The sequence below is a fragment of the Mus musculus genome, chromosome 8, assembly GCF_000001635.26.
Source record: "Mus musculus strain C57BL/6J chromosome 8, GRCm38.p6 C57BL/6J".
Taxonomy (NCBI): domain Eukaryota; kingdom Metazoa; phylum Chordata; class Mammalia; order Rodentia; family Muridae; genus Mus; species Mus musculus.
Genome location: NC_000074.6, coordinates 113,055,716 through 113,127,804, shown reverse-complemented (window position 1 = coordinate 113,127,804; position 72,089 = coordinate 113,055,716). Strand labels below are relative to the sequence as shown.

Genomic DNA, 72,089 nt, shown 5'->3' with positions numbered 1-72,089 from the left:
AAATTAAATAAAATAAAAATATAATTAGCCTAGGTAGACTTGTTTGTATGACTTTTTAAATCCTCATACATTTGATTCTTTAATTTTATATGAGTCATATACTTTTAAAGGTACTTACCTTTACCCTTATTGTAGAAAATTAGTATTTTCATGAGCAAGAAGTGTGTTATGTGACTAAGAAAATACTTCATTGGGGTAGAGAAAGCAGTGGAGTGTGCTGGGTGCCTGAGCCTGGAGCCAGCTTGCCTCCACTGAAAATTAGGCTGTTTACCAACTGTGTGACCTCAGGAAAGCAAGGTGAATTGTCTCAGTTTGCTTCTTTTTAAAATGCATATAATATTAACCTTTTTCTAACGTGGAGTATAATCATGCAGGTGAAATGTTTAGAATAAAAAATCCAATGCTGATTATTTTCCCTAAAAAATTCTCAGATGGATATTTATACAATCATGTTCATGGCAGCTTTGCTTAGAATAGTCAAAAGGCAGAAACAAAGATATGTTTCATATCTACCTATCTATATAGCTGTTTCTCAATTATCTATCTATATGTTTATTTATCAACCATCTATCATGTATCAATCATCATCATCTATTAGCTGTCTATTACCTATCAGCTATCAGCTATCTATCTAGCTGTCTGTCTATATCTTCCATAGTGTACCTGACTTGAAGATACTGTGCCAAGTGAAATAAGCCAGTTTTATGTCATATGAGTCTATTTTATGAGGTTTTTACAGTATGTCAAAATAGTAGTAATGGATGGAGAGATGAGAGGTGGTTGCCAAGGAAGCAGAGACTAGACAGTTATTGATTAGCATGTACAGTGTTTTTAAGCTGGAATGGTAAGTTCTCCAGACACATAGTAGTGAAGGTGGCACAATGAAAAAGACATCTAACATCACTAACCTGGAGCTGGAAGTAGTTAAAGTGGCAAAGAGTGTGGTATAGATGCTTTTTACATTTATTTATGATTGACTGATTTACTCATTGTGTGTTTGTGTGCATGTGTATGTGAGCATGTGTAGAGGTCAGATGACAACTTCAAGGAGTCAGTTCTGCTTTCCATCAGAAAGTCCCAAGGATTAAACTCATGTCCTCAAGCATGTTGGCCCTTTCTAGGTGTGCCATGTCACTGGCTATATGTGCATTCTTTATAAACAGTAAAATGCTTTCAACAAACTGGGAAGAGTAGCTCTCAAGTTTTGTATTTAAGCCAAAAGTCTTAGCATCCCATGGGATTTAGGAAAAACAGGAATCCTCAGACCTACAGGCTCGAAGGGGAACACATGGTAGAGTAGCCAATCTGGGGCTGGAAGGGGAACACATGGTAGAGCAGCCAATCAGGGGCTGGAAGGGTGACACATGGTAGAGCAGCCATTTAGGGGCTGGAAGGGGAACACATGGTAGAGCAGCCAATCAGGGACTGGAAGGGTGACACATGGTAGAGCAGCCATTCAGGGACTGGAAGGGTGACACATGGTAGAGCAGCCAATCAGGGGCTGGAAGGGTGACACATGGTAGAGCAGCCATTCAGGGGCTGGAAGGGGAACACATGGTAGAGCAACCAATCAGGGACTGGAAGGGCAACACATGGTAGAGCAGCCAATCAGGGCCTGGAAGGGGAACACATGGTAGAGCAGCCAATCAGGGGCTGGAAGGGTGACACATGGTAGAGCAGCCAATCAGGTCCTGCAGCTGACTCTGCTATGCATGCAAGCTAACGTTCCATGACATAGGAGAGGCCAATGGTTTAAGAAGCTTATGGACAGTAGCATCAGTCACATCTCTGACCTTTCATTTCCACCTCATTCTTTATGTCTCTAGAAAACACTGGTGTCTTGAATTAGCTCATCATTTCCCTTCCAACACTACCTCAAAATTTCACTTGATTCAAATGGTTACAAAGGGAAGATATTTGGGGGGAGGGAGGAGAAACCTTCACCAAGCTATCTGCTGGGAAAGTATAATCTCTCGCCTTATCTTTCGTGTGTTTGAGTAACAGATAGACAGGAGGTCGTTTCCATAGCAACACACATCCTGCCATTTATACCTTGCAACATAGCAAGAAGGGAATCATTGGGAAAGGCTGTGGAAATGGCAACGTTTTATAGGAGAAATGTTTGTAATTCCTAAAAATTGGCAGGTTCCCCCTCATGATAAACACAGAGGTTATGGGTTATTTAAATGCTGCCGTAAGTGTCTGCGGGCCATTGTGATCCTCATTAAACCCCCAGTAACCATAAAGACCTCTTTATTCTTCAAATGAACACACTGTGAAGGAAGTCATTGCAGAATACCCAGACTGTAGCAGACATTAACCTCCTGCATCACCAGCATCTCCTTCTACACAAGTCCAATAAAACCTGGGAATTCTCAACTGGAAGCATTTCCCTTTCTGCAGACAAGTTGGCTGTCTGGAAATCTATCAATCAAGTCAATTTCCCTCTTCGGAAGGAAACTGCATTCTTTCCTCCCAGTTCAGCAGGCTCTAAAATGTGGATAAATGCTCTATTTGATAACTCAAGATCATTTATTTAGGAATCCTGTTAAGTTTGCTTCCTGTTGCTGTGATAAACCCCATGACTCTAAACAAGTTGGGGAGGAAACCATTTGTTTGGCTTATAAGTTACAGCATGTCATGAAGGGAAACCAAGGCAGGGACTCAAGGCAGGAGCTGAAGCAGAGATGAAGGAAAAACACTTCTTACTGGCTTGCTCCCCATCTATATCCAGATGTTTTTTATGTCTTCTCAGGGATGATGACTTAGGCTTTCTCTTGCTGTGATGAAAAACCATAACCAAAAACACCAGCTGGGGAAGAAAGGGTTAATTAATCTTACACTTCCAGATCACAGTCCATCACTGGAGGAAGTCGGGACAAGAACTCAAGCAGGGCTGGAACCTGGAGGTAGGAGCTGATGCAGAGACCATAGAGCGGTGCTGCTTACTGACTTGCTTCATGTAGCTTGCTCAGCTTGCTTTTTCTTACAGAATTCAGGACTACCAGCTCAGGGATGGCACCACCCACCATAGGCTGGATCCTTTCCCCTTGATGACTAGTTGAGAAAATGCCCTACTGCTGGATCTCATGGAGGCATTTACTCAACTGAGGCTCCTTTCTCTGTGATGCCTCTCATCTGTGTCAAGTTGACACACAAAATCAGGCAGTACAGATGGTATTAGCCTAAGTGTGCTGGGCCTTCCTTTGTCAATTAACTGTCAAGAAAACACCCCGATGGACATGTCTACAGTCCAATCTTAATGGAGGCAATTTTTAAATAAGGTTCCTTCTTCCCAGGTGTGCCAACCACAACACATTCAAATGCACAGCAAAGGCAAACAACCCTGTTCACAATGCTCTCAGTAGGAACAGATGTAGGATCAACCTCTTCAGGTGTTTACCTTCTGGAATGGGTATCTTAAAGAAGGTAGGTTGATTATGCTATGCCTCATGTTGAAGCTAGAAGTGTGCTAGATATATTTTTAGGCTTCCTCTAAACTTTCACCCCAATTTGTGTTCTGGACTGGAATCAGAAGGGTGTACCCCTCAATAGTAAATGGTGACAGCAAATAGTAAAAGAAAAAAACCAAGCAGTTACTAACCATCCTACTCACAGTCTAGATATAACACTAAACCATAAATAAGATAGGGCTGGAGAGAAAGCTCAGTCAGTAAACTGTTTGCCCAAGCTGAAAGACCTGAATTCAATTCCCAGTCCCATGTTTTAAAAAAGGCAGGTTTGTTACACGTATTAGAAAATCCCAGTGCTAGGTACAGAGAGATCTCTAGGGGTGGCTGATCAGCCAGTTTTAACTTCACAACCAGTTCCAGGTCAGTGAGACACACTATCAAAAACCTAAAGGTGGACACCACCTATGGGAAGACACCTGAGCTTGTCTTCTGGCTTTCAAGGAATAGGTATATACATGCATATGAACACTTACATATAAACACACATGCACACAATTAAATCAGAATCTTTCTAAAGTTCTTTGGAAGTTCTAAGGTCCTATGGTCTTCCACTTATTCCCTTGGGGGAAGTTATGAGAGGGAAGTATACTGTACAAAATCAATGACTAGTAATTTGGGGATAAAATAAAGATAAATGATCGCTGATTGACAATCATTGTTCTCAATGCAGTGGTCATATTGTAGGAAACACAATGATTCCAACTTGAATCTCTGTTGGAGGATCATTTGCCTTTGTGTGGAACTTTGGGTACTGGGTCTACATATAGGAAAACATCTTTAGATGCTTCAAAGTGACCATTATAGGCTCTGCATATAAACAGTAAGACTCTACAGAACTGTCAAAAACATCTGCTATGGAAAAGGAAATAAAAATGTCTGGTGTTAGAAAATTAATGCAATATTTGTATTGTTTTGATAATGTCATACACACACATAAGATATTTTAATCCTACTTCTCCATACTCTCTTCTAACTCCTCCAACTTCACCACTCATACCAATTCTGTATGTTTTTTGTTTTTTTTTTTTGTTTTTTTTTTTTGTTTTTTAGTAGTCCAAATCCAACATGTACTGCTCACATACTCATGAATTTGGGGCCATCCAATGGAGAATAATCAACAGGAAAGATTTTTGATTTTCCTTTCTCCAGAAGTCATCTATTGTTCACAGCTCCTGAGCTAGAAATGGGAATTCCTGAGGCTGTTCCCTTCCAAGCTGAAATGCTGACTGGCTTGAGCTTGTGCAAGTCTTGTACAGGCACTCAGGTTTATGTGAACTCATGAGAATAGTGGTTCTATCATGTTGGGAATACACGATAGCACCCCAGTCCTCTCTGACCTTCTTGCATTGGTTGCTAAATCTTGAGGGAAAGAGTATGATGCAGATGTCTCACGTATAGCTGTGCAGCCCCCAGATATCTATTCTCTGCATATCTAACCAGCTGTGAATTTCTGCATTAACTGCTATCCACTGCACAGAGAAACTGTCTGCTGAGGTTTGAGAACTTCACTAACTTATAGGTAGAGAGCTATGATGTACATTCAGCAAGATAATAGTAGTATGGTCATCCCTGGGGCTAATGAGCACCCAACCACCTTCTTACCTAGATTTTTAGCTCCATGCATGTTTCCTCCTATGAAATGGACCAATCAGGAAGAAGTTGGTATTGCATAATACTCATGTCACTATTGCGCCCATGGGCACATCATTTCAATCTGGTCATGCCTGTAACTACACAAGATTTCTTTTCTTTTTTTCTTTTTCTTTTTTTAATTAGATATTTTCTTTATTTTCATTTCAAATGCCATCCCAAAAGTTCCCTATACCCTCCCACAGCCCTGCTCCCCTCCCCACCCACTCCCACTTCTTGGCTCTGGCATTCCCTGTACTGGGGTATATAAAGTTTGCAATGCCAAGGGGCCTCTCTTCTCAGTGATGGCTGATTAGGCCATCTTCTGCTACATATGCAGCTAAAGACACGAGCTCACGGGGTACTGGTTAATTCATATTGTTGTTCTACCTATAAGGTTGCAGACCCCTTCAGCTCCTTGGGTGCTTTCTCTAGCTTCTTCATTGGGGCCCCTGTGTTCCATCCTGTAGATGACTGTGAACATCTACTTCTGTACTTGCCAGGCACTGGTATAGCCTCATATGAGACAGCTATACCAGGGTCCCTTCATGAAAATCTTGCTGGCATATGCAATAGTGTCTGGGTTGGTGGTTGATTATGAGATGGACCCCTGGGTGGGATAGTCTCTGGATAGTCCATCCTTTCCTCTTAGCTCCAAACTTTGTCTCTTTAACTCCTTTCATGGGTATTTTGTTCCCTATTCTAAGACGTTGGTCTTCCCTCTTCTTGATTTTCTTGTGTTTTGCAAATTATATCTTGGGTATTCTAAGTTTTTTTGGGCTAATATCCACTTATCAGTGAGTGCATATCTAATTACTTCTTTTACTACACAAGATTCTTATCTGGGTAAGACTGCTGGTGAGTCCTCTCCCCAAGATAACTACATAGCATTGTCCAGTTCTATCCAAGTTGGACAACAGGGAGGGAGCTGCTTGATCAGTACCAACTTGATTTTTCCAGGTCCTGCAACCAAAGTATGTGGCGCTACTGTGAATAGGGTCTTTCCAACAAGCCCTGGCAACCAAGGTCAATAGCAATATCTCAGGTTGTTTGGAGTTCTCTAGGACCAACAACCTGGGGGATAGTATCCCATACCTGGCACTGGGCTTTTAAGCTTTCAACCTATGGCTTCTTGGAGGAGAATCTGCCCCTATGTATAGTAACTCTAGTATATTCTTTAATGTGAATATAAATGTTCATATATATGAAACTTATAAAATAATAGGTTCCCACTTGGCTTTTCTGGATATTTTTAGTGTAAGTTTTCTCTTCCCCATCTCCCTACTTCCCTCCCAGTCTATATCCCTCTACCCAGTTAAAGCTCCATTCATTATTCCCCTTCCCTGATTCATATTACCAAAGGTATGCTTTCCTCCTCTCTTCAGATATTTTTTTCTCCCTCCCCACAGACGATCCCTTTCTAGTTTCCTGATCAAGTTTAATCCAACTAAAGCAAGAACAATGCAGTTGTTCCAAAGGTTCTGAGACAATTCTTGCCAATAACAGCCCATGGTAAGGACATGGGGAACCCACAGCCCCATTTAAAAAAACAAACCAATTTGAGTCCACGGTTTTCTAACACAAAGGTCTATTAAGCCCGGGTTCACTGGGAGAAAGTGCCTGCAAAGTTTAAGGCCCATTTCATGGCTGCCTCTCTCTAGTCTATGCCTTTTTGTTTTGCTCCTTATTCCCAAGTAAGCTGTTGTGTGAAGACTGGAAAATCTTAATGATGTGTGTGAAGTCATTCACAGTCCCCATAGCTGCCTCTCTTAGGTCAGTGTTCTGGAAAAGTCTTAGGCTTCCTACACGGAGTCTTTCTTACAGAGCTTAACATGCCAGCTGTTGATGAGGATGGTCATTGTGGCATCAGGGTGACCACCGATGTTTCCAACTGCATGCGTGTAAGGGAATGTTTCAATGCTGCGATCTCCTTGTTCTACTGGGGTCTACGCTGTCACTGGATGAATCTGCCTATGGATGTCTTCTGCCTTTGAGCACAGAGGACTCCTAGATCTGTGAAAGACAGCAACAACCCTGCCTTGTGGGGCTTTGGACTCAGGTTTTTACAAAGAGACCAGCTTCACTCTATGGCTGTGTGGCTTCTAAGTAATACTGAGCAGTACTCTCATCAAAGGATTCTGGGAAGCTTTCTCATTGGTCAAGGGTCAAGGATGTGGATTATGCTGGAGCCTGTCTTAAGGTCCAGACTGGGACACTGCTTCTCTCTTCCCACTCAAAGATAGCTCTTTTTTTTCTCTCTCTAGATAATGGAGACTTCCCATATATTCATCTTCTATAAGATTCCATTCTAGCCCACATCCTAATTCCCAGTGACATCCTTCCTGAACACAAGTCACCTTGGTTAAGCTCTGAAAATATAGAAGCAATGTCTGGGATTTAGTGAAGAAAGCCCATACATAGTTCTGTCTTCTCCCAGTACCCTCCAAAACCCTATCTTCAAGTAAAGTGTAGAATGACAGCAGAAAGCCCCAGGAGAGGGTTGCAGTCCCTTCATGCTACAGATGCTTTTGGTTGTGCAGGACAACACAACACTGATACCTCATACACTGATACACTTGGTATCTGCAAGCCTAGCTTCTAAGCATGCCATATATTGGCTCAGTTGATTCTCCCAGGAATCCAGGAGACCTGCAATGGTAACAGTCCCCACTTGCCGAAGCTAAATAGTGTAGTCATTTGGTATTCATCAATTAAATAGAAAACTAGTTTTTCTTAGGAAAGGGGCAAATGATATCAGCCACCCAATAGCCAAAGGACCCCATTTTTAACTTCCCTGTGCATATATGTATGTATAACTTGTTGAATGCTAAATGATTGAGTTCATAATTTGATTATTATTCTCATTTGGCTGTCATTCTTTTGAATCAATAAAAAAAGCTTCTTTTAAAAATATCTTGGATAATAAGGCATGGAAATACTGCTCATTTTCAACCAAGGAATGGAAAAGGTGGGTCACGAGAAGATGGAAAAGCAGGTCCATTCATCTCTCCAAAGACAGTCCTGTTAAATCCTAACTATTATCAGTATTCAGTGCAACTAACCCTCTCATTCTTGAAGCCTGCCTGTAGCTTGTGTATCAACTTCAGGGCAAGAGGGCAGCACTTGACTGGAAGTAACCTCACATACACTAGCAGGCTATAAGGAAAGATACTTTATCTTGTTCCCTTATGTATTAATAGCATGTTGCACACTGCTTAAGATAGAGAAAGAGTATAATAAGTTTCTGTTGTTTTATTTGTTTGTTTGTTTGTTTGTTTGTTTATTGAGACAGTGTCTCACTCTGTAGCCCACATTGGCCTTGAACTTACTACATAGCCCAGGCAGGCCACGGAATTCACAATTCTCTTGTCTCACCCTCCCAAGCTCTGAGAGTGCAGGCACGCACCATTACATTCAGTAAAGTGATTTTTTTTAATTATTAAGTAACTTGTGAGACTACCGCATAAGTCTAGCAATTGATTTAATTGTCAATATATTAATTATGTGGGAAGACCAGATGGGGTCTTATGTGCTTACTTTAGAAAAAGGAAACTTTTTGAATATATTGTGGATTTTGTTTCTAAATCATAAAATTATAGCAGTAGACCAGGGGGATTTAGTGATTTGATGAGCCGTGGAATTAATTGCTTGCTCTGCCCACTTTCAATTACTCTCCCCCTTGTTCAGTCTGTTAAAGATGCTAGGACAGTTTGTTTTACATTTTAAATAGCAGGTCAAATCACCTTTCAGTGTAAACAGGGAACTGTAATCATTCAATTTGGTAGGCGAAACAGTAACCAAGGTAGGCGATGAAAAAAAATCTCCCATATACAAATTTGAAGCAAATGTGCAACCTAGAAAATATCCAAGCATTCCATATTTTCTGATACAGTTCCCTAAAGACAAAGACAATGTCTTTGCCGTTATTTTATGATCATTATCAGTACCAGTGACATTCTGACAAGCTTCTTTAGGCCCTCTGGGAAATCTGTAGAAGTTCACTAAACTTTTCTCACAGAGCACAACTCTCTTAAAACTAACAATGCAACTATTTCAATCATTATTTCTTAGCATGCCTACTTATCACTGACAATAGAAGTCTATGAGCTGGGTGTTCCCTTTAGATGGCAAAGAAAATATGGGCCTTGTGGGGCATGCTTGAAACGCTGGACTTAAGAGGTAGGACAGGGCAGAAAGACATCAAGTTGAAGCAGGCTTGGGTTATATCAAGCGACCCCGCCTTAAAACAAACAGAATAAACAGGGGATGGGAATGTAGCTCACTGGTAGAATTATTTCCTACTACATGCCAGCCTCGGGCTTGGTACTTAGCACTATCAAATTTTTTTGTTGAGAGAGAGAGAGAGAGGGAGAGGCAGAGACAGACACAGACACAGACAGAGAAAAACAGAGACAGAGAGACAAGCAAAGACAGAAAGAACACAATGTCCGGACCTTGTTAATATTATTGCAAATAATACCTACATCTCTTCAGTCTTCAGATAACTTCAAACTATCAAGATAACAACAACAACAAACAATTCTAAGTCATGTTCAACTTTCCTACAATCCAAAATAAATCTTCCTTTTCATGGCACTGCCTTATAATTTCATCAAAGAAAACTGAATGTATGAGCACCTATAGGGTTAAAGCCATGTCTCTGAACACAAAGGGCTTTCTGCTTGATTTCCTGAGTTCAATCCTCACCACCTACATAAACAGGTGAATTTCAGTGCTGGGGAGGCAGAGACATGAGGATCCCTGGAGCTTACAAGCCTGACAGTATAGCTGAACCTGGTGAGCTCTAGGTTCAGGAAGAGACCTTACCTTAAGGAACATGATGGAAAGAAACTCAGACAACTTAGTGTTGTCCTCCAGCCTCTATATGCATGCACACACACACACACACGCACACATGTATATCCACACCAAAACACCAACTAAATAGTTAAACTATTTAGAATAGCAGCATACAAAAGCTATCTGGACCTTATGATTGTCTGGTATCAGAGCCATGTAAAATAAGACATCACTCACTAAGAGAAAACAACATCTAATGGCAGCATCTATTTAACACGTTTGTCATTCAGCTCTGTGTTTTCTAGGTTCCTAGCCAGCCTCATTTCTCCAACAGTGTTCCGTTTCAGAGTTAACAACCTGGGACTCGACACGACAACAATTAAATCCAACTGCTGCACGTCCTTACCTGGCCAAAGGGCAAGCAAGAAGCTGAATCAGATTCGAATCAGGCTGTTGGGAATCTGGACTCTGTGCCGTTTTCTCTTCGCCTCCTTGACCTCTACTCACACACTGCTAACTCTGTTTTGGTTTAGTCATGTTGCTGGCAAATTGTGCATTACACCAACAGCACAGGCTGAAGCATTTTGCCACTTAGCGGCTGCATTAAACTCCACAAAATGGCTGCATTCCTTGTAGAGTGACCATTCCCACTTGTCCTAGTTAGCATTAACAGTCAACTAGACACGGCCTGGCATCACCTGAAGAGGACCTCAGTGGAGTATTTGTCTTTAATTAGGTTGGCCTGTGGACAATTTTTTGCAAAAGGCCCAGCTCACTGTGGGTCAAGCCATTTCCTGAGCAGGTGGGCCTGGGCTACATAGAAAGCTAGCAGAGCATGTGTGAAAGCAAACCAGTGAGCAAGCTGACAGACAGCTCTCCTTCAAGGCTTCCGACTTTTCTCAGTGATGGGCTGAGATCCGGAGGTGCAAGGAAAAAAAAAATTAATCCTTCTCGTTTCATGGTTGCTTTTTATCACAGCCACAGAATGAAACCACAAAAACATTACCATCTCAATTTCTGGTTCATTTAGCATTCACCCCTGGGAAAGGTGTCAGACATATTCTGTGAAAACCTATGAAATTCAGGAGTATGGTATTGCTCTTCTGAGAAAAATTTTACAAAGCAGAAAAAAAAAATTAGACTGTCAAAAAAAACCCACTTCCTGGTTGGAGTTATAATCTCTCTTAATTATTTTTATTGCTGCCCAGCCTCATTGGAACATTTTGTTTGTTTGTTTTTGGTTTTTCGAGACAGGGTTTCTCTGTGTAGCCCTGGCTGTCCTGGAACTCTGTAGACCAGGCTGGCCTTGAACTCAGAAATCTGCCTGCCTCTGCCTCCTGAGTGCTGGGATTAAAGGCGTGCGCCATCATGCCCAGCAATTTGAACTTTTAAAATAGAAAAGTGTTCCTCTCCCACCAACTTTCTCTAATGATCTAGGCTAGCAATTTTGTGCAAGGGACGAAGTGGAAACTTCTTTCTTTGGAAAGTCAGTTATGTCAATGGACAGTTCACTGAAGCAGGCACAGGTGAAAGGATGATTTGCTAAAGCAAACATGTGAAAGGATGAAGAATTCTTCATGGCACACATGCATTGGTTTGCTTTACATTGTGTTGTGGATCTCCTCTTGTCGTGACTCCAGAGAGAGAAATGCACTAAAAAAATTAAAAATAAATAAATAAATAAATAATAAATAATGTCTAGTGGTGTTCTGGCGGCTTCTTGCCACACTGCCTTGGTCTTGGGCCGATTGGCAAAGTGATGTCAGGTGATAACAGACTCACATGGTGAGGCAAGGCCCATTGGAGGACACATGATGTTTGGAGGGAGGATAAAGAGGACTCAGTGGACAGTGACAGTGGCTTGCTTGCATAGCTAGCTTTACAACACTCCACTGGTCTCTCAGCTTTGCAGAGAGAGGTACAGTCGAGAGCTTCTCCTGGCATCCCTGGTGGTCCTTGGTTGCTCTTGTTGACTCGGGCCAATTGGGTTGAGTCCTGGCTCTATCTGCTGGGTCATGCCACCTTGCTGATTTGTGTTTGCTAGCTTAACCCTACTGAACTGGACCGATGGTATATTCATGAAGTAGTGGGGAATGGATCAAAGCTGCCCCTGCTGAATCCTGTGAGCTGAACTGCTGCTGGCTTCCTGACAACACAGATTGGATTTGCTTCAAAGTACAATTTCTATACAGGCCCACTTCTCCCAGATCCCAATAGCCTTTCTTTTCCACTACCTCTGGTGGGTGGTGAGCTGAAAGGGAGGTTAGAGCCTACAAAGGGGTTCCATGAGACTAGATTTCTTCCTTTTATTTATTTATTTTTCTTAAAATTGTACCAGAAGTGTTACTTTCTTCTTGCAGCTTTGCATAATCCTAGAGGTTACATACAGGTCCACCAACCCTGGGGCAGCATCCCTCTTACCTGTAGACTAACCGTCATTAACAATAAAGACTTCCATGTCTGCCTGCATAGATAGAATGGAAGCCCCCAGCAAGAAGCTCTCCCTCTGTGTAAGCAAGCCCCTTATCACTTATGTTGCTATCATCAATCTCTTCTTTTTTCTTTTGAGTCAGGGTTTTCCACTGAAGCCCAGGCAGGTTTGGAACTCACAGCAATCCTCCAGTTTCAGCCTCTTCAGTGTGGGGAACACAGGTATTTAATTAGCTCAGAACTCCAAGAGGAAATCCTTCATTATGCTGGGAGGCCTGTGCCTTAGAGTTGTACAGTGTATATTCTCACCCTTTCCCCAGAAGATACGTTATCGGGATTTGTACTCATAGACCCACAGTGAGTATTGATGGTTAAGGGGGACTTGAACTCCAGACTCTGCAAATGTACTCATCAGACACAGATGGCATTACAACGGAATATGGAAGTGTGTTGAACATGGGTGTGCTACTGACAACTGAACCAGATGATTACTGGGAAAGGGTCATGTGAGCAGAAGTGCCGTGGGAACATCCCATCCACTACAGGATATTTAACAGCACCCTTAGCCTTTGTCTGCTGGATTCCCTTAAGCCCTCCCTAGTCTTCACAATCAGAGATGCCTCTCATGTCATCAAATATGGTCTTTAGTATTGCAACCTCTTCCTCAAGAAGAAGTAGACTATACTAATTGGCACCCTCACTTCTGGCCAGTCACATTGCCAGTGATAGAGTTTTTGTTTTTTTTTAGAATAAAAATTCCAGCAGTGTTTCTCTTATCCTAATACTTTTTAACCAAGTCCCTGTGTCTGCAGAATTTATAATTTGCACTGCAAATAATGACATTGTAGAAAGAACTCCTGAGATATTAGCATTGTACTGTGTCTGCCAAGAAGGGCCACTCTGACCTCAGTTAGTGAGTTGACCTCCCTGGATTCCTTAGTCCTTGATTTCAACAGCCAGGCTAAATGATTTACTACACTCTTCTTACTCACAGCCTGGGCTCCGTTATACAATCCAGTTATTCATGCAGATTCGGAGAGACTGTCTTCATGCTTGGTGCTATGTTCAGGCCAAAGCTATTTTTGAAATATTTAAGAAATCATATCCATCTGGTCTGCAACACTTTCTAGGAATCAGCATTTAAGCAAGTGTCCTTCCTCTGTGCTGACATGAAGCCCTGAGCCAACTTCCCACATCACAGTACTTTGAAATTAAGTTTGTTCTTTTGCAGCAGTCTAAAGACTGAGCTGTTTCATTCCACTTTATTTTTTATGAGATCGTGTAGCCAGTGAGATGGCTCAGCAGCTAAGAGCACAGGCTCCTCTTTCAGAAGACTTGAGTTGTGTCTGCAACACTCGTGTTGGGTAACTCACAACGACCTGTAACTTCAGCTCCAGTGGATCTCAAACCCTCTTCTGGCTTCCTTGGGCCCATGCAGTAATGCGCGCGCGCGCGCACACACACACACACACACCAATGAGAATAAAAGATGTCTTTAAAAATTGAGATTCTAAATCTTATTAATTTACCATTTCCTGCCATTAAAAAAATGAGTAAAAATTTCCAAACCTAAACCCTGTCTATAGAGTAGAAATAACAATAGGGGGGAAAAAAGAAATAACAATATGTCTTCCAAAATAAAATTTAATGTTTAGCACCATTTCTATAGTATGCAAGCATTTTTTTGGAAGCAAGTGCAGTTCTGTGAGGAGATTCTTCTTTAGGTACATACAAGAGTGGGGATTCTTGTCCATGGCCTAGATCATACAAGAGTGGGGATTCTTGTCATTATCCATGGCCTAGATCAGAGGGATTGTAGTGTTCTTGACTTTGTAATGCCAAAAGAATTTAGTGCCCTGACATAACGTCAAACTAGTAAGAGCTGGCACACGCAGGCTTCTGTGACATATGCATATAGTTTTACTTGATGGAAACTGTGGCTCCATTGACCTACATGCAAACCAACACATTTACTTCTTGTGCATGATCTAGATTAAGTTAAAAAATATAAATTTCTCTTAATTTGCCTAATTTGCATACAGTGTCCTTTAGTTGTAGCATTTAATTAATATTGTAGCTCATCAAAAGTGCTGAATAATAATATTTGGACAATCCCTAATGGCCACATGTTAATTCAGATTTTTCATACCAGAGAAATTAAGGCTCAAAGTGGTTGTGTTAGAACCTAAGGGTATCTATGTTTGTGATTATTCCCCAAGCTGCTAATTATTCTCCTAATATATGATAAGTAAAAGCAACTTGAATGCAAAACGCATCTTATCACGTGACACCTTTACATTCCTGTCACGTGGATGCTCAGCCCAAAGAACCTAATAACATGTGACCATGAAAGCTGATCTGTGCACACAAGAGGATGGTAAATGAAATGTGGATTTAAAATGTTATCATGCATTCATGGATGAAACTGATGTTATGGAAAACTAAATGCGATTCAACCGAAGAAGTACTCAGGGAATGGCTGGAAGTTAGGTTGGACTGTAACCCAGCAGTGGGCTCACCTTAGCCCACTAGGACCTGGATGTAAAAGAACATGTCGACCTTAGGACTCCTTTTTCAAAATGTTTTATTTTTTGCTTTTTTTAAAAAATAAAAATAGATTCTTACAATACAGCCTGATTATGTTTTCCCCCTCTCCCTGCTCCTGTCAGGACCTCCACACCTCTCCTCTCATCAAGATCCACTCCCTTCCCGTCTCATTAAAAAAAACAAACAGGCTTTTGAGGGATAATAAAGTTAAATGTAATATAATAATATAATGATATATAAGAAAACTTATTGCATCAGAGTTGGACAAGACAAGCAAACAGAAGGAAAAGAGCCCAAGAGAAGGCACAAGACTCAGAGATCCACTCATTCACACACTCATGAATCCCATCAAAACACTAAACTGGAAGTCATCATATAAGGGCAGAGGGCCTGGTCCAAACCTGTGCAGACACTATGCATGCTGCTTCAGTCTCTGTGAGCTCATATGAGCTCTGACCATGTAGAGTTAGACGGCTTGTTTTCTTGGTGTCTTCCATCTCCTCTCGCTCTTACACTCTTTCTACCTCCCTTTCTGTGGGGTTCCCTGAGCCCTGTGAGGAGGGATTTGATCCAGACATCCCAGTTAGGGTTGAGTGGTCCAAGGTCTCACTCTCTGCATGCTGTTTGGCTATGGTGTCTGTAGCTGTCCTCATCTACTGCAGGAGGGACTTCTCTGATGATGGCTGAGTAAGGCACTGATCTATGAGTACAGCAGAATGTCGTTAGGGGTCATTTTATCGCTGCAATAGGTTTGTTTATTTCTGTGATAGAATAGTAGTATTTGGTTTTATCCTAGGTCTCGGGGTATCTAGTCTCTTGTCCTTGCTACCCAAGCAGTTTTGGGTATTGGTTCCATCTTTATTTTGAATTCTGTATATATGTATATCTGGACTCATGAGTGAAGGTACCCTCAGAGGCCAGAAGAGGGTGTTAGATGCCCTGCAGCTAGAGGTACAAGTGGTCAAGAGTAATATGGGTGCTGGAAACTGAACTCAGGTCCTCTGGAAGAGTTGCAAGCAGAAGTGAGAATTGAATCACCGCCCCCTGGTGACGGCCCTTGAGAACTGCCCAAGAGTTTCTGACACTTAGAATTGGTAAAAAGCTAAGTTATCAGAGATGGGGGTTAAAGAAATCCAATAAAGCGTACCGAAAATATATAAAAGGACCCAGTTTATGTAGCAAAGGTGCTTACACCCTTAGGGTGAGGCGCTGAGGTAGACAGACTGATATGATTACGGAGATGGAGGGAACTTTGGCTTCAACACTTTTGGTAATTCTTAAAATCCCCTGAGGATTGACAGAGCCATAACTTTTGGTAATAATATTCATGTTACCACATTACCGATAGCTTCCAACATTAGCGTGTTCTCAAGACACAGATTTCTGGATTATGATTATCTGTTAGTATAGCTTTATTAGAAATCCTCTATTGTTTTGCTATGAGAAAAGTCAAAGTGTGAAATTTGATTATAATTGATACAATTTCCATTTAGAGTACAGAGAATGAGGTCATAAAGAAAGACACTAGGGGACCCAGCACAATAATTATATAACAGTAATCAGAGACATTTTGTAAAGGTTGTATTTTATTTTTACTCATGTGTACAAGCCCCGGTTCCCTCAGAGACTAATGTAGTGCATGGATGGATTCTCCTGGCACTGGGGTTACAGGTGTTGTGAACTGAGATGTGGATGCTAGGAGCCATTGCAAGAATAGTGCATGCCTTTAACTTCAGAGTCATCTTTCCATACCCAGAAAACATCTCTCTCTCTCTCTCTCTCTCTCCTTTTTGGATCCAGCTGGAATCAGCCTAAGAGGAGAAACGTGAGTGCTGTTTTGCTATTTTGTTTTTATTTATTTATTTTTTTTTACTTAAAGAAAGCGTTTCATTATGTAGCTCAGGCTGGCTGTTTCCTAGACTACAACGTATTAAACTATTTGCTAATTTTTATTCCTTATTAGAATAAATATAAATACAAAAGTTTCCATGAGAAATGATTTAGGAGTGTTGGGATGATTTTAAGCATAAATGTGCTTAGGATATTTTCTCTCATGCCAAAATAAAAACAATGGTGGTCAGTTCTTTATTTTTATTAGGTACTTATTTTTCTTTGTTTTTAATTGCAAGGATATATGTGTACCTGGGTGTTGACATGTGCACATGTGTGTAGGTGGCCACATTGTCCAGAAAAGGGTATTAGATTCCCTGGAGATGTAATTCTAGGTGGGGGTAACTTGAGTGGATCTCATCCACAAGAGCTGCACATGCTCTTAACTGCTGAGCCATCTCTGCAGCCCCTAAGCCTGGTCATTTCTGCAAAAGGCATAAAGTGACAGACATGAAATATTTTTGTTTATTCTCTCTCTCTCTCTTTCTCTCTCTCTCTCTCTCTCTCTCTCTCTCTCTCTCTCTCTCTCTCTCTCTCTCTCTCTCTGTCTCCTGAAATGCATGAAAAGGAATCTTTGCATACATTTTCTACTAAGCTAGGTATATCCTGAAGACCTTACCTTTAGCAATCATTTAGTTTGACTATGCAAACAAGCATACACTGTATTTGTTTGACTGTTTTGGCATGGCCTTTTGAAGTACAGAGTCTGCATTGTTCTTTGTGCCAGGTTTACACTTATACATAATTAGATAGATAATTAGCCTAACATGTTAACAAATCTCATAGAGAAATGTGACTTTCACCTGACCTCAATCCCATTGCTACAAGGCTACTCCCTGTGGTCCAGCCTGCTGGCTTCACAGTAATATGGGTGTGCCATGCTATGGCTGACAATGGAGCATTTTGAACCTGCCAGCCTGCCCTTCCCTCCTCCTTGGGCTAGTTCATATCTTTTCAGCTCTCAGGTCAGGGGCAAGCTCTGCCAACCACATTCTCCACTGCACAGTCTCTGTACTAAGTTGCTGTTTCTGTTTCTCTGCAGTGCATATCCTCTAATGATCTTGCTTATTGATTGTTTTCCTTGCCTGTCCTCTTGCTTCCTCTACCAGCATGTGGCTTTCAAGGAGGCAGGTGTTTTGTCTGTCAGGCTCACAGTTGAGCTCCTAACTGGACACTTCCTGGTGTGTGGCATGCATTCACACATCATTTTCTGGATAAACAAATGAAAGAGAATCCTCCTACCATACTCAATGGAGAGATAGGATGCCAAGCTTCCCTCCCTAATTCCACACCCAATATCACTGTATTTTTACAGCCCTTCCTCCGTGCAAAGTAGACAAGATGTTAATAACCCATTCTTCTCAGTGTTTGCCAAGTTCTTGCAATTTATTTCTAAACTTTCTGTTTCTATCTGCTTTACAGTCTCACATAGATGTTTGCTATGGTAGGACCTCATATCTAAATACCACTTTACTATAGACAGTTACTTTAAAATTTAGGAGAGAGAGAGAGAGAAAGAGAGAGAGAGAGAGAGAGAGAGAGAGAGAGAGAGAAAGGAAGGAAGGAAGGAAGGAAGGAAGAAAGGAAGAAAGGAAGAAAGGAAGAAAGGAAGAAAGAAAGAAAGAAAGAAAGAAAGAAAGAAAGAAAGAAAGAAAGAAAGAAAGAAAGAAAGAAAGAAAGAAAGAAATGGTTCTGTTGATACAGTGCTCTCCTGGCATGCACAAGACTATGGCTTCCATCCCTAGTATCACATGGGGACATGGTAGTGCATATCTGTAATCCAGGCACTCAGAAGGTGGATGCTGGATAATCAGAAGTGAAAGGTTATCCTTGGCTACATAGTGAATTCCAGGTCACCCTGGGCTACATGAGACCCTGTTCTATCCTCCTCATAAAAGGAAAGCAACAGGCAGAGGCAGGCAGATTTCTAAGTTTAAGGCCAGCCTGGTCTACAAAGTGAGTTCCAGGACAGCCAGGGCTACACAGAGAAACCCTGTCTCGAAAAACAAAACAAAAAACAAAAAAAAAAAAAAAACAAAAAAAAAAAGGAAAGCAAAGAGTTCCATTCTTTCACATCCTTCATCACTGGGAATTTGCAGCTCTTCCCCCTTTGGAAATAAGGTTATTTCTCCTGTGCCTGACTCCCTCCTTGTTTGAGGATATGTGTTGAGGAGTAGAAGTCAGCGATGATGGTGAGGCTGTTACCATGCAACTGTTTCTCTTAGAAACTCCTGGCCACCTTGGGGAAGAGTCTGGAGAGCCTGACTCACAGTCAATTTAAAGAGGTCAGAATCCAGGTGAGATCATACTGCCTACCTGACTCACTGAGTTAACATAGATAAAGTAGTGTTGTTACCTTGGGGAGGGGGAGGGACTAGTAGAGCCCAGACTAGCTTCAAAATCCCTAAGTAGCTCAGTATGACCTTGAAGCTCAGGTCCTCTTGCCTCTATCCCCTAAGTACTAGGATTATGACAATGTGGCATAATATCACTCTGAATGTGTGTGTGTATGTGTGTGTGTGTGTGTGTGTGTGTGTGTGTGTGTGTGTGTGTGTGTAGCTGGGGATGAACCCTTAGATCTTTTACAAATTAAGCAAGTACTCTACCAACTATGCCACATCCCCAGCCTTACTGTTTTCAATGGATAAATTTTAAGGTGATTTGCTGTGCAAATAGATGCCTGACAGAGAACACAGTATCTAGATGTGAGATGTTACCATAAAGAAATACATAAAATTCAGAAAAGTAGCTGAGAAAACAAAGAGCTGGGAAAGAAATTACAAGACCCTTAACAAAGCCTGGAAAGTGACATTTGATCAGTTCTGGAAATAGGGAGTTTATTGTAACAAACAACAGCCAAAATTGCTGCTCATGGGTGGAAAACAGAAACACCACATTTAAGGAATGCTAAGTTCTGAAAAGACATCCTCCAGTTGGAAAATTAAAATGTTGCTGGTTTGTGCTATACATGGAGGTATAACAAGAGTCAAAAGCTGGTGGTACATTAAGCACACCTCACTAAAAAGCAGACCCTAGCTCAAATTCTCAGCATCCTCACACATCCATAGAGACACACAGAGAGAGAGAGAGAGAGAGAGAGAGAGAGAGAGAGACAAAGACAGATGGAGAGACAGAGAGAGATCTACAGAGAGAGACAGAGACCAAGACAGATAGACAGACAGACAGATAGACACACACACACCCACAGATACACATAGAGACACAGAGACAAAGACACAGAGACACAGAGACAAAGAGACAGAGACTAAGACAGAAACAGAGATAGAAACAGAGAGAGACAGAGACATACAGACACACACACAGACAGATAGAGGCACAGACAGAGAGACAGACATATACATGAGACAGAGAGAGAAAGAGAGAAAGACAGACAGACAAACAGAGAGAACCATAACCCATTTAGTATTTCTCGTATATGCATGTTTTTAGGGTTGCCGATCTGAGATGGGCTAGCCTCTCATTCCTGGAGAAAACGGACTCCCCATCTCTCTCAGCAGTCACTGAATAAGTCTCTCTCTCAGTCTCAGTAGATTTCTTCATATGATGCAGTCAGGGAGGGGGAGGGTGGCTTATGAAACTTCTGAGGTCCATGTCGAGATGTAAGCTGGTGTTGTCAGTACAGAACTCTTTGTCAGCAAGCCTACTGTTGCGATTGCATGGATACAGCTTCCCTGCCATGGCTAGATGACGTTATGTAGCAGCACACATCCTATTCCCCTGGTTTGACACTCTTTGCATTCCGTTTTCTGTGATCTTAGGTATAGGAGTTGGGTTGTAGATATATTAACTGTGACTGGGCACCCCACCATCAATTGCTGCCTGCATTTTTATGAGGTGAGGATCTCTGTGATAGTCCCCATTCAATGCAATAAAATAAGCTGTTTGTTTGATAAAAGATGAGAGCTGCACTCACCTGTGGCTATATGGATACATATTTAGAACGTTGCTAGAACTTATATTGGTCTAGGGAAATGGCATTCTTGTTTTTGTAAGTTCTATCAATTTATCAAGGTGAAAGTTTACCTACTGCTTAATGAAGTTGATTGTGGTACACAGTACTCTGGTTCACTTATAAAAGCAAACCATCTACTAACTAGAACTTCTGGATTGTTTGCTTATTTTTAAGTATGGGTTTTTTTAAGCAGCATTAATATTACCACATATGCCCAGGCAGTCTGATGACCTTTGTTGGATTTCTTCCCCTTTTTCTATTTATCTTTACATCTTTTGCTAGTCAGTGGTCTTTCCTCTGAAGATTCTGTCCTGTTGTAGTGTTCTTGCTAACTTGACCTATCAGTCATTTGTATCTGGAAGAAACCCATCCTGTGGATGATCTTCCCACCTGTCCATCTTACATACAATCTGAAACACCAACAAGTGCTGTGAACTGCTAAGCTTCCATATGGAATTAACGAGAAAGCCCAATTCCTCCATGTCCTGGCTTGCCACAGTGTGTTCTTTCTACTTCTAGCATAGAAGCAGACCTTGATGTGTGTCTGAGGGTTTCACTTCCTCTCGCTTCCTCTCCCTACCATTTTCTTTTCATTTTTTTTAACCATGTGACCAGGTACTACTGCTTCAGTCAAGAATCACCAACCCACCAGAAAGAATAGAAAATGCGTATATGGATTGTGTTTATAGCAGGTAACAATTTAGTTGGGAAAATAATGTAACTAATATCAAGAGAAGAATTACACATTATTAAAAAATGATTTGGGGATATTTGCCTTAACATCCAGAGAATGAGTAAATGATTAATACAGCCATACTGTATTCTTAAATTATTCATCTGGGATGATTTTCATGTAGAAAAGCAAAGAGACTAAACCTATTCTTGTGTCTTCTTCCTTCAGCCACAGGGATTTCTGTGTCCTATACTGCTGTGTGATCTGAGTTAGTGTAAATGAAATGGATCTTTTATTAATACCATCATCGGTTGTGCCTGTTTCCTCAGGCATGCCAGCGAATAGATGGCTGTTTCTCACTGCAGATGTTTACAGATGCTCGTATTTTCATGAATTAACATCTGAGCTCAATGAGGAATATAGCGTCAGGTTCTAATAAGGGCCTGGACCTGTCAGAAAACAGGATGAGTGGCAGTGGGTAGCAAACACTACTCTCCACACTTGGTGAATCTTTCTCCATGCTTTCTATCTGATGTGAAGTAGAAACTCACACATTGGTGGGGCCAGAAATCATAACTCAAAAAGAACACCTAGCCAGAATACTTTCACATCTGAGCGTCATCTAAAAAGCTATCTTATTCTTCGACCAGTGGTGTGATGTTGTCCCTAGATAATTGATTAGTAAAGAAAAGAAAGCCTGTTGGGAAATATGAAAATAATTTTGGCTTAAAATTACTTCTGTGTTGAATTCTCTGATGGCGCACCTTTCTGCCCTGCATTTCTATTATATTTCTATTATGCATCAACCCACTATGAAATAACTATTGAATGTAATAATAGATCAATTTGATGGAAAGTCGCTCAAACATGTATCAGTTTTATCACATAAAATAAGAAATAGTGGTGGTTGTTAGAAGGGAATGACTAAGTCAGAGTGTATAAACCACTAAATAGTTTTGGAATGATGGTCCCTCCTTTCTTCCTCTCCTCCCCCATCATCTCAACAAACATCATTCTTTCCTTTTTCTGGATTCCCGTGGTAATTAATCTAGCACCTCAGCTGTGAGTTACCTGCTGTAATGGCACATGGAACATCATATTAGCAACTTAAAAAACAAATAAAAAAAAACAGCCCAGAAGGGTCACACGATTAGTGTGTTTTGCCTTGATCATACTGTGTGGTGGAGTTGAAACTTGTCTCCAAGTTCATTGAAACTGAGCCCAGGAATTCACAATATTTCAACATGGGGCACTTTTATTGCCCCTAACTTACCCATCACTTGAAGTACTTATAATTTCATTTGGGTAAAAACATTCAAACCTTTCTCTTCTAAACAACCGAAAAAATAATCAACAATAATAAGCTACTGCACACAGAACATTAGAACTTAATCATCTGTTTAACAATGACTTTGAAACAGCTAACTAACCCCTTATCCACCCACTTAGATTGCAAAGGTCTCCATTACCAGGAGGGCAAAGATTAACATGAAAATCATGACAGTGACTGCTATCAAATTGTCCTTCAGCCCAAAGTACATTTAAGTTGAAAGCAACAGCTTGAAAAGGCTGCTTCAGTAAACTTTACCGCTATGGAGCTGTAAACCGTTAGTACTGAAGACATCTATAATGAGTTATTATCTACATTTGAATACAAAGCAATGATTTTCACATATAAGTGAGAAGTATGGAAAGCCAATCTTATAGGAGAGAGTAGAATTCAGATCCCCAAAGGCTGGGAAGAGGTTGGGGATGAGGGGAGAAGGGGTTAGTTGGGGAAGTTTTGAAAAACTTCAAAAGCAAAGCATCAAATTAACGATTCAATATGGGAGAGATGGCTCAGTCGATAAAGCACTTTTCTTGGGAGCTCAAGGACCTCAAATCAATCTCCAGAAATCATGTGGCAGAATCTGGGTTTGATGTATACTTTTAACCTATGTTTTGGTTTATGCAGAGACAGGAGGATCCCTGATACTCTCTGACCTGATAATCTAGGCATCTTAGCAAATTCCAATCCAGTAAGAGAGCCTCTCTCTCTCTCCCTCTCTCTCTCTCTCTCTCTCTCTCTCTCTCTCTCTATATATATATATATATATATATATATATATATATATATATAAACCAGAGGAACAACATACATGTGAGATTATCCTCTCATGTTCACATGCACATACATATATTATGGTGTGAGTCTGTTCACACATATGCACATCTGCATCCACAAACACACTTGCTCCCACAAGCACGAATGTAGAATGTACACACATGTACACAAAATACTTTATATTTTAAACTCTACCAGTTACTTAACACATCTATATTTCCATGTCTGATAAATCAGAATTACTATAGACTGACCTACTACCTATCACGCCTTTATACTTTAATAAAATATTCTACTAAAATGTTTCTGTTATTTAATTTTAAAGTATTTGACAGCATCTACTGATATGAAATGGTGAGCCACCTCTAATTTCTATTTATGAGAATATGTTAATGGTTAATATTTTGCCTGATTTAAGGTCCCAGTCATTGGCATTGAAGATAATCCATGACACCTGGCTCATAGAGAGAACTGTTCCAAGAAGATGATTGCTTTATTATTTGTTTATTATTTATTGCATATTTCAAACTTTAAATTGGTTGGAAACAAGAAGCAGTTTTTAAAAAAATACCGTTTAGAGTCAAATCTTCTCCCTGTGTCCTATATGCAGGCGAATCAGTCCTTCACAGAACAATGAAGAAGAAGTAGAAAGAATCAAGGGAAATAAAGCCATGTTCTAGCAATGCTATGCAGTAGGCCATAGCTAAGACACAGTCACCTGTAGGAGGATGGCTTTAAAATAAACACCTTCCTTGTCATTGCATTGTAATCTAAAGACAAGACTCTCCTGTGGAACCAACCCTACTCACTGCCAAAGAAAGAGAAAAAGCATAAATCTCAATGCTTGGGTTCTCTTCTTCCCTTTCCTCCCAAATCAGGAAACACTCCACTTCACTTTGATTTGAGCATGACACTCACCTCATGCAGTTTTGGTGCATCCTAATTTTCTCCATGTCAAGCCTATAACCTTCCCAGGACCAATTTTACTTCCAAACATCCCCCAGGAAGCTAGCCACAGCTCCAGACCTACAATTAGCACTGGCTCTTGCTGCCTCCTGGAGCCAGGAGTAGTGTCAAAGTCCAGTTTCCATGCATCGATGGCTAATTATCTTCTCCTAGTAGAGTCTCACCATGGGATCCACCTGCACTAGTGACTGGGCTGCCCTAGAGACAAAGGGTTTATGTTTTTAAATTAGGCTCTATGTCATCCAAATTTCATCTAAGTCCAAGCTTATTATCACACTCTCTTCCTCTGGACAGAACAAACAGGTTCTTTGCAAGAGCCAGTTATTAGGTGAATGCCTGTCATCCTGACACCTCTCCCAGACCCTCATCTCTACTGCCACCATTGCTTCTGGAAAGTAGCACACCACCCACTAGAGCAAGCCAGAGGCCCACCCATGTGTACCTTCTTTCTACTAATCTACCTTTTTATTGTTTTATGCTTAATAATATGTCAGATTATTAAATTTACTTCTACCTTTTATTCAGGTCACTAAACAGGTTGAGATAACATTTCCAATGGGTCAATGCATATTAATATAGCACCTACTTTGCTTCAGGCAGGGAGGGACCTGGCTGCTTTAAAATTAGCAGCAAGCTCTGGGTACACAGGCTGGCAATAACTAACAAACCAATATGAGAACATTTGTAGAGACACTTAGTATGCTATGGCTGAGAAAGAAGTGCATTAAGGCAGCGTAGAAGACAGAGTGACAGAAGACATAATATAATTTTATATTTCAAGATCAGAAACACAGTCCCTGGAGTACCAACATTGTAGATGAGACCTAAATAGCCTGCAGAAGGAAGACAGCCCACTTTCTGACCACATCAACCAGGGTCTTGCCTGTATGTTGCTTTAGAAGTTTGAATTTTCTTCTGAGTGAGATGGGAAATCATTGGAGAATTATGAGCAGGATATGATGTGGTTTGGCTCCGTAAATAAAGTGATGTGCTCTGAATTAATAAGAAAGGCTTACCTGCTGCTTGTGGAGTAAGCACTTCATTATGAAAAGGCTGGAAGTATACATGGACTTCTTAACACTACAACAAAGGAGCAGAGGGCAGGTGGGTGCCTATTTAAGCTTCCTTTTCTTTTGTAGGACCTCATACATGGAAGAATAAGTGCTCGACTGCTGAGCTACATCCCCATTTGATGTAGGAGATCTCGGGTAAGCTGTTTAGACAAGCCTTGAACTTGCCACTCTCCTGCCCCAGCCTCCAGTGTTGCTAAGGTTACAGGCCTGTATCACCAGTCCTAGTTTCTGAGTTTTCAACACAGAATCATCAGCATTTGGCTGAAAGGTGGGTGATATGCGTGGAACACAAGGCTCTATAGAGGGGCCAAGGGACTTCTGTTGCAGCTACTGTCTAGAGAGGTGCTGCATAGAGGAGAGGAGACCAGGCAGAAAGATGGGTTCAGGGTGGGTAGCTGTGTAGAGCAAGAACACAAACATTTAAACACAAACCACAATTGTATTGGAATACAGAACCAAAAATCATACCTAGTGACCCAGGAAACCTGCACTAGTTATGAAGAAATTGAAAGATATTTATCTATGAGTCAACTTTTAAATCTAAGTTTTTTTTTCTAAGTTGGCTGAGAAAGATAATACATGGTAAAATAAGGATCCTCCCAATTAGTATACATTACATAACAATGGCTTTCATTATGAGATTACATTCCTATATACAATGTATTTTGGTCACATGATACCCCATTACACGCCTGTGTCCTCCACCCCTAAAATATCCTTTCTACTTTTATGCCATTATTATTATTATTATTATTTATATTATCAATGAATTTCCTTAGGGTTGTGTGAGGGAATGTGTGCAGGGGGTTATCTACAAGACCAACCTATCAGTGTCTGTTATTGAAGAAAATGTCCCCACCCCAGTAACTACACAAGCCTACAGATAGTCAGAGAGAATCTGGCCTACCAAGCCCCTAATTGTTAGCAACTATTAACTGCCCCTAAATCCTTAGGATGCTTAAGATAGCTTTTCTTTCTTTTTCTTTCTTTTTTTTTTTTTTTTTAGCAGTCTTATTTATTTATTTATTTATTTTCCATTTTTTATTAGGTATTTAGCTCATTTACATTTCCAGTGCTATACCAAAAGTCCCCCATATCCACCCACCCCCACTCCCCTGCCCACCCACTCCCCCTTTTTGGCCCTGGTGTTTCCCTGTACTGGGGCATATAAAGTTTGCAAGTCCAATGGGCCTCTCTTTCCAGTGATGTCCGACTAGGCCATCTTTTGATATATATGCAGCTAGAGTCAAGAGCTCCGGGGTACTGGTTAGTTCATAATGTTGTTCCACCTATAGGGTTGCAGATCCCTTTAGCTCCTTGGCTACTTTCTTTAGCTCCTCCATTGGGAGCCCTATGATCCATCCATTAGCTGACTGTGAGCATCCACTTCTGTGTTTGCTAGGCCCCGGCATAGTCTCACAAGAGACAGCTACATCTGGGTCCTTTCAATAAAATCTTGCTAGTGTATGCAATGGTGTCAGCGTTTGGATGCTGATTATGGGGTGGATATGGCAGTCTCTACATGGTCCATCCTTTCATCTCAGCTCCAAACTTTGTCTCTGTAACTCCTTCCATGGGTGTTTTGTTCCCAAATCTAAGGAGGGGCATAGTGTCCACACTTCAGTCTTCATTCTTCTTGAGTTTCATGTGTTTAGCAAATTGTATCTTATATCTTGGGTATCCTAGGTTTGGGGCTAATATCCACTTATCAGTGAGTACATATTGTGTGAGTTTCTTTGTGAATGTGTTACCTCACTCAGGATGATGCCCTCCAGGTCCATCCATTTGGCTAGGAATTTCATAAATTCATTCTTTTTAATAGCTGAGTAGTACTCCATTGTGTAGATGTACCACATTTTCTGTATCCATTCCTCTGTTGAGGGGCATCTGGGTTCTTTCCAGCTTCTGGCTATTATAAATAAGGCTGCTATGAACATAGTGGAACATGTGTCCTTCTTACCAGTTGGGGCATCTTCTGGATATATGCCCAGGAGAGGTATTGCTGGATCCTCCGGTAGTACTATGTCCAATTTTCTGAGGAACCGCCAGACTGATTTCCAGAGTGGTTGTACAAGCCTGCAATCCCACCAACAATGGAGGAGTGTTCCTCTTTCTCCACATCCTCGCCAGCATCTGCTGTCACCTGAATATTTGATTTTAGACATTCTGACTGGTGTGAGGTGGAATCTCAGGGTTGTTTTGATTTGCATTTCCCTGATGATTAAGGATGTTGAACATTTTTTCAGGTGCTTCTCTGCCATTCGGTATTCCTCAGGTGAGAATTCTTTGTTCAGTTCTGAGCCCCATTTTTTAATGGGGTTATTTGATTTTCTGAAGTCCACCTTCTTGAGTTCTTTATATATGTTGGATATTAGTCCCCTATCTGATTTAGGATAGGTAAAGATCCTTTCCCAATCTGTTGGTGGTCTTTTTGTCTTATTGACAGTGTCTTTTGCCTTGCAGAAACTTTGGAGTTTCATTAGGTCCCATTTGTCAATTCTCAATCTTACAGCACAAGCCATTGCTGTTCTGTTCAGGAATTTTTCCCCTGTGCCCATATCTTCAAGGCTTTTCCCCACTTTCTCCTCTATAAGTTTCAGTGTCTCTGGTTTTATGTGAAGTTCCTTGATCCACTTAGATTTGACCTTAGTACAAGGAGATAAGTATGGATCGATTCGCATTCTTCTACACGATAACAACCAGTTGTGCCAGCACCAATTGTTGAAAATGCTTTTCAACCTGACTCTTAAATGACCAGAAAACAAAACGATTGGTTCTCTATTTCCTGTGTGATGCTGATTTATAGTAGACAGTGTTTATTCCAGGAAATTATTGTATTGCTCTTCATTAAATTGTTATAGCAAGTCCATTGGTTTTTCTTCTATATTTAAATTAGTTCCCATCTCTGATCAAATTTAATGAAATGATCTTTATATCCATAAACCATTTTAATAGGTGACTCTTTTGATAAATCTACCCTATAAAGCAAAGCCCATAATTGGGGCTCACTTATCCCCCACAACTGGGCTTCTGCATGCTTACTGAAATATCCTCAATTAGCCCATAAATTAAGTTTACCTTGGGCTCAATATGCTAACTACTGAATGTCTCTGTGTCTGTACCCACCCATCCAATCTCTAGAAAACATTTCCACCCTTGAATTTTTCTGTATAGGCATTGGCCTTCCCACTTCAGCCCCTGATGTTCAGTGCACACTCCACCAAAAGACTTCATCTAACATCTAAGACTAGCAACCTGTGATATGCATATGCTACAAGCTGGCTTGGGGAGAAGGTAAGATGTTCACACTCAGGTATGCTGAATTTGAAACACTTCGAGATATCCTAGTAGAGAATTCCAATTATTATCCTTTTCATACAGCAGCGACTGAGGGACTTTGCCTCTTCCAGCTGGGGCTTTTGGTAGAGAAGCCCCTGAATATTTATAAGCCCAAGCATGTCTTCCTATACTTGAGAGGTTTGAATTCCTAATATTGTTGTAATTGAGAAAAACCCAGGCTGAGAAATAAATTTAAAACCATTCACTATTGATACTGCACCTGCACCCTTGCTGGAGTTAATAACATATTTACAAAAGAATAGGCATTCCATCGATCTAAGGAGTCGGGGTTTTGAGATAGATTCATCCAAGATGACTTCATAATTCAGAATTATAAGACATATTAAGGAAAAAAGCCACCACACAAAATTAACAGAATCAGAAGAACTATAGATTTTAGAATATCGGAAACAACGTATTTATAAATGTTTGAATAAACTAAAAATGGAGAGAATATAGGAATAGGATAACACAAAGGTATAAGTCAGAGTAGATTTTGATTTGCAGTTGTTGATGAAAAGAGATTACAAATTATCATTTGTGTACTTACCAACAAGAAAATATGTGCAAGAATTAAACAGATCTCATCAGCAGCAAAAGGCAGATTCTCAGTGTAAAATACAGCAAAACAAAACAAGATCAGGACAAGTGGAGCAGAAACATCTGAAACTACAAACCAGTATGTAGAATCTATGGGAAATGTAGACTCAGATGCAGCAGCTCTAAGATAGAATCAAAAGAAAGCAGAAATAGCAGGTAAACAAAAGATGTCTGGAAATGCTACCTGCAGATGACTAGATACAGCTAAAGAAATGTTCCTAAACTTGAAGATAGTCAGTCTAGACATCACAAGTCAAAACGCTGGACAGTACTAAGAATGGTCAAAATAATTCCCCATAATATAATATCTAACAACTTTAAGACAACTTCAAAACAAGTAGGGAGCATGTGAGAGTAGCTAGTGTGCTGTGAGCAGCAATGGGGCAGAGATATCCTCAGTGTCAAGTTGATTGGACTTAGAATCATCTAGGAAACAGTTCACTGAGCATGGAAGCAAGTGAAAGCATTTCCCGAAAGGATTGCCTGAGTCAGGAAGACCCAGTCTGAATGTGAAGAGCATCCGTCCATAGTCTGGGTCCCTGAACTAAACTCCTATTTCTGTGCCTTCCCTCCCAGAATGGACTGTGCCTTCAAGCTGTGAATCAAAACCTCTTCCTTTCTCAATTTCTTTTTGTTGAGTATTTTGTTGCCATAATGAGAAAAACAACAGGTACAATACTTGACAGGATAATAGCCAGATCATTGCCAACATGAGTCAGGCAGCAAACCATCCATCCAGGAAATTCAGAGGGCACTGAAAAGATAAATCTCAGAAATCTAAAGCCAAGGATGCCACAGGCTGAAAAAAAAAAAAAAGAGAGAACAAAATAGAACCTTGGGCCAGCGATATAACTTGGTCTTCAGGATTGCTGCAGTGGGGCCTTGTCTTCAATCCCCAGAATCTACATTGTCAAAGAAGAGAGAACCCTCTCCTGCAACTTGTCCTCTGACAGTCACATGTACGCTGTGCACACGAACAAGTAAGTAATGGAACCTTAATAGAAGAGCAAGGAGAAATGGTCTTATTGCCAGAGGAATAAGCTCAGAATCACAGTAGGGTTTTTTTTTTCCTTTTAAACACCATGCAACTATAATGACCACTGGGTAAAATAAATTAAAAGAAACAACAGTCTAAATGGTTTTGTTTTGTTTTGTTTTGTTTTTTAGTTTCAGGGAAATTATCTTTCAAGAGGACAAAATAAATGAAGGCTGAAGGATTTGTGGCCAATAAACCTGATCTCCTACACACATTAGAAAAAATTTCATAGGTAGGAGAAAGTTAAAAAAAATAAAAAAGGACATAAAAGAACAACATTGGAAAATAATACATGAAACAATACAGTACATCTTTCTCTTAGTTAATCGTGTGCATCACTATAGATTAATGAAATGAATGGCAACAGCACTGTAGGGCAGAGGAGGGAAGACTAGAGAATAATGCCTGGTCGCCAACTGGTAACTGTTTTTGAAAAGTTGCGGAACAATTGGGAAGTGACACCTACATGGAGGAAATAGTTCCATGAGTATATGCAGTTGAGGGTTATAGCCATACTTTGCTTCCTCTGTCCACTGAGATGTGACAGACAGCCTCGTGCTGCCCACTGCTGTGTTCTCACTGCTATGATGACTGCGTGATGACTGTGAGCTTAAATAAATCCTTCCTCCCTTGTTTCTGCTAGGCCTTCCATCACAGGGAGGGGGAAGTAGCTCATAGGGATACAAAGCAACTGCAGTAGCCAAGAAGCAGGAGCACGGACATGTGCTGAGATTCTTTATGCTCTAAACTCCACATCACTCCTAACAAAGAACTCCAGACACAAAGCACAAGCACACCAGGAAACACGGGCTTCTTAAAGATAGGCAAACAAACTGCATTGAGAAAAGCATTGCTAAATAAGGCTGCAGAGATGCTGTGTGGTTAAGAACACTCAGTGATTTTCCAGAGGACCCACATTTGGGTGCCAGCACCCATGCTAAGAAGCTCAGAGCTGCCTGTAACTCCAGATCTAAAGGGTTTGACACTACCTTGCAGTTTCTGCAGGTGCCTGGACATGATTGTTATACACTCACACAAACACAGACCGACAGATAAACACACAAACACACACACACACAAACACACTCACACTAGTAGAGAAAGACCATTTACAAAAAAGTGTTAAATCTTTAAGAAGATAATAAATCAAAAGAAATAAAGCAGTTATAGCAGCGTAACACAAGAGCTGGAACACATGAAGGAGATGTCAGATAGCATGAAGACTATGCTGCCATTTGGGCTTTATTTGTGGGGAACGTTATAAAACTCGTCATTTAGATGTGATGATGTTTAAGACTACAAGGATCAGACATGTAGTTCCTAGGTCCATGCACCTTCCAAAACAAATCAAAATGACAAGGTCAAGATCTGTTCAGCTGAAAAGGCTGGAGAAATGTGTGAACAGTCTGGCACACCATGATGTTGCCTCAAGTTGGGTAGACAACTGGATAAAATCATTCAGTTGAAAATTTTAATATGACACATATGATAATAGCTGTTTATTCAGATAGGAGGTAAAAGCCATAGTATAATAAAGTTCTTAGAAACGGCATATAGACCTACATTAGTTAAAATAATTATCGTCTGTATTATTCCTTCATTATGAGTTTACCTCTAGAAAGTAATTTTTGTGTTTGAATTCGAGGGTGCTGTATTATGTAAGACACTGCAGAAAATAGATCAGGTAAACACAAACAGATTAATAGGAATATTGATATATTTTTCTATATTGTGCTGTGCTGCCTATATTAAATGTTTTTAAAGATTTTTAAAGAAGTAGCACTGTATGGAAATCTGTACTTCAAACAGATGTCTTCTGGACAGGGCCTGGCTCTTGAGCTCAGGAACTCACTGCTGTAGTTCCCTGCACAAGATAGCATGAGATTGGGCCCATTGACATTTCATCAGAATTAGGAGAAGGGCTCATGACACTCCATTCCTGAGAGACTATTGGTCATCGGCAAGGGGGCTTGTAAGTTTTTTTATTGGTCTATCTATTGATTAGTTCCCCATGCTACAGTAAACAGCTTCTTGCTCATGCAGGCAAACCCAAATAATTCATATCACACACACACACACACACACAGAGAGAGAGAGAGAGAGAGAGAGAGAGAGAGAGAGAGAGAGAGAAAGAGAGAAAGAGGAGGAACCATTGTTAGGAAGAAGAGTTTGAACAGAAGAAAGAGGTTACAATGACAAATAGATGAAAATGACTAAAATTATTATACATATACAATTATTATATTTATATATAATTACATATTATATATTTAATGTACAATACATATTATTTAACATATATTGTGCACAATATTATATATTATATATTATATTGTACTATATGTTAATTATAGGCTATATATTATGTATTATTTACATGTATTATGTATCGTACTTTATTATGTATTACATACTGTATATAATATGTTAATTATATTATATATTTATAATAATTATAATTTCTATATCTGTATAAGAAATTGTCAAATAATAAATAAATAAAATTTAAAAGATTATTTCAAAAGGAGCTGGATTGGCATAGAAATATCCCAGTCATTGCCTCTATGAACACCAGGAATAAAACATGTGAAAATGCCATTATTTTGTTAGTCAGACAATGAGCTCTGCTCTTATATAAAAGAAAAAGGAGGCAGTGTCTGACTGCTTCTTGCTGCCTCTCCACACCTCTTGCAGTGGTCACATTCCTCTGGGAGGAGTGTGCTTGCTGGCTGACTTACCACTGTCTACTCCTAATCATATTTGGATAACTGCACACATCTCCTTGTATATGAATGTTTGGAAAATATTATTTTCCTGTAAGTTGTACCAAAGACTTGAAATGAATAATCTGTGGCAACTTGAGATTTAGCTATTACATCATTTCTGTTCTGCTATTGTATGGCATGTAAAAAAAAATTACTGTTATCCTTGGGCTTGAGTCTTAGAGTGTATGTTCTGCTAAAAGGCTATGTCTATAAGCATGAGTGATAATGTTAAGTAAATATCTTTTTCTCCATGGCATATTAAAAAGGTGGACCTCATAAAATCCAAATGTGATTGTTTTCATCGTGGCCTTTGTCATCATCTTCTAAAAACTCCCTAATGGGACATTACTGAAGAAAAAGGAAAGAAAAGAGGGACCGGGGTGATGGCTCATGGATCAACAGCACTGGCTGCTTTTCCACCGGACCCTGGTTTAATTCCCAATACCCACATGGCAGCTTATAACTATACCTCCATTCAAGGGATCTGACACCATCTCACAGGGATTCACACAGGCAAAACACCAATGCACACAAGCTCCAGGGATCTGCATACTTCAGAGACCTGCATTTCACCCAGCATTGGCCCTAGTGATGTGTATTGGCATGCCTGGCCTTTCACTTGGCTGCTAGGGATCTGAATCCAGGCTGTTGTACCTGTATGGGCAGGCATTGACCAATTTTTCTATCTCCCTAGCTGAGGTGTTTGATTTTTACAACCTTGGTTTATATGCATAATAGATTATGAATCTAATGCATGTATAAATGATGCACGCCCAGTAATGGCCAGAATAACTATGCAATGAACATTCTAGAACAACCTTCTTGAAGTTGTAAAGATACAATCTGAAGGAAAATATAAGACCAGGAGGAACTATGGGGTTGTTTGTTTGTTGTTTGTTTGTTTAAGAGGCATATATAGAAAAGTAATTTCATTCTTTTTATTTAGTTTTATTAAAAACTTTCCCTACTAGAGAAACCAGTCTGAATTTTGGAAAGTAGCAAACATATTTTCTTTCCAATTTCTTGAAATCCATCTGCATCTTGAATTTAATTCCATCATTTCAAACTTTCAGTTTAACCTTCAGTAACAAAGAGTAATCCAGGCTCAAAACTGATTTGAAAGTAACTGCACACGGGTAAAATATTTAGGTTTCACATTTGTAACAATTTATTTTAGAGGTAGGTTGACAGGATCATTGAATTAAAAGAAATACTGTTAACAGATGCGATTAAAAAATTTTAAGGAGACAGATGAATGAAATGATATGAGGCCACACTCACATCTCTAATGAACATAGACATAAATTATTAGCCATAATTTTGTGTCAAGAGAATGACCATACAACATATTGAAATCTGAAGATTCTAAGTGCAGAAACAAATCATTCGGAGAACTAATTATATGTAAACTCTGAAGGGTGGGCTGGAATCAGAGCTATTAAGATGGCTCAGTGGTTTAGAGCATGTTTGCTCTTGGGCAGGACCTGGGTTTGATTCCCAGAATCCACAAGATGGCTCACAACTAGCCATACCTTCAGTCCTACAGTATCCAACATCCTCTTCTAGCCTCTGCAAGCACCAATCATGCACATGTTACACATACATACATGCAGACATAACACCCATACATTTAATAGAGTAAATAAATCTGCAAAGGCCTACCTCAAAAGAGATGGCACTTCATGAGAGTATGAGATTTACCAACAGCCAAGAGAGTGGTCTAGACTGTGTGTCTCCAGCTTCCCCAAGTCTTCTTCCTGCATACATGCTCATGAATGTTTAAAGAGGTGGTGACAGCTGTGGGCAGAGGCAGCTAAGCTACTGCAGTCTGCAAATGCCCAGAGTGGGTCACAACAAACTTTGCTACTTTTCTAACCTGTGCCCGAGTGTCTGGACACCAAAGAACAGTTTACAAAGGTTTCAACGGCACTGTGAAATAACATAAGCAGCTCTATAATGAATTGGAAATCAATAAAGCATTAAAAATGCAAATACATTCTTGTTAATATGATATAATTGTGAGGATCTTTTAGGCATTCAATTACCATTTAACACAAAAGCCTGAAAGGATTTAATTAGGAATCCTTCACCTAATTGAGGTCAAGATTGTTAGCAGTGAATGTCTAATTAGCTTGCTTACAGCAGCCATCTTCTTTGAAACCTCCATTAGTAGAATCTTTCCTTAAAGACATCCCTTCCTCCATTACACATACTTGCAGAAGTAATGCCTCAAAAAAAGCTGAATTCCAAATATAGGTATTCCTCTGATTTATGGGCGGAGACATCTCAGAACCACTGAAAGTACCTGCCGGTACAAGTAAATGTTTTATATGTTTTGAGACCTTTCCCCCTAAAGGAAGTATTCTCCCACTCTCCTTTGGCACATCTGAATTGGTGGCATGGTAGATCTTAACTGTCTATTGCACAGTAGGACCATTACTAGGTACAATAACTGTTACTTGACACATTGATACATTTTGCATTGCTATGATGATAATCCTTGACAGACACAAGCAGGTTGAAGACATATTTGGGTTCAGGGTTTAAGTTCATCATGATGGGGAAAGCACAGCAGAGAGATTCATATCATGGCATCAGGGACAGGTGACATAGGCCATTCACATCACAGTGGATCAGCAAAAAGTCTGTCAGGACCCAGGGTTTAGGGACAAGCTTAAAATTCTGTCACTCTTGGTCTACTTCTTCCACATAGATCCCCATCTTCTAATGGTTCCCTGGAAAATAGTGCAGCAAGAATTAACATTTGAAACACCATCTTCCTGTGGAGGGTACTTCAGTTTATGTCACTGATCACAGCACTGGTAACAGTCAATCTCATAACTGATGGTAGTTGCAAAACAGTCTGGTAGAGTATATAATCAGTATATAACCGATGTATAATAGCTAAACAAAGGGACAATTCTCATCCCAGAGAGGATGGGACAGGATGGCAAGGTACTTCATCAGGGTGCCTAGTAGATGGCACATAATTTAAACCCAAGACTTACTGATCTGGATTATCCATATAATATTAGAGACTGAAAATATTTTAATGGAAATCATGAAAAGAGAACCCTTCTGTAGAGTCTCTACCTGAATGGTACAGTGGCACATGGCTTTGACTATATACTCTGGCTGTAGAATGCCATGGGGGAATGGGTGATGGGTAATTCAAAACTAATTAGTTCTACAACTTTGGAGCAGGGTGTTATACAATTTCAAGGAAAATATAAAATGCATCCATATCTTTCAGGATTGTAAGACAGAACTTGAGTTATCTTTTTGCTTTCATGATTATTTTAGACAATAGCTGCTTCTGGGAAGTAAGTCAAAATTAATATGGCATTTGATATAGTTCAAGGAAATACCAGGTTGGTCAAAACAAATTAATTAAGATGACCTAGGATCACAGCAGCATATCTAACAGATGGAGGAAGGGATCCTCCTGTTCCCATCCCTAGTCAGCTTTGGACCAGATTATGGTCTTTCACTCTCTCAGTACAAAACCTCAGCCAGAAATAAAACCTTGCATCAAGTCATCACTGTAGTCTTTTTGCTTAAGTGAATTTAGAGCCCATTTTACCCTCTCTACTATCAAGGCCTTCATAATTACCTTGGTGGTAAGGCATAAAAAGGAGTTACATATTGTTGAAGCCTCATAAAGATCCATGAAGATTCTTTGATGTAGAGTCTTCTGTAATGGAGGTCTTCTTAACCATCAATGCCCCCAAGGTGGTTGGGAGAGAAAGGGACAGTAGGAATAGAAAATACAGAACTGCCCAAGGGCAGTGTCTTGTTTCCATGGTAAATACCTGAGGCTTTTTCCAGCTGGTACTTGGGATATGCTGAGTAAATCTGGCCTGAAAATTGCTATCCAAGTCAGGACATTTAAAGTCAGTGTTCTATAGAAACACATGTTGAGAACAGTTAGTTTGGAGAAAACACCCGTTTCCTAATTACACCTAGCATCAGCAACCCAAATTAGAAATGTATACCACAAACAGCCCGAGGGCTTCCGTAAAGGACAACCTACAACTGGTGGTCACTCAGTTCGCTGTGCTTGAGGCTTAACAACATTTGCTATGGTTGCTTCCCTTTCTTTATGTGCATATTTTTCTTTTTTATTTTAATTTTGAAATTGATTTTTTTCAAGATCACAGATGAGACATTGATTTTTTTTTCTTTATCTTGGTTATAGATTGTGAAGTTCATGGTCTGCCTGTCTAGAAGTATTGTCCCCCGCCCAGTGCAAACCATCCTTCTTCCATCCAAGACAGTCCTCTGTCCAGATTGATGCTAGTCTGTGGGAGAACAGCAAGTTCTCCCATAGTCCTCAGCCCCATCACTGGCTACTTTCTTAACATAGAGGCTGATTCCTCCTTCCCTGCTGCTTTTTAATCCCCTATCTAGCCATCATATAAATGTCAATTCAAATGGCCATTTGAAGATCTAAGATAATAGATAAAACTGACTGACTTTAAGCAAGGAGATTCTCAAAGAATCATAAGGATTTCCAAGCTGGAGAGAAAAAAATAATCCCAAGTCTTTCAAACCTCGATATACAAAATGTACTCAATGTATGCATGCCCCGTGTATACCCCAGGTCTACAGTGGGAATGGTGCGTTGAGTCATCCCAAGACCGTAGGTCAGGTAGAGAGAGATTTCATCCAAGCATTCGAACACACTAAGTGTCACCCTGTGAACTTAAGGGTAAATGGAACCCAGTCACTGAAAATCATCATTAGGATTATGCCAAGAGCTTTTTTATATCTATTCTCACATCTAATTTGTTACTTACAATCTGTTATAACTGTATGTACTCTGGTAACGGTTTCATACCAGGCCCAATTCCTACTCTAACTCCCAGCATATTAGTTAAATTTGTTACCAACCTCGTATTAGAATATTTTTACTAATTCTAAGCTCTCAGCTGTAGACACTGGCCTGCCTAATATTTTCCATTTCTAAACAGTTCCCCACTTCAGTTTCATGTAAGGCCATGACACTGGCAAATAAGACATAAGAGAGGCAATAGTCAAACCTTTGCCAAAGAAGTGAAAATGAAACATTGTCATGGAATTATTTTATTTATTCACTAAACAAGTATGACTGATCAGTCTTGTTGGCTAAAGGCACACGAGGAGACACAGTTTGAACTTTCAATGCCAAATGTGAATATTTAGCTCTGCTCCTCCTTGATAGTCAACACTGTGTGCTAAGCCAAGTGATTTATCTCCTGTCTCACTTTCGGCTCTCCACCTGTTTTTCAAGTTTCTCCATCAGTAGCTACGACACGGATCACATATTTTTTACATATAAAGATTAAAGAGATTGTTGCTCTTTATTATATTATATGTTTTAAGATAATGTTTACCCACTGACCTTGCCGTTTGTGTAAATATATTCAAAATGAAATCTTGATTGTCACCTTCATTTAAAACTTGATCCTAAATTTGTAGGGATAGAAAATTAAATTATGAGAAAAATATAAAAAGAAGAGTATTAAGCTGTGTGTGATTCATAACCCCACCACTCAGAAGGCTGAGACAGGAGCATCTTGAGTTTAGTGACATAGTTGGACAGATTCTGTTTTTTAAAATGAGAAAAAATAATTAAATTACAAAAATATAGGTGTCTGTTTACTGAAATGGAAAATAGTAGGTTGAGAAACTATTCAAAACAGCTCCTAAATTGTCTGATGAAGTATATAAGGATTTATTATTAATAATAAAAATGTCAAAGTCACAGTCATAAAAGAGCCCAGGACTTCTCCACAAAGTGGTGACTTCCCTCTGGGTCACTTGCTTCTATGTATCAATTACATGGTAACTGATTTCATTGGGGATTTTTCTGAAGGTGTCTCTTCCAATAAACATGGTAGGTCTATTACATAAAATATGAAAAGTGACCAGATTTCAAAAGAGGACATAAACATTATTTCATGCCATACAAAATTCCTTTTTTCTGTGACAGACATTTCAGCATATTTGGCTTGAAACAATGAAATGTAACGGATGTCACAACTCTAAAAGCATCTCACAGGAAGTAGGTGGGGAAGCAAGAGCCAGCACTGTGGTTATCTGGAGAGAAACATGAGTTTAAAATGCTTTACACAGAGTGACAATATTTGGTAAGAATAAATCACACATCTCCAATCAATTGCCTCTCACTTCATCTGATATTTATGTCTCTATTTTGGGAAACACATTTTGAAAAAGATGAATTAGTGGTTGCTTTCCATTGAGTTGATATATAGTCAATTTCTTCTATTATTTACATACAAGATCCTTAATTATAAAGCTAATTACAATATGCTAAAATAGTCTAGTATTAATTTTTATTAAACCATAATATATGCATAAATTGTCATAGATTTGGTGGGATCAAATTTTCATACTTTTACGTTTTAATTTGAATGCGATAACAATTTGGTTTTTATTTTGCTCTCAAAGCTAATTGCAATTCGATCTGTATTCATCACTGTGTTTATGCTTTCAATGTCTTTCTTTTCCTAATTCTCATAGAAAAGCAATAAAGAGAAGAGAAAATGAAATAAAATTAGGGAGACAGGTCAGCTTTTAATGTGTTTGCAGCAGAGTCATGAGGCCCCTAGTTGAAGCCTTGCTACCTGTATGAAGTGTTGAGCATGCTGTGTGCTTCTGACCCTTGAGCTGGGGAAGCAGCAATAGAAAGATGCCTGAGGATTGCTGGCAACCAGCCCTCCTGAACACATGAGCCCCATTTCCCGCTGAGAGAACTCTCCTCATCACACAGAATGGGCCATCTCTGAACCTGAGGAACCCATTCTTGATATTAGCCACTGCCCTACACATACACACACACACACACACACACACACACACACACACACACCTGTGACCTGTATAAGAGTGCATATATAGATGCACACAAGCACACACAGAAACACAAAGATAATGATGCTATGATATAGGCTGTGAAAACTGAAATTATGCCCCTTTATATCATAAATTATATCATATGGTAGAGATTAATAAGCACACCAATTTAATTGTAGAACTACCCCTTACTGTATATTATCACAGCAAAGAACCACCAACTTCTCACATATAAATGTGAAAAGAATGGACGTATGTGTCACATCTTGACATCCTATCTGAATCTCTTTATCCTAGACATAATAGCGTCATAATAGAGTAATGCCAAGGCTAACAGACAGTAGTGTTAAAAAAATGGTGTGAAGGGAAGTTCCTTTTTGGGACAACAGGGAAGGGGTTACAAGCAAAGGAGTAAGTATTGAATAAGTTTGACTTCCTCACATAAATAAAAGAGATCCATTGTAATGGTGCAGTCCCTCTGGAAATATGGTTAAGAGTCTTTGCAAATCAAGCCGGGCATGGTGGTGCACGCCTTTAATCCCAGCACTTGGGAGGCAGAGGCAGGCACATTTCTGAGTTTGAGGCCAGCCTGGTCTACAAAGTGAATTCCAGGACAGCCTGGGCTATACAGAGAAGCCCTATACCCTGTCTCGGAAACAAACAAAAACAAACAAAACAAAAAAATAATCTTTGCAAATCAGCTGCTTTATGGATTTTCGACCAAAGCAAGTATAGGAATTGTTCAAATTCCCATACAGTTTTCCCAAGTGTTGTGGTTTCTCACTTCTGACTTTTATCTTTGAGGAATGTATGCAACACATATATGCTACCACCCATCTCTTTATTCAGCCTGTCCTCACCATATGTAATTCCTTCCCTACACCGATGTCATCTGGTCCATGCTATTAAGGGCTTTAACATAGAGATGCTGCTGCTTTCCTTAAAGATCAACAGATGATTTAGGTATCTCATAGGTTACCTTCATTTCCTTATTTTCTCTCTTACTTTCAGTTCTCTTAGTGTTTTTTTTTCTTTTCTTTCTTTCCTTTTCTTTTCCTTTCTTTTTCCTTCCTTCCTTCCTTCCTTCCTTCCTTCCTTCCTTCCTTCCTTCCTTCCTTCCTTTCTTTTTTAAAATCTAACATAATAATCCAAAATCAGAGTCAAATTGAGACAGGAAGAGTGATGATAGGGACATCACTGCAGAATGGTTAGCTTGAAATGAGGTGGCAAAAGATATTGAGTTGTAAATGGGATAACTTTGGCTATAGGGGATGAAATATGTGCCCTGTGTGCTGTGTATATATACATAGGATTGTGTACAAGCACACATGTATACACATACTTCTGTATTATATTTCTAAAATGATGGCACTTGACACATATTAAATCAACCCACCTACACAAACATGGATCTTTATTCCTTTCTGTTGCTGTGAGAAGACATGCTGACCAAAAGCAACTTAGGGGTGGAAAGGATGTACTGCACACTCACATCCAGATCATGGTTCATCAATGAGGGATTAAAAACAGGAACTCAAGCAGAAATTTGAAGCAGAAATTATGGAGGAATAATGTCTGATGCCTCCTGAAGCTTATATTTAGCTATTTTGTAATATGTCCTAGGACCAACTGCTCAGGGAATGTTGCTGCCCACAGTGGGCTGGGCCCTCTTATGCCAATTATCAATTATAACAATCTCCCACAGATGCACCCACAGCCAATCTAATCTAGGCAATTCTTCATCTGAGACACACTTTTCAGGGAAAGATTGCCCTTCTCAGGTGACTCTAGGCTGTGTCAATTTGACAGTTGAAGCTAACTATGACATACACTGTTTTCTTTCTCCATAAAACGTTATATTCTTTTTTATGTTATCTTAGTAAGAGATCTTGAACAAGTATGCACTTTCCAGTTTTAATGGAAGTTAGACATAAAAGAATTTTAGAGAGCCTACAAAGACTTTACATGCTTGGAGTTTCCTTCCAAAAGGAACCAAATGAAATCAGTCACCCAGCTGTCTGACCCTGCAATGGTAGGTTGGGTCCTGTCCGGAAAGCTTTCAGATGTATCATCCTGACTTCATTCTTTTGGTGTGTTTCCCTCCTGTAATGTTTGGGAGCACAGCAGATAGATGGAAGGAATATTTTCAGTGACCTTTCTCTACAATGCTAGAGATTCTGTTGCTTTTCACTCGGATTCTGTAAAGTTCGGGGCGTGCCTTCGCCAGTCTATAGCACCTTGTTTTGGCACAGCAAATAGGGTTATGGAAAAATGCCAGTCTGTAAGCAACAACAAATAATTTAAAGTTATGAGGAGCAAAGAATAGCTGAAAGGAATTCAAGGAAGATAAATGAAGTGAGAGAAGCCACCCAGTTGGCTAAAGACCGAGGAGCTTCATGTGAGTGAACTGACAGGGTCTATCTCTGGCTTCTCATTGAAGAATATTTTTTTCCTTTTCCATTTTTTATTAGGTATTTAGCTCATTTACATTTCCAATGCTATACCAAAAGTCCCCCATACCCACCCACCCCCACTCCCCTACCCACCCACTCCCCCTTTTTGGCCCTGGCGTTCCCCTGTACTGGGGCATATAAAGTTTGCGTGTCCAATGGGCCTCTCTTTCCAGTGATGGCCGACTAGGCCATCTTTTGATACAGAACATGAATGTCAGAAGCTCTATTTAATGCATTACTTGCTCTTCAACACATTACATCATTATTGCCCTACCCCAAATCCTAAGGGTGTGATTGAACCTATCAAGCATACAATTCCTATGAACAATATGTTTTGGTTAGATTTTGTCGTATTGACTCAAACCTAGATGTGTTTGGAGAAATCTCAATTGGGGAATCATTGTAATTGGATTGGCCTATGGGACATTCTATTAATTGCTAACTGATCTGGGGCAGCCCTGGCCTACTATATGCAGATGATAGTGGGTTGTATAAAGAAGATAGCTGAGCAAGCCAGATGAAGCAAGCAAGTGAGCAGCATCCCTTCCTTGTTCCTTCTAATCCTGATTAAGTTCCTGCCCTGACTATCCTCCATGAAGGACTATAATCAGGACAGATAAGCCACATACCCACCTTACACACACGAACCAAGTTGTTTTATCACAGCAATTGGAGGTGAACTAGAGCACAAAGTTCGGTTGTAATTTCATTACTCTGTTCATGAGAAAAATTTCTGAGTTTCTACCATGAAGCATACATAGGAGAATAAACAAGACAATGAGATGGCATACAATGAGACTGATAAGGACAAGTTGACCATGACTGATATCGCTTCTCAAGAAGTAACAGATTCGGGAAGTGTTTTGAACTTTCAAAACTGATGAATCTTTGTGTTGTAAACCAGTTTTTTTTTTTTCTGGCAGGAAATGACCAGCTGGCATATAAGGTCTAGAGGAAGTGGTTAACAGAAGAGTGCTTTACATGATAAACTAGGGCTGTCAAAATTAAAATGAGACTGACTGTGGTTCCTGGCAGCCTGGATCACAGAACAGAAGGGAGTTGACTAGAAGCCAATGCTGTGGGGGCAGCAGCCAAAGAGCAGCATGGAACACCATCACCCAATGGAGACAACACTGTTAAGCTGGCCAGAGGTGGCTGTGGAAAGGAGGCAGAAGTCTAGGGGTCTAGGGGTTGTAGAGATGAAGAGGATGACAACAAGGGAGATGCTGAGTGAGCTTTGTGTAGGGATAATCTCGTATGCACTGTGTAAAAGCATCACTGACAATAAAGAACTGAATGGCCTATAGCAAGGGAGGAGAAAGTGGGTGGGATTTCCAGAAGAGAGAGAGGATGATGGAAAAGAATCAGACCTGGAAGATTCGCCACAGAGATGTGAAGAAAGCCAGATATATGAAACTGAGGAGACGAAAACAGCCATGTGGTAGAACCTAGATTAGTATAGATGTGATAATTGAGTTACAAGCTAGTTGGGAACAAGTCTAGCTTAAGAGCTAGGCATTAATTCATAAGTAAATAAGCCTCCATGTGAATATTCAGGAACTGGGGTGAACATAGAAAAACCCCAATGGTTACATGTGTGCATGGTCGCTGCCTTCACCATTTCCAGCCATTTATAGCAAGCTATTCCTTCCCTCTGTTCATACATGATATCCTCATGTTCCCCTCTCCAGTTTCAGAACCTTGTCCTAGAAGGGACCATGGGTTATCAAATAGGCTATGGCACCAATGTCAAGACCAAAGCCAAGTCCAACATTGACTCTTGACAAAGACACTCACTCTCTTTGACCAAGCTATGTTTTGATTTTTCTTTTTTTTTATAATTTTTTATTACATATTTTCCTCAATTACATTTCCAATGCTATCCCAAAAGTCCCCCATACCCTCCCCCCCACTCCCCTACCCACCCCTTCCCACTTTTTGGCCCTGACGTTCCCCTGTACTGGGGCATATAAAGTTTGCGTGTCCAATGGGCCTCTCTTTCCAGTGATGGCCGACTAGGCCATCTTTTGATACATATCTAGCTAGAGTCAAGAGTTCCGGGGTACTGGTTAGTTCATAATGTTGTTGCACCTACAGGGTTGCAGATCTCTTTAGCTCCTTGGATACTTTCTCTAGCTCCTCTATTGGGGGCCCTGTAATCCATCCAATAGCTGACTGTGAGCATCCACTTATGTGTTTGCTAGGCCCTGGCCTAGTCTCACAAGAGACAGCTATATCAGGGTCCTTTCAGCAAATGCTTGCTATTGTATGCAATGGTATCATCGTTTGGAGGCTAATTATGGGATGGATCCCTGGATATGGCAGTCTCTAGATGGTCCATCCTTTTGTCTCAGCTCCAAACTTTGTCTCTGTAACTCCTTCCATGGGTGATTGTTTCCAATTCTAAGAAGGGACAAAGTGTCCACACTTTGGTCATCGTTCTTCTTCTGTTTCATGTGTTTTGCAAATTGTCTCTTATATCTCAGGTATACTAAGTTTCTGGGCTAATATCCACTTATCAGTGAGTACATATCCTTTGAGTTCTTTTGTGATTGTGTTACCTCACTCAGGATGATGCCCTCCAGGTCCAACCATTTGCCTAGGAATTTTATAAATTCATTCCTTTTAATAGCTGAGTAGTACTCCATTGTGTAAATGTACCACATTTTTTGTATCCATTCCTCTGTTGAGGGGCATCTGGTTTCTAAATAAGGCTGCTATGAACATAGTGGAGCATGTGTCCTTCTTACCGGTTGGGACATCTTCTGGATATATGCCCAGGAGAGGTATTGCTGGATCCTCCGGTAATACTATGTCTAATTTTCTGAGGAACTGCCAGACTGATTTCCAGAGTGGTTGTACAAGCTTGCAATTCCACCAACAATGGAGGAGTGTTCCTCCTTCTCCACATCCTCGCCAGCATCTGTTGTCACCTGAATTTTTGATCTTAGCCATTCTGACTGGTGTGAGATGGAATCTCAGGGTTGTTTTGATTTGCATTTCTCTGATGATTAAGGATGCTGAACATTTTTCTGAGTTGTCTTCTTGGTCATCTTGATTAGGCTTGACCTCAGTTTCCATTTCTGTTTTGACCTTGTGTAGCCTGTATCTCTCATTCTCTAAGTCCATGAAGTGAGTATCTCTCTACCTTTAATATTTGGTCACCCTCATATGTGATGAATTCATTCCCTCCTGTCTTTAAGGCATAATTATATCTTAGTTAGTTATATGTTAGTTACTTTTATATTATCGGGCTTAAAATAACTGATATAAACAATATCTGATAGGGAAACATCCATTTTGATTTATGGTTTCAAAGGGTTTAGGAAATGCTTACTGAGCCTTGTGAACTTTGGTGGGCCATCATGGTGGTAGATTAATAGGGTGGAAGATTGTCCTACATCAAGGTTTACATAAAAACAGAGAAATTAGGGCACAGAAAGAGGGCAAAGCTAACAATGACCACCAAGGAAACTCCATAGGGAACCACTTCCTCTAACCTCTGGTTTTTCCATACCTCTGGTTTTTCACCATCTCTCAATAATATTGCCATAATAGGAACACATCATCAAATGAATCAATTCAATAAGTCAAAGTTCTTACAATGTAGTTATCTCTGGAAACACCGTTTCCAACACCCAGATTATACTAATGTCCTAGGCATTTCTAAACCAAATCAAGTTGACAAAGAACATTCCCATCATGGTCATTTTGTTAAGATCCCCCTACTCTTATTGTTTATTTGTGGCGGTTTTCCATCTGTAGAATGCCTCCCCATATTGGTTAGTTGTCAGTTTCTATGTATTCTTTGTGTACTGAAAGTTGAGTCAAATCACTCTCCCCTAGTAGGCTAGCTCTATTAAATTAGCTTTGAATAAAATCATTCTTATCTTAACATATGTCAGAATCATTTTTCTTTAACCTGTGTTCACCATCCTCTATCTCTGTATCTCTATATCTCTCTGTCTCTGTCTCTATCTATCTATCTATCTATCTATCTATCTATCTATCTATCTATCTATCATCTCTGTCTCTCTGTCTATTTGCCTCTCTGTATCACTCTTTGTCTCCCTATCTTGCCCGCCCCCTCTGTTTCTGCAGAGAATAAAGTTCCTCTGCTTTCTTGTCATAGGAACAGGCAACTAATCAGGAATAGGAGACTCTTCTAGGTAGTTCCATGACCTGTGGGCAGATAAAGCCTCAGGTTATCCCTCTTCCTGCTGATTTTGAGGTTATGCAAAGTAACCATACTAACAAGGATCCATTCCATAATATACTAATATGCTCATGGCATTGAAATCATGCTATATCTTTGTCTTTTAGTCCAAGCAATTGGAATCATCAGTGAAGTTAAGCATCACCATACTCTAGAGATCAGCCCAGAGGTTCCTTTAGCTTCAATAGCACTAATGGATGCTTAAAAATACTGCAGAGGGGAAAGGTGGGGGGCTTCCCTATGCTCTTGTATTCTCTTCTCCACTGGAATCTCAATCCTGGGCAACACGCCTGGTATTTCTCTCCAATAACACCGGAGAGTGTCACATTTGAAATCTTTTATTAGACATGTTCATCTCTCACCAATAGGAAAGCACTGCGGAGGTCTATAGTTGCATTTGTTCTCCCTGTGACAAAATGCCTGCTATGAGCAGCTAAAGGGGAGAGATTTCTTTGGCTCACAGCTCTGGGGAGAATCCATAACGATAGGGAAGCTATGGTGTCTTTCCTATCTATACCATCAGGAGGCTGCTTGCTTACATCCTGGCAGGAAGCAGAGAAAAGGGAATGCTGGAACTCAGCTGCCATTCTCACAAATCCCATCCCACTCTCACGCCACCCCCCAAATCAGCTCCCTCCCACCTTCCAACTCAACCCCACCCCCACCTTTTATTTTCAGTTCAAAATTCTAGTTCATGCGATACTGTTACCTATATTCAAGACAGGTCTTATCACTTCATTGAAATTCTGTGTATGTGTAGTGTTTTTGTGCACTGTGTAAAGTTTATCTTTGTATTATTCAAATGCTGATTTCTCTGCTCTCATATCTCGTTGCAATCGGAACACAGCATTGTAAAGCTTATGTCAGGAATCTCATGTCTCAAGTCTATGCAAACATTGCTCATCATTTATCCCCTACCTTGTCAATGAAAACTGAGAAAGCCAATAACTCAGCAATAAAGAAAATAGGGCCAGACTTCTGCCAGCCAGCAGAGGAGGGAGAGAAAGAGAGGAGAGAAGAGTCACCATAGAAGAAGGGGTCCAGAGAGACATCAAGGCAGAATATACCTGAAACACAAATATCCATCCCAGCCCAGAGACCCAGTCCAAGACAAAAATGCATGCATCTCAGAAACTTTGGCAGGGGTAGCCAGATTGGATTAGAGGATTAGACTAGCATGTTTAGTTATCATACTTTAAGGTGAAAACAAACTTTGGTCTCTCTATATCATGATTGGGGAACTAGCTACAGTAAAGGAAAACATCTGCTGTATTAATTTACTGCATAGGTTTATATTAAATTTATAATTATAATTCTGTCTATAAATAGTCTCATAAACACACCCAAAGATGTGTGTCCCTAAAGTTCTAGGAATTTCTTCTTCTTCTTCTTCTTCTTCTTCTTCTTCTTCTTCTTCTTCTTCTTCTTCTTCTTCTTCTTCTCCTCCTCCTCCTCCTCCTCCTTCTATTATTATTAATTATTGTTATTATTAATGTACTTTACATCTCAATTGCAGCTTCCATTCCCTCTTCTCCTCCCAGTCCCCACCTCTCAACTCCATTTCTCTAACCCATCCTCCCCTTCTCTCAAAAAGGTGAGGCCTCCCTCTCTTTCACAGGATTCTCTAAAATCCAAGTAATGTTTGGCTATGGGTCTCTGCATTAGTTTCTATCACTTGCTTGGTGAAGCCTCTCTGTATAAAATGCTAGGCTCATGTCTGTAAGTAAAACAGAATATCACTAATAGTCTCAGAGGTGGGCTCACTCTCAGGGATGGGTCTCATAGTCTCAGAGGTGGGCTCGCTCTCATGGGACAGGTCTCAAGCTGGGCCAGTCATTGGTTGATCCTTCCCTCAAATTCTGCTTCATACTTTACTCCTACACATCTTGTGTACAGGAAATAAATGTGGCTGGGTTGGTGTCCCAATCCTTCAATTGGAAGTCTTTGGTTACAGAGATGGCAGTTTCAGGTTCCATGTCTCCCACTGCTAGGGGTCTTAGCTATGGTCATGCTCATAGATTTCTGGGAGTTTCTATTGCCCTAGGTTTCTAGCTTGTCCCAGAAATTCCTGCCCCCTTATCCAGTTGTTTCTCCTAGTTCTCTCTCTCTCTCTCTCTCCCTCTCCCTCAATGCAGTCTAGAGAGAAAGTTCTAGGATAGCCAAGCACAGGCAATGAAGAAAATCATCAAAGACAGAAAACTGAGAAGATGTAATAAAACAAGGGGCCATCCATACTCCAGCACAGGCAAGCAGCAGAGCTTGGCAGCTTCAGCTTCAGCTACATGGCTCTAGCAATAGAATCAAGAATAGAAGGGGTTATTAGGACAATTAATGTTGATTATCTGGAGCAAAGAAATTAATGGTGATTAAAAGGAGACCAGCAACACTGATGTGAAATTTTCTTGGAAATGTTTTCTGAATGCATGAAGCCAGATATAGATATTGTGCTGGCTGCCAGACTTGGTAATGTGTAAGAATCACTATGGTGGCATGAAGGCAGGAAGGGGTCATGGAGAGCAGCTGAGGCACTGTGAAAGTCCAAGTGAGGCCACTGGTAAAGGTGCAGTCTCAATTACAGTTGATGGCCCAGGAATGAAGGGGACATGCAAAGAAGTTGAGGCTTGGCACTATTCAGAGAGCCTATGACAATCTATGGTGAAACTACAGACCAGTTGAAGCAGAAGACCCCATTGTTTTGGAGATGCTGGTACCATGGGATGACCACCAAGAACAGCAGCAGCAGAAGTTGTGTTGCAGAAGCTATGAAAGTGAATCCTGAGTCACCTTGGAGACCACAAGAGGTTAGAGATGACAGAGACATGGGATACCTGCCAAGGAAAGGTGTTAACAGGGAGTGGAAACAGCCTAAGAGAAAAACAAAACAAAACAAAAGGATACTGCAGTCAACCAAGCTGAAATAAGTTAGAGATATGAAAAGCCTTTTTACATCAGACATAGAGATTGAGTTTGGAGTTTGTCCAACTAGTTTTCAGTCTTGCTTTGGTCCAGTATTTTCTTACTATGCTCTACTCCCTATGTTTTGGAATAGTAATTATATCCTCTGATGATGAAAGTATGTGATCTGCTTTTTAATTTTGATTTTATAGGAGATCGCAGTTAAGAGATTGCATGAATCTCAGAGGAGACTTTGAACTTCCTACTTTTAAACATTGTTGAAACCATGACAGACTATGGGGACTTTTGACATTGGGCTAAATGCATTTTAGCATCATGTTATGGCTTCAAGGCTATAGGGGCCAGGAAGTGGAATGTGGTGGTTTGAGTAAGTTTGGCCCTCATAGATTCATGTGTTTGAATGTGTTTGGCACTATTAGGAGATGTGGCCATTTTGGGATACGTGTGGCATTGTTGGAGGAATTGTGCCACTATGGAGGTGGGTTTTAAATGCTCACATATAAGCTCAAGCTGCACTCAGTGTGGAGGATCATCTCCTGGCTGATCAAGATGTAGAACTCTTGCCCCTCCAGCACCATGTCTGCCTGTACACTGCCATGCTTCCTGCCATGCTTCCTGCCATGATGATAATGAATTGAACATCTGAAATTGTAAGCCAGCCCCAATTAAATGTTTTCATTGTGTCTCTTCACAGCAACAAAACCCTAAGACATTCAAAGTTTTTAATTAATCTTAATTTATTAATTCATCTTAATTAATTAATTAATCTTAATTATGGTTAATTAATATTAATACCTGGGCTGTTTAGGGCACTGTCTTCTTTGCCAATCTGTTAAGGACATTCCATACTTTCTCTTCTATCAGATTTAGTGTATCCAGTTTTACATTGAGGTCTTTAGTCCACTTTGACTTGCGTTTTGTACAGGGTGACAACCAAAATTAACTATACATGAGGAGATGGAGACTAGAATAGAAGAGACCCAAGTGAATATATTTGTCACTTACAGCTATTGAGAGGAAAGGTAAGAAGAGGATAAGAGCTCCACAGAGCAGGTATAAGGGTGTGTAGGAACTCAATGGGGTGTCCATTGAGCAAGATTCTAGGTTCAAGTCAGGTAGACTACACAGAGGCAGCTAAAAGTGCTTGGTTAGAGAGACAATCTTGTGAGCAAGCAAGCAAGAAAAAAAAATGTATTAAGAAATAATTGCCAAACACAGTCAGCCTGTGGTGGTTTTAATAAGTATGACTCCCCCCCACCCCCAAGACTCAAATGTTTGAATGCTTGGCCCGTATGAAGCCACACCATTAGGAGTTGTGGCTTAGTTGCAGGAAATGTATCATTGTCAGGGTGGGGTTTGAGGTCTCATATGCTCAAGCTATGCCTAGTATGGACACGGTCTCATTCTTCTACCTGAAAATCAAGATGTAGAACTCTCAGCTCCATCAGTACTATGTCTTTCTGTATACTGTCATGCTTTCCCATCATGATGAAAATGACTAAAACTTTGAAACTGTAAGCCAGCCTCAATTAGAAATGTTTTCCTTTATAAGAGTTGCTATGGTCATGGTGTCTTTTCATAGCAATAAAATACGACTAAGACACAGCCAATACCTAAATCTCATGGCTTCGCAGTTATGATCAGAACAAAGATTTCTTACTTTCACCCATATGTCATCTGTTAAACTAGGCTACACCCTTTGCTAGCCTCTGTTCTTCTCATGGGTTCCTATACTGCTCCAGATATGAAGGAATCAATTTTGGGCAGACAGGTAAGGTCCCTGGAGAGAATAATGCCCTTTAGATGAGAGGCAATGTCAAGTACCTAGAAAGGCCTAGGGAGGGAGTCAGTAATAGCTCTGTCCATCCATACGTTCCACCAACGATGACAAAATGGACAAAAGAAAACTACTTTCTGAGTATCTGGATAGTTGAAATCCTTTGAAAAACACTGCTTCATATCACTAAATCATGCCAGTTCTAGTGCAGGTCTGCTCCCCTTAGAAAGTGTGATTTTTTTTTTAGCTAGCTTTCTTTCATGGAAGTAATGTGCCTTATTTTTCTCTCATCTATTTCTATTACAATGCATTCTCTAGCCAGTGTGCACTCTAACCACAAGACCATCTCTTCAACCCTAACGCTGATGTTTGAGTTTTCAAAATCATGTCTTTCCTGTATAAAATTTCACATACTTGTGGTATAATCTTTTATAATAGCTTTGTTTTTTAAGATTTATTTTTATATTACATATGTGAATGCTTGTTTGCCTATAGGCTGAATATGTGCCTGGTACTCATGGAGGGCAGAATAGGGAGTTGAATGGCCTGGAACAAGATTACAAATGGTTGTAAGCCACTAAGTAGGTGCTAAGAATTGAACCTAGGTCTTCTGGAAGAGCAGCCACTGCTCTTAATAGCTGAGCCATCTCTTCTGTCTGATATAATCTTTCTATCTATTTTCATATTACTATGGCTAATATTGCAGTGTATCTTTCATATCTATATTCCTAAAGCAAATTGATCTGTAGTTTTCCTTTCTTGTAATGTTTTATTTGGTTTTGTTAGTGGGGTAATGTTATCCTTACAGAATCAATTACAGAGTGATGTCTCTGCTTCCATTTCTATTATGAAGAATTGCCTTAATTTCTTCCTTAAATGTTTGGAAAGTTGTCAGAGAAACATCTGGACCTGATGCTTTCTTTTTCTTTTTCAGAGTAATTAATTATTGATTCAATCTCTTTAATAGATTCAGGCCTCTTCAGATTATCTCTTTCTTATCTGACATATTTCAATAGCTTGTTGTTTCCCTGGAATTGGCTCATTTCATTTAATTTATGGGATTTGGGGTAGAGAATTGTCCATAATTTTCTTCTTTTATGCTGGTAATATCTACAGAATCAATAACAATGAGCCCTGTAAGTTGCAATGTTCATCACTCCTCAACTCTCCCCTGCCCTCCCTCCCACTGCTCCCTCCTTTTCATCTTTCTCTTTCCCCTCTCAGCTCCTTTCCTCTTCTTTTGAATAGCCTATAACATCAGTCACTTTTCTGTGGCTGCCACCAAATACATGAATTAATTATCTTAAAAAGAGGAAAAAGCTTGTTACTGCTCAGAGTTTCAAGGTTCCATACTGTGATTAGTTGGGCCTTGTGCTATGGACCTGTGGCCACACAGTGCACCATGAAGAGGTCATGTTGAAGAGTTGGCCTGTTAACCTCATGGTGGCCTGGAAAAGAGGAGAGAAAGAGGAACAAAGTACAACTATCTGCTTCAAGGTCACACCTTCCTGATTTGATCACCTTTAAGGAGATTCCATCCACCTCTTAAGGATTCTACTACCTACCATTAATATCACAGCAGGGACCCAAGACACATGGGCTTTGGGGGGCCATTTTGACAGTGAACCAGAACACATGCCTAGTGTTTTTTCTCCATTTAAAGAATCATTTTCAAAGCTTAGCTCTTGCTTTTGCTGGTTCTCTTTGTGTTTGCCTCCAGGGTCATTGGTGTGTCTGTCTCCTTTTTTTTTTTTTTTTTCTTTTTCACCCATGCATTTTCTTCTCTTTGTTTTAGACTTAACATTACTCTTCTTTCTCTGAAATTCCAAGGACAGAAGTGGCTGATGCATTAATTTCAGCCCTATCTTTTTCTGCTGCATTTATTTAATGCTAAAGATTTGCCTTTAAGCACTGCATTTTTGTGTCTTTCCAACTGTCATGCTGTACTTTTATTATCATTATACATCTGAAATAATCTCACTGTCATTTGAGACTTCTCTGACTCATGGGTTATATAGAAGTATGTTTTTCTTTGTTTTTAATCATCAAATATTTGGAATTTTTCCAGTTATCTTTCTTTGATTTATTTTTTGTAGTCTAATCTCATTGTGTCATAGCACAGGGTTTCTGGTTATTTTACAGGTTGATAGTGGGCATTATAGCCTAGGATCTTGGTGAATGTTCCAAGTGACTGTCATTAGAATATGTATTTTGCAGTTTGGGAATGTAGTTTGTTATAAGTGTCAATTAGATCAAAATGATTGATAGCCCTATTGTGTCAACTCTATAGTTACTGATTTTCTACTTTCTTGATCTATCAACTACTGAAAGGAGTGATAAAAATCACCAACTAGCCTAGTGGGTTTCCTACACACAATTTTGTCAGTGTTTGGTTCCTGCTGTGACATCTGATTATTAAGTACACATGTATGAAGGGTCATGACATCTTCCTGGGGAATTTGTCTCTTATTATTTCTTCCATGTCTTTCTTCTTCTTTTCTGGTCTTTTTCCTTGTATGCCAATTTGCTTTATCTAAAATTAATACAAATTATCTAATACTACTTTTTTTGCAGCAAAAGACACATACTAAATATGACTTAAGAAAGATGCAGGAAATGGTTTAAAAATAAATGTGTTTTCTTATTAAAGCCTTATGACTATGTATATATTTTACTTTCCGGAGAATGAAAAAATGTAAAAGTGATTGTATCTTCGGAGTAATTAAATACTTCTGAAAAAGAACAAGGACAAAGACAAGGACTAAAACAGGCAGAATTGGCAAAACAGAAGGGTATTGAGGAGAAGTTAGATGCTGAAGTCTTACACAAAGCAGACATACAGATGCAATCAGTTGCTTTCTAACACAAGGACACACATAATTCAATAAAGAAAGGCAGTTGTCTTCAGCACACCATGCCTGAATGACTAGCCTTCCACTCCCAGCCAATCAGGAAAGAGTTGGGGCAGGAGATGAATATAATCAAAACGTATTGTACCAAATTCTCAAAGAACTAACCTTTATAAACTGAATACATGCACATATCTCTCATCTTGTAAGGAAGTTATCTTACAAAATGTACCACAGTTCCCAGTGCAAATATAAAATTATAAGTATAAGACATTTAGGATAAAGCATCAGAGAAAATTTGGGTGACTTGTATTTAGTGATAAAACCTTTATGATCCAGGAATGAAAGTTAGCAGTTTGGCCTTCACTAAAATTAAAATATAAGGAAAGAAACCCATGAAGTTTGAAAAAAAATACAAGAGAAGAGAAGTGGACAGTGAATACATTCTAACACTTAGATATCCCATGTCCTTTGGGAACTTCCATAGTGGAATTACCATCCACCTCTTGCAATGACTTAACCCCTAAAACATTGATAAATGTTGGTGTGTATGCAGAATGAGAACAACAACAACAAAAACCCACCAATTTTTGCCCTTACTGATGGTGAGTTATTGAAAGATAATTGACTCCTGGTTCTTTAAGAGCTTCCTATAAAGTTAGGCAGAGCTGAACACCTGAAACAGTAGCCCTTTAAAGGATTACTCGGCTTTCTGATTGAGGAGGCTGGAGCAGGAGGGTCACAAGACAAACCTGTGTAAGATGGAGATAGGCTGTCATCATAACAAAAGCAAAAAGGAAAGGAGGAAAAAGGAAAATGACCTCCACAAACTATCCATCACTGTGGGACTGCATATGATAACTTGCTTCATAGCTGCTAAAGCTCAACATAAGGAATGAATGTCAAGAGATGAAGAGCACGTGAATTGTCGTAGACTGGGACGTAGATGGAATATTGCCTAGGGAAGAAAATGAATGAGCTGATAATTCATGCAAAATCAGCTGACTCTCAAATGTCTGATAAGAGTGCATCAGGCTGTTAAGAGTATATGCTATGCGATTACATTCCTGTGGCATCCACCTGCTGGAGGGGTGCTCCATGGTTGAGAGCACTTGTTTAAGAGAACTGGAACTAGGTTCCTAGGATCCACACGGCGGCTCACAAGCATTTATAACTCCAGATCCAGGGGATCAGAAGCCCTCTCCTGATCTCTGTGGGCACTGCACACACGTGGTGCACTCACATACATTTAGGCAAAACACGCATATACATAAAACACAACAAATAAAACTATGAATTTGGAGACAATCAGATGTTTGGAGAACTACACAAGAGATTTCAAAGGTTTGGTGGGAACTAGTGAGTGACTGAAGAAAGCATGGGTCAAACGTTTAGGTGGTGGGTCCATAATCTTGTGTGTGTGCCCAGTTATAAACTCCAAATCACAAAAGAAACAGTGTCTTGGCAGCATTCTGTTGCTGGGAAGAGACATCATGGCCATGCCAATGCTGAAAAAAAGGAAGCATTTAATTGGGGCTTGCTTATAGTTTCAGAGATCTGGCCCATGCTCGTCATGATAGCACCCAAGCAGACATCGTGCTGAAGAAGCAGCTGAGAGTTCTATATCAGGATCTGCAGACAGCAGGAAGATTGAGAGCCACTGGGTTTGATGTGGCCTTCTGGGGACCATAGGATAGATATGCTTCTTACAACAAGGTCATACCTCCTAATTCATCTCCAGTAGTGTCATTCCTTGATGACTCAGCATTCAAATAGATGGGACTATAGGGTCCACTCTGATTCAACCATCATACTGACTGCGGGAAATGTCCATGAAATCAAAACACCAAATCAAGCAGCATGTTTGGAATTCCAGAATGGAATATGGACTATGGAAAATGAATTTCCTGGTATAATGAAAGCCTCCAATAATCTCACATAAATCAATAGACAGAAATATTATCTGACCCATGGAACACTAGAAAAAGGTATTTTGATTAGAATTATAAACCTAATAGCCATGCCAACACACAAAAGAGCATGCATACACACATACACACACACACACACACACACACACACGGATAATGTGTATGTGTGCATGCATGCATGTATCTGTGTGTGTATGAGTGTGTGTATGAGTGTGTACATGCGTGCATCTACATACACACAAAAAGAGTTAGTGTGCACATACATGTATGTGTCTGTGTGTACATATGCATGCATGTTCACAATTGTGTGTGTGTATGTGTGAGTATGTGTTTTGCTCTAACTGGTAAATTTGTTTCTCATTGGGGTATATATTAATTTGGAATTGTTCACATGTGCTAGAGTTGAGGCAGTATTTATTTTGCTGAAGAAAAACATTTTAAGTTAGTAAGGTTAAAATCCAGAATGAGCACTGTGTCACCAGAATGAAGTCAGACACATCATATGACATACACACACACATATATGTGTGTGGTATGTGCATACATAGTTAAATATATTGTTAATTGTTAAATGTAATTGTTAATGTGGGGCATTAAGTATCTGTATATTACACAGTCTTTTCCGTGTGAGGGCTTTTTAGATGCAACTAAGATGAACATATGTGAGCGTATGTAGTGGCCTAATACTGGCCTCAGATACAATTATCCACCCTTGGAGACATAACTGGTTTTAGTGATGGGACAAAAGGGTAAGCATGGATAAGATGTGGAAATAAGATAAAGGGGTGGGGAGGAGTTATGTAAAGGAGCCAATTTAAAGCTGAAATAAAACCAACACTTGGTGATTTGAGCCATAAAATAAATAACAGGGTATTGAATGACAAGCCAAAGTAAATACCAATGTGTCATATTGATATAAATAAATAATTGAATAAATAAATGTGAGAGAATTAACTTTTGTATGAATGAAATCAAAATTATATATATGGATATCCCTCCCATCCTGGCGGTGAAATTTGTCCTCTGCTCCCTCCATCTCCACTGAATGTAGATTAAACTTGGTCACTTGATCTCAGACAACAGGTAGGAAAGTCAAGGAGTTTTTAAGTTAGAGATATCTGTAAACCTGGCCTTAAGCCAGTTGCAAGAGTTATCTTATCGTCATTGATAAGATCACGTTGGAGGCCATCTATGTCTCACTATCAGGTGGCAAAGTAAATCTGTGGTTGTCCTCTCCCAATCAGATGGTCCAGATAAAACCATGAGGTAAAAGGTCTGACCCATCTCACACTGGAGGATTTTCAACAGAAGCTCTGCATGGTCCTTTGTCCAGAGTGGAAATCAGAACAGCTGAGGAATGGTTCAGATTGGAGGGAACTGGAGAGACTTGAGAACTAAGTGTGGCTTACACTCCTGTATGGGACCCTGGAAGAGAAAATAAGCATTCACGGGGGACAGGCATCTGAAAGAAACCAGGGCTCTGTTGATGCTGAGATTCCAATGTCAGTCTCTTAGTTTTAACAATCCACCACGATACCATAAAATGTTAATATTAATGAGGGAAGCAGCACAGGATATGAGAGCTGCCTATGATAATGTCCGCTATTCTGGATACCTTGTGGGATTCGCATACTACTGTATCTTCTGTTTGAAAAAGACACTATTATTTCCCAATTACAATAAATCATCTTTTATGGAGAGTATATACTCTTCATGTGATAATCAAAGGAAAACAGTCTAGCCGAAAGGACCACATAGTTCTGTTAATGAGCCGTGGAAATCACTGGGTAACAGAAATATTTCTGACCTTCAAACCTAAGGAAACCATAAAAAAAGATCCCAGATCTCATTATCTTCGTGTGAAATGAGTTATCAAGCAGGATTTCTTTTATTTAGAGCAGATGGTGTTTCCTATTTCTTTCGTGAAATTCTTAATTTTGCAAGCTAGGCTATTCTTGAGTTTAATTGGGAGAAAAGACTCGGAGTGCCCTAACTAAGCCCATTAAATATTGGTGAGTCCCCCATTCGCACCCCATGGAATATGAGAGCTATTTTTACTGTGGTAGGTGGCTGACTTGCTCTGAAAATATTAAAGCTCCAAATAAGCCCAGCCGTAAGAAGTTAGGGGGTATGGTGCTATTTTTGGTTTGCTCATGGAGAGGATGCTACAGCTGTAAAATTCATAGCATGCTTAGCCTCCACCTTATAGGGACATAAAGCACCACACAATACCAACAAAACCATGTGCGACTGGGCACTGTAGGGAGAAACACTACAGTATAGGAGAGCATGCCCTACTCCAAGGCATGTGCCAGTTACCTTCTCTGTGGTTTTAGAATCTAATGTGCAGTAAGTAGGACAGGTGAATGGGGATGGCAGGATCTGTAGTTTTGACCAGTCAATGGTATTTAGTAGAATCTGCGATGGAAATTAATTGCATGCCTTTATTAAGCTCCATCAAAGTAATTATACTTTCCTATCTGGAAAATACAGCTTCTATATTTCCTCTCTCCTACCAACAGTCTCGTATTTGGCACGGCATCCACTTCATTAACAGAAGCTGAACCCTGAGAGAAGAACAGCTGGAACGCAGAATCAAGCAGCTTCAGTGGCAGAAATAATACATAATAAATAAATAAATAAATAAATAAATAAATAAATAAATAAATAAGAAAATAGAATCAAAGCTCTGTGCTAATGTACTCAATTGCTGAACCTCATTGGTTCTGAACAGTTTAAATTATGTTTTATTTTATCTTGTACAGCATTTCAACTAAGGAGAACAGAGAAAATGGTGACGAAGGCAAGCTGTTCTGTCTTGAATACTTAAGCTGACTCCAGTTAAGAAAAAGGTTGCAGCATACAGCTTGAGGTGAGTTTGGGAAGAGGAAAGCAGCCTTCCTCTGGCCTCTTGCATTTAATCCATCCTTCTAATAAAAGGTAAATTTGACATTCCTCCAACTACCACTAAAACTGTCAGAAAATCCTTTAAAATTGCATTTTAAAAAATCAATAGTGCCCCTTCACATCTCTTAAATTGGTCAGTTCTGATTTCCTTGTTCCCTGAAACACTGCGAAATTCACTTGAGTATAGATGGCCTAAGCCAGTCATTAGGAAAGTCTTTAAAGACAGACACCAAATTTAAAGAGTTTAGATATCACATTAAAATGTGTCCTTAGGTGCTCTTAGGAGGAAGGACCTGATATATCCTTGAATATAGGTACCATCTGGATCAAGCCCAGTTAACAGTTCATTTAAGCACGACATATATTTGGGTTTAAAATATAGTATTCTAAACTCACAAGCATGGCTTTTAAACAAACCAAGAAAGCCAGATGTGATTTGCAGCCAAAGTAGGGTTTTAAACACTGTCCTCTCCCAGAGTTAGGGACACTGAGGACTGATTCTCTGCTTTTGCCTGACTTAGTAGAGTCCTGATAGAACTGCTGTTTTGTCTCTCTTACTTGGCAAGTGATGAATATCGTCCCCAAAGTAGCCAGACTCAATAGGGCATTGTTTGTTTGCACAGAGATGATATATGTACCGTTTACTTTACAAGTTAAACATATTACAAGTTAAATTCTAATTAATTTCTTCTTGGGATGTTAAGGAGGGTGACATTTCCAACAACACTCAATGCTGTAAAATTAATGATTAATTTTGTCAGATATAGTGGGTTGTGCTTTCAAATAGGAAATGAGCAGCAGACAAAGAAAGATTCAGGTTTTTTTTTTTTAGAAACATTTTATTCTGAAGCAACTATATACTCATATTTGTGTAAGATGTGAATTAATAATGGAGACCTAAATAATATATGACATTTATATGTAATCTAAAAGCACACCGTTTTCAAATCATTCTAGATGCCCTTAAAATATCATTGCCATTCTCATTGGGGAGAACTGTTAGCTCTTATGCACTCTATCCCCTACCACTGTCAAGTTAAAGGAAAACCAAAGGCCACATATTTGCAGACCATGTTGAGTGTGTGAACTTTGCTCTCTCTAGTGGGGTAGTCTTGGCAGAAGACTATAGCTTAAGACCTTCAGGAAGATGGAGAGTGATGTACTTGGCATCCAATATTTGTGAAGGATTTCACCCAGGCACAACTGGAACATTTTCCAGAGAGCCAAGGACAAGGCAACTGTCTCTTACCTGGATCCTTTGCACTAAATGATCCACTTAGATGATTTCAGGGCAGGAAAGTCCTCTCATATTCTAAGTGCAGTTCCACTATCTTCTTGGCTGAGGAAAAGCACACTTGCTCAGGGTACCCTCAGGCAAAGGAGGAGGAGGAGGAGGAAGCCACAAGTGCTACTCATTATATCTTTCTGTCTCTTCCGTGAAGGAGGCTTGAGACCATTATGGAACAGGTCAAGACACATTTCCAATGTCAACCTACTATTTAACAAGAGTAACAGACCTTTGCCAGAAGAGTAGTAGTGATGGATTTGATCACATCATGGTGAGTAACGAAGGAAATGTATCAAATGCTGAAAGGGTTTACCCTTGAGGGTCATCAAGAATGATCAGGACCAACCATTAATGCTTCTCAGCTGTGGCTGGAGCTCCAAAGCTGCTGAGGCTCTGATGGCCTGAGGCTTTTCATCCCTAATTCCACTAAAGCTGCATGAATAATAAATGTAGGGATAACTAATACATTCATTTATATTGAATGAATAGTCGCCCGGGACCATGAAGAGCCAAGTCTGAGAGCCAGGGTCAACTTCTCTAACCACAAGCTTTGGACAGATCTTGGTCTTTTGCCCTATCCTGTTGCTGTGAGTCACTGCTCAGGTACAGGGTGTCCTTCTACCTTCTCCCCCTCAGCAAATACTGGGACTGTCGGTGGCCACTGTGGATTCCAAAAGGTACTGTCTTCTGGCCACCTAATGTACCACTGTCCCAGCAATAGCTGAAGCTTAGGTGAACATTCTTGCTGCAATACTTTCCTCTACACAAGGACTAGCTTACCATTCCATTCGGGATTATTAACACAGTGTTACAAGAAGAGCATACATTCCCCTTTCTTGAGTCTCTTTTTTTGCAAACTGCCTGTTAAAAGCAACCCGTGATGCCCTAACAACTCATTAGAAAGTAAATTTTAGGGAATAAGTTTTACTTGACCGATTTTACAAAAAAGGCTTTACAAAATCGGTTGGCTCACCCATGTGGAAAGGACAGTAAATTGGCTCTGGTTCAGAGTGCCTGGAGAGACAGTTGATTTAGGTATCCAGGGATTTTTTTTTCCTGAGATATATTTAAATGCCTTAAATACAGTGGGATACTCATTACTGTTTGCGGTTGTGGAGTCCTAGACATGCAAAAAACATGCAAACTCAAATTATAGCCCATGGTGCAAGAAACAACACTGGACTAGAAAAAGCAGCCACCTTGTTGGTTACTTCTGATAATAAATATTCCTATGTGACCATGTTTATTTTAAATGCATGGGTGTTTGACAATGTATGCACTGTGTATTTGTGTAACATGTGCATAGTTTGTGTCTGCAGAGGCCAGAAGAGAGCACTGGATTCCATGGAACAAGAATTATGGATGGTTGTTAGCTACCATGTAGGTGCTAGGAATATAATCCAGATTCTCTGAAAGAGCAATCAGTGGGTTTCTTTTCTTTTTTTAAATATAATCATTTGTTTTTACTATTTGCATATGGCTGTTGTGCCTGCATGTAGGTCCATGTGCCATATGAATGCAGTCCCATGAAAGCCCAGAAAGGATGTCAGGTTCTTTGTCTCCTTCCTAGCAGCCATCAGTGGCCAATAGCTCGTTTGCTATTGGGACTTTGCCAGCTCCTCCTCCACCCATTCCAGCCCTCTTATTCCACTCAGAATGGGATTTCACTTTAATGCCCTCAACAATTCCATCCTTGCTGATGTCACTATGGGCCATATAATAATGGTGTTTAAATCATGGTTGTAGCCTTTACATTCTGCACAGTTATTTATTGTTCAGTCAGAGGCTACCGTTGCCCATACTATTCCATTTTTTTTGTTGTTGTTGTTGAATAAAGTGACAGATGGTTTTGTCTGTGGGGGGGAGAAGGCTGAAAAAAATCATAGGGTTTCATTCTTAGCAGCAGCATGCAGTAATCCCCAGCTGTTCAATATTTGTCCCATTTGATAAAAGATTCATAACAACAGGGTTGGGTTTGGGCTCTGTGATTTGAGGTGAACATATCATCTCAATTTGCACAGCTTTCCTCTCCTTTTTGTAATGAGCATTTATAAAATGTTTTTGATGACTAGTTGGTCTTTTCTTGCTTTCATTTTTTTTCCAGGTCTTAATGCAAAAATGAAGCCAATTCTGCCTCCAGCCTCACAATTCTCATGGCATTTGTATTATTTATGAAGTGCCCCTTGTCAGCATGACCTCTAAAGAGGAAATATGTTTCTTTGAGCATTCCATGGCTGCAATTAGTCTTCAGACACCTAAAAATTAATGTTGAATGTCCCCGCTGGTCTTCACTTCAAAATACTGATCAAACCACACACACACTAAGTTATTGACACACAAGGTCAGCATCTTTTTGACTACAGACTCTTCTTGACTTTGAAGTGTCCTCACTATTTGTATCCTGTAGCTTGTCTTTTGGCTAATCTGTGGGTTCTTCCTTCTTTCACCTTTCAACACCCCCTTCCTCTTCCCTTTCAACCCCCTAACCCTAGAAAAGAGAGAAAAGGGTAGAGAGTAACAAAAAAAGATCCCTAAGTGAAGTCATTGGTGGGAAAGGGGGCAATACTATTAATCTGTTCTCTGCTGATTAAGAACATCAAATTCCTTAAGGCAGCTTTGATCTTCCCATCAGGATATTTAATTTCTCTTTTTGTTTCTGTGTCTTCTTTGCTCACAACTACTTAACAAATCACGACCAACAACAGCCAACAACTAAACAACAACCAACCAACCAACCAACCAACCAACCAACCACCAAAAAAACCAACAACCCAGCAACAAACAACCCTCACCCTCTTGGGCCCTGGTCTTTATATACTATCTAAAAAGTTCCCAAATGTCCAAACATCACACAATAACAGAAACTATCATCAGCTCATAAACTCAGGCCCCTGCTAAAGCACAAGGCAAATCACAGTCAACTAAAATAGCCTCATATCCCCAATCTGGGATTCAAATAAAAACATATTCTTATACTATTTCTGTGTTTTCCAAAGAAACCAAAGCTCCAACATTACTACAGCATTCTATCTTAGAAGATAATTTATACACATCATTTCTGCCTTTGTTTAGAATCTACAAAAAAACAAAAACAAAAACAAAACAAAACATTATTTGAATGTGTTGATCATGAAACCCAGAAGCTCAGAACATTGTGACTTTCCCATAATTTTGACACATTACTTTCTAAGAAATATCTCATTCACCCATCTCCAGTTCTCTCTGCTAGTCTTGGAATGTGGCTTTAAAATAAAAATATATTTTAATCTATAAGTATTCCCTCCAATATGATTTTAAAAAATAAAAATTTAGATTATACATAATGGTGTTGAGTCAATCTTATCTGTATGATTCACCCTTAACGGTCTCTTTTGTACTTTGGTATGATTGATGTTTATATAATATTGCTATTCTTCTCAAAGTTCAAATAGTCTGAAAATATACAATATCTCCTGAAGGTAGGCACAATAAATTGAGCAGATTACACAAGATAAAAAGAATTAAAAATTCCAGTATGGAGGATTGAGCGCCTCACAATGCCCCACCTCTAGCTAAACAAAAACTAATAGCAGTGGCAACAAGTGTTGATGGGGGAGAGTCACTTTCCTTTGAATGTAGCAGTCACTGGTAGGTTTTCCATGCCTCAGTGAACAACTCCACCTACTTGTACATATGGGCAGCACTAACTGAAAATTATAATTGTAGGCTATAAAGAATATAAAATATTTATCTTGTAAGGTGGTATGGGTCAAAGCTGGAAAGAGGAACTAGGAGATGAATATGACCATGATATGTTGTAAACATGTTTGAATTTTTCAAAACACAAACAAAGATCATGAAAAAGATAAAGATCCCAGTCCAAAGTAATTATGATTAAAATGTCTTATAAAACGTACAAAGCATAGGATAATGCCAGATAAATCCTAAGCCATTAAAACCAATTGAAGGCTGGGAAATACAACCCAGAAGTGGAATGAATGCTTACCATGGTGTCAAGGATCTGTGTTTTCTTCTTAGAACACCACTAACAAATTGTGGGGGGTTGAAAGAAAATAGTCCTCATATGAATACTTGGTCCCCAGTTGATGGACTTGTTTGGAAAGATTGGGAGGTCTGGCCTTGTTACAGGAGATCGATTTGAAATTTCCAAAGACCACAAATTTCAGGTTGTTTTCTCTCAGCCTCTCATTTTTGGATCAGTTGTGAGCTCTCAATGAATGCTGCAGATCCACCCCTCCCTGCTGGTTGCAATGTCCCCTACCATGATGGTTATCTTAGTAAGGGTTTTACTGTTGTGAACAGACACCATGACCAAGGCAACTCTCAAAATGGACATTTAATTGGACTGGCTTACAGGTTCAGAGGTTTAGTCCATTATAGTCAAGGCAGGAACATGGCAGCATCTAGTCATGTATTATGTGAGAAGACCTGAGAGTTCTACATATTGATATAAAGGACACTAGGAGAAGACTGTCTTGCAAGTGGCTAGGAGGAGGTTCTTAAAGCCCATCCCCACAGTGAGACACTTCCTCCAGCAAGGCCACACCTCCCAATAGTGCCACTCCCTATGAGTCAAGCATATTCAAACCACCACAACAGTTATGGGCAAATTCTTTGAAACTGTGAGCCTCAAAGTGTACTTTGTCATATCATATCATAGCAATACAAATAAGGCACAAGCAAACAGATAAACAAATCCTATAAGCTTGGGAATATTCAAATTTGACTCAAACTTTTGCTCGCAGGTTTTTTGTTGTTGTTGTTGTTGTTGTTTTTGTTTTTGTTTTTTTCTTTTTCTTTTTCTGCTGGGATGTGTTATTCTTATTACTTTTTAAAATTAGGTATTTTCTTCATTTACATTTCAAATGCTATCCCAAAAGTCCCCCATACCCTCCCCACCCCACTCCCCTACCCACCTACTCCTACTTCTTGGCCCTGGTGTTCCCCTGTACTGAGGCATATAAAGTTTGCAAGACCAAGGAGCCTCTCATCCCATAGGGTTTCTATTCCTGCACAAACATCATAACCAGGAAGCAGTTAGGGAGGAAAGGGTTTTTTCAGCTTACATTTCCACATTGCTATTCATCACTGAAGGAAGTCAGGATGGGAACTAAAGCAGGTCAGGAAGCAGGAGCTGATGCAGAGGCCATGGAGGGATGCTACTTACTGGCTTGCTTTCCCTGACTTGCTCAGCCTGCTCTCTTACAGAACCCAAGACTACCAGCCCAGAGATGGTCCCACCCACAAGGGGCCTTTCCCCCTTGATCACTAATTGAGAAAATGCCCCACAGCTGGATCTCACAGAGACATTTCCCCAACTGAAACTCCTTTTTCTGTGATAACCCCAGCTGTGTCAAGTTGACACAAAACTAGCCAGTACATGCCCTATGGCATTCTTAAGGTGGAATGGATAGTATATATTCAGCAATTCCATATCCCACAAAGACTGCTTATGAATGCCTCCATTTTGGTTGCCTTCTTCTTCCAGGTGTGCTGACAGAAAGAACATACTGAGGGTAGGATGAGCAGCAGCTCCTTTCTGAGTCCCCACATTTTCACCAAGTGCCACCTGGTCTGGTGATGGAAAGGGGACTGAGGACCTGGTAGCAGAACACAGACTTAGAGGATGCTTTTGTTAATTGGCTTCACTCTCTTCAGACCCAGAAGATGCTGAAAACAGATTCATTCATTCTCTCTCTCTCTCTCTCTCTCTCTCTCTCTCTCTCTCTCTCTCTCAGGTTTTTTGACTTCTTTAGAACCCTTCTTGCCTGTCAATCTGCTGGCTGAACCCTGCTGCAATCCTTGATGTTTTCTATAATATTCCTAACCAAATATCTCTCAAACCCCAAGTTTAGAGGAAGTTTGAACCACACAGAAGGTCAATGAAATTCTATCTTCCTAGAAAATTTACTTGCTCGGGCATCAAAATAGATCCAGGCTGACTCTTGCTACACCGAATTCCACATCTGATTTGGGGGTGGGGGGACTGGAAGGTGTGCACACACTTGGTCCCTATTCAGAGAAACTCCTGAGCAATCCCCTGCCTAGTGCTTTTTCTTATAAATTTTGTCCTTATCCCTTTAAGCCTTTACAATAGTTTTCTTGTTGTTGCTGACTTATTGTTTTAAACAGCTATGTTTTAATTTGGTGTGCTTCTGTTCACATGCAACATATAGAGATCCAAAGTCAACTGGCAAGAGGTAGTTCTTGGGGCTGGAGAGATGGCTCAGAGGTTAAGAGCACTGACTGCTCTTCCAGAGGTCCTAAGTTCAATTCCCAGCAACCACATGGTGGCTCACAACCATCTGTAATGGGATTTGATGCCCTCTTCTGGTGTGTCTGAAGAGAGCAATGGTGTACTCAAATACTCAAATAAAATAAATAAATAAATCTTCAAAATTAAAAAAAAAATGTTAATTCTCTTCTTCCAACATGTGGGTTGATCCCAGGAACTGAACTCACTGAATTTTGTGGCAAGAATATTTAACCACTGAGCAATCCTATAGAATTGTTTTGAAGTTTGTTTTGGGTTTTGATTTATAAAGGGAGGAGTCAGATCCATTCTATTTTCCTCTTTCAGGAAGCTTAGAGCAAACTTTCCATGGGGCTTCATTGAAGCTTCACTTTCTACTATTTCTATCCATTCAGACACACACACACACACACACACACACACACACACACACACACATATATATACATATATATACTAACAAAGACCCTCTTTGCCCTTTGCCCTGTGTGTTAATGAGGAAGATAAATAGCACACATATCTCAGAAGACATTCTCTTCATAAAATTTTATTACTAAAATCTTACTATTTGCTACCTTCAAATTAACTGTGGATCATTTCCTTTGAAATTCACCCCTCAGTGTACAAGATACTGTATTATGTAACATGCTGCCTATCTGGACATCTCCATCAAAACCTTCAATATAGTATACTTTGAAGTGGCATATAAATAATAATTTTGAGGAAAATATACCCAGTGATACATAATTGGGTAGGAAATTACTTCCATGTGGTTAAAGAATATTTCAGAAATTTAGATCTTAATAGATCAAAACTGAGTTCGCGTCAATTGTTGAATTGGAAAACGTAGTTGTGACACTGGGGTCATTAAATCAGTCAATCTTTATCTTTTATCTAAGAGAGGCCTGTAAACATCAACAAAAATTAAAGCAGGCCTTTTCATACCTCCTCACAACCTCAATTAAAATAGGTGCAGGTGCTAAATCAGCCATAAATTTTATCTATATTCAAACTGGCTTTTCAACCTACCATCTCTTTCACCAACCATCTTTCTCTCACGGTCTCCAACTGGGATCCCTCCTTCTCTTGGAACTCTGTTTGAACTGTTTTTAATTATTTGGATAAGATTCACACCAAGACTGAAAGTAAATGATGTTCTGTCTCTGCATACCCTTGACAATCAACTTTCTCCCTCCTGCTTTTATGCTCAGTTAAAAAGGCAGATTTAATTAGTGAAAGTCACGAGTAACACAGAACAAAACACTTACTCCCAGCCTTTTGTGAATCTTTAAAAGATTAAGTTAACAAGCCAGTTTTGTGAGCAAGAATTTAAGCCAGTAAAGGCTTTGTAATGTATTCAATATTTTTCTGTTTTCCTTGATCTAAGCTAATTTATCTTAAAGTTCTGCCAGTGATGGTCCTCCGTTATGTATAAGATAAACAAAATAATTCAAATGCCTAAAACAAAGTAGTTCAAATGCATAAGTTCTGTCTTATATGATGTATTTCTCCAACCTTCATGTAGACAGAATAGTGAGATGACACTTTCTGTTTGGTACTCTGCCAGATACAATTATTCATTCTCTTCTCTCTTCTCTCTTCTCTCTTCTCTCTTCTCTCTTCTCTCTTCTCTCTTCTCTCTTCTCTCTTCTCTCTTCTCTCTTCTCTCTTCTCTCTTCTCTCTTCTCTCTTCTCTCTTCTCTCTTCTCTCTTCTCTCTTCTCTCTTCTCTTCTCTCTCTCTCTCTCTCTCTCTCTCTCTCTCTCTCTCTCTCTTCTCTCTTCATATCTCCTAATTAGTATGATTCATCCAAAACAATATTCTTTTCTGGAGTAAAGTGCATTTTATAAATCCTATGTAAACTGGTTCCTTTTAAAATATTCCATAGACTTTTATCTTATCAGAAGGTCTAAAATCTAGTCTTGGAGGAGGCAGCAAAGACTCTAACAGTCAATATTCCAGGGAGGTTCTTGATCCTATGGTGTTTGTCATAGATCAGTGTTTTGTAATAGGAAAGTCTTAGTAGTAGCCTAAAGCTCTATCAGAAAACTAGCAGTGATATTACTGTACATTCTACTACATAATATCCTGCCACCATTCACATCAAGATTTTCAAGGAATATATGTAAAATATATTATATGTACTAATATATTTATATGAGTGTATAGTATATATTTGAATTTATATACTTCAAAATCTGCCTATTACAATATATTGAATATATATATGCATATATATGTGTGTATATATATATATATACATATATATATATATATATGTATATATATATATATACACATATACGTTCAAGTGGTTAAATAAGGCAACTGTCCCAGGTAATCCTTTTGCTCCATTATCAATGTTTTAATGAAGCTATAGTAAGGAACCTAGGGGCTGTTGAGATGGCCCAGTAGCTAAGGGGTACCTGTCATCAAGTCTGGGGGTCTTTGTTCAGTTCCTCCGCACACATATGATTGAAGGAGTTTGAACCAATTCCCAACATTGTTCTTTGACCTGTACATGGATGCCTCACAAACAAACAAATGAATTAAAATATGTATTAAAAATGCATTAAGGGAAACCTTAAAGTATGGCCACTCTTTAACGGCTAACCTACTCTTCAGGACCTATTCTCACTGGAGATTCCTTTGAATGGACAACATTTACCCAGTTTACCCCATTCTTTACTTTAAGAGCCATTATTTATGGTGTTGGTTTAAATTACAGACCCTTCATTCCATCTTCATATGTGCAATACACACGCACACACACACACACACACACACACACACAGAGAGAGAGAGAGAGAGAGAGAGAGAGAGAGAGAGAGAGAGAGAGAGAGAGAGAGAGAGAAATGTGGAGTAAAATATTTATGGGCAAGATAAAAGTGCATTCATTGCTGGATTGTGGTAGCACATGCTATTAAGCCCAGATTTTGATATGTAGTGAAAAAATATAAAAGCGAAATTCTAGGCCTTTAGGCCCAGGCTTGGGAATGTGACCTCTGTGACTCAATGATCCAAGGTATGCTAATCATAAAACAGATAGCGACATTCCTCCACCCACTTGCTTCCTGGATTCAGTGTTCATTCAAAGAATGTGCTATTGTTAGGGGCTCTTAGAAACTGTCTTGAGAGATAACCTGAACAATTACCAGGTATTCCTTGTGACTCTTGTGACTTTGCACTTCCTTGGGACTCTTAACTGGTATCTTTGGTATTTTCCAACAACGCCCTCCCCACTTCCTTGGTTGTGGTTTCTTCCTTTAAATACCCCCTTACTCAGCTACTCAGGGCACCACGGTCCTCTTCCCCTGCGTGGTGTATGACTGTGGGCCCGAGAGCACTCTTGAATTTAAAAGTCCTCTTGCAGTTTGCAGCAAGACGTTTCTTGTGAGTGATTTGGGGTGTCGCCTCTCCTGAGTCAGAACGTGGGGGAGTCCTCACTTTGTGGGTCTTTCAGTAGAGGCAGCTAGACCTCTGAGTTCAAGATTAGCCTACAACAAACTACAGAGCTCGTTCTAGGAGAATCAGAGCCACAGAGAGAAATTCTGTTCTGGAAAAAAAAAAAAGAAAAGAAAAGAAAAGAAAAGAAAAGAAAAGAAAAGAAAAGAAAAGAAAAGAAAAGAAATAAAGAAAGAAAGAAAGTGTAAAAAAAAAAACAGTTAAAAAAATCCAAAGTATATTTCAAGAAAAAATTCACTCTAAGTCCTGCCCCTGCCCTCACAAACATAAGGAGAACATGATAAAAACAAGCAGAAATAATCCAAACACACTTTGAGAGAATTCTTGGAACCATCCAGGGGTTGTAACAAAAAAATCCATATGGAGTCAAGAAAGAAGTAACAGGAAAACATTGTGCCATTCTCCTCTGATGTATAAGCCCTAGGAAAGATGCGGAGAACATTCCCAGGATGGTGCAATGGTCCAGGTCCTGGAAAGAACTCAAAAGACCCTAATTGCAATTTCTTGTGCACGTCTGCTCTAGCTTACTCTGCTTAAAACTCAGCAAAGTTAAACACATAATGATGATTGTTTAAATCAATCACAAGATGGATGGATAGGATGATTCAGTGTGAAAAGGTGCACGCAGCCAAGCCTGATGATTGCAGTTTGGTACCCAGAACTCATATGGTGGAAGAAAACAAGTAAAATCTGCAAGTTGCTTGCTGACCTCCACATGTGGGCCATGGCATGTCCCTCTCTCCATCTCTCTCTCTCTGTCTCTCTCTTTGTCTCTCTCTCTTTGTCTCTTGCGCACGCCCTGACTCGCCAGCAAGACGCTGCAACAGTATCCTTCTGCACATGTTTATTGGGAGAGCTTGATTGCAGAGGCGAAGAGACCCCAACCCCAAGCCCAGAACTGGTGCTGCCTATATAGGCCTAGGAGAGGCGTGTCTCACACCCGGATTGGCTATGCATGGGTTATGCTTACCACCTCATTTGCATGTCTCACATCTGGTTGGTTAACTTCTCTTTCATCTGATTGGTTAACTTCTCTCTCATCTGATTGGTTAACTTGTCTCTCATCTGATTGGTTAGTTCTCAAAACCTCATCTTGGCAAAAAAACTTTACTGCCTATGTATGTGTGGTGGCCAGCTTGGTTAGTTCTCAAAACCTCATCTTGGCAAAAAAACTTTACTGCCTATGTATGTGTGGTGGCCAGCGATAACCAGCACCACCCTGCAATGGCACATGTGGCTTCCCACATTTGTCTCTGTCTCTCCATCTTTCTCTTTGTCTCTCTTTCTCTTTCTGTCTCTCTCTGTCTCTGCCTCTGTCTCTCTGTCTCTGTCTCTCTCACATGCACACACACACACACACAAACACACAGAACAAATATAACTATAAACAATAGCACAAACACCAATTTAAGATAAACTACAGAAGCAGAATGATAAACCACCTAAAGTTCTGGAGGAAAGGCTGGGAAAGATTTCTTTAAATAAAAACAAGAGCCTCAAAAGCATTTAAATGATTGGGAGAAATTATAAGACCTTATAAAGGCCTGGAAGGATATGTGTTTAGAGACCTTAGAAGACATAAAGCTTTCCATTTAGTCTGAGCCCTGAGTTCAGAAAATCATTGTCCAGGCTATGGAAGAGAGCCCCAGCATGGACCAAAAATCTTGAAGAATACTTTCTTAATGTGTTTATTTTGTTGCTATTGGTTTTGTGATTATTCTTTAGTGTTTTTTTTTTTATTTGTTCTGGGAAAATTCCTTTTTTAAAAATTTCCTAATACAAACTAAAAAGCCTCAAAGATTAAAACCTTCAACTGTCAAAAGAATGAGGCTGCTAGGAATACAACTCCGTGGTAGAGCACCTGCCTGTGCAAAGCCAT

At 39.8% G+C, this 72,089-nt stretch overlaps 1 long non-coding RNA gene across 1 annotated transcript; it reads right to left on the bottom strand.

Moving 5' to 3' along the window:
* Window positions 1-34,470: 34,470 nt before the first annotated feature.
* On the bottom strand, window positions 34,471-60,543 carry Gm10280 (predicted gene 10280). The gene is made up of 4 exons (NR_033584.1): window positions 60,455-60,543; window positions 38,682-38,746; window positions 36,912-37,200; window positions 34,471-36,033 (listed from the first exon to the last, which is right to left on the bottom strand). It is a non-coding gene; the product is annotated as a predicted gene 10280 (long non-coding RNA).
* Between the last annotated feature and the right edge of the window lie 11,546 nt (window positions 60,544-72,089).